A 72089-nucleotide genomic window follows, 5' to 3' on the forward strand; every position below is an offset into this window, starting at 1 on the left:
TTGAAGTCGGACGTTTCCATACACCTTAGCCAAATACATTTAAAATCAGTTTTTCACAATTCCTGACATTTAATACGAGTAGAAATTCCCTACCTTACGTCAGTTAGGATCACCACTTTATTTTAAGAATGGGAAATGTCAGAATAGTAGTAGAGAGAATGATTTATTTCAGCTTTTATTTCTTTCATCACATTCCCAGTGGGTCAGAAGTTTACATACACTCTATTAGTATTTGGTAGCATTGCATTTAAATGGTTTAACTTGGGTCAAACGTTCCGGGTAGCCTTCCACAAGCTTCCCACAATAAGTTGGATGAATGTTGGCCCATTCCTCCTGACAGAGTTGGTGTAACTGAATCAGGTTTTTAGGCCTCCTTGCTCGCACACGCTTTTTCAGTTCTGCCAACATATTTTCTATAGGATTGAGGTCAGGGCTGTGATGGCCACTCCAATACCTTGATTTTGTTGTCCTTAAGCCATTTTGCCACAACTTTGGAAGTATGCTTGGTCCATTTGGAAGATCAATTTGCAACCAAGCTTTAACTTCCTGACTGATGTCTTGATATGTTGCTTCAATATATCCACATCATTTTCCTCCCTCATGATGCCATCCATTTTGTGAAGTGCACCAGTCCCTCCTGCAGCAAAGCATCCCCCACAACATGATGCTGCCACCCCCGTGCGTCACGATTGGGTTGGTGTTCCTCGGCTTGCAAGCCTCCCCCTTTTTCCTCCAACGATGGTCATTATGGCCAAACAGGTTCTATTTTTGTTTCATCAGACCAGAGGACATTTCTCCAAAAAGTATGATCTTTGTCCCCATGTGCAGTTGCAAACCGTAGCCTGTTTTTTTTATGGCGGTTTTGGAGCAATGGCTTCTTCCTTGCTGAGCGGCCTTTCAGGTTATGTTGATATCGGACTCGTTTTACTTTTGTACCTGTTTCCTTCAGCATCTGTATTTTTGAACACTTGTGTTTTGTATTAAACACTTGCCGTACCCAAAAGGACAAACGTTCAGTAAGATAAAGGATTTCCTGTACAAAATTTTCAAATGAAAGTGGCTCATTCTTTCAAAACTCTAAACACAAAGACAAAAACACATGCAAAATGTAAGAAAGACACGAGGCTGCATCCTGCCTCCTATTTTGGTCTGGTCACAGCACCTCATCTACATCACAAGCGATGTTCTTCCTGGCTAAACAGCGGGGAAACAATCTTCTGGAGTGACGGATCCAGCGGGCGAAAGCCCCCACATCAACTTCACCTCATGCGTCCTCCATTGCCTGGAGAAGAGGCAGTGTGTGAGGGGATGGCGGTCATACACCTTCCATCGCCATGCCGGTAAAAAACAATTCAATTGGGTTTAGGAATGGGGGATATGGTGGGAGGTATAGAACAATACATTGTGGGTGGTTGATGACCCAGTTGCGGACCAGAGCAGCCTGTTGGAAACTCACGTTGTCCCAGGTGGTCTGCTCTAGTCCACCCCTTTGCTCGGCTGGAATGAGGATACCATGTAGTGTGTCCAGGATTGTGATGAGAAGGGCGGTGATGTAGGGACCAAGGTTGGCGTGGTGATGGAGGACGCCTTGCTGGCTAACGGCTGCACATGGTGATATTCCCTCCACGCCGTCCAGGGACATTCACAATGGCACGGTGGCCAATAATGTTCTGTCCCCGTCCCCTTCTTTTGGTTAGGTGGACGCCAGACTCATCAATGTAAATATAAACGTGCTGAATTGCAGCCACTTCCAGCTCCAAGACTCTCTGAAACAGACCATATGTGACAGACCTAGAGCAGTCAATATGGTGAGGCACAATACACTGGATTACAGTACTGTAATGTGTATATACAGTGCTGATATGATAATAAATTCACAGTAGAGTACTGACTTGCACATATTCATGGCGCTGTTCTTTAACCCTCTCTGAGTTTTGCCGAAAAACACGGTCCAATGTAGACAAGCCCACCGAGTGAATGTTATTGAACATGGTGTTGTCTGCCATTATGTGGTTCTGGATTTCTCCTAGTCTAATGGTATTGTTTGCCACCACCATGTTCACAATAGCCGGTCTCCTGTTCTGGTGTGAACAGCCGGTGTCTTCCACCATGGCCTGGCCATCTCTCAGTTCTGCAGAAGATCCACAAATATGATATGATTGGTTACAATAAGATAAAATAATCTATTTTCTATCAATATGAAATGATATTCCTGTAACATTGGCCAACAATCACCGAGTAACATAGGCCTACTGATATGTCGGACTGCAGTATTCTACAATATACACACAGTGGCAAGAAAAAGTATGTGAACCCTTTGGAATTACCTGGATTTCTGCATAAATTGGTCATCAAATTTGATCTGATCGTCATCTAAGTCACAACAATAGACAAACATAGTGTACTTAAACTAATAACACACAAATTATTGTATTTCTGTTGTCTATATTGAATAAATAATTTCAATGTTCACAGTGTAAGTTGGAAGAAGTATGTGAACCCCGAGGCTAATGACTTCTCCAAAAGATCATTGGAGTCAGGAGTCAGCTAACCCTCAATGAGACGAGATTGGAGATGTTGGTTAGAGCTGTGGTTAGAGCTCTGCCCTATAAAAAAACTCACAAAATTTGAGTTTGCTATTCACAAGAAGCATTGCCTGATGTGAACCATGCCTCGAACAAAAGAGATCTCAGAAGACCTAAGATTAAGAATTGTTGACTTGCATAAAGCTGGAAAGGGTTACACAAGTATCTCTAAAAGCCTTAATGTTCATCAGTCCGCGGTAAGACAAATTGTCTATAAATGGAGAAAGTTCAGCACTGTTGCTACTCTCCCTAGGAGTGGCTGTCCTGCAAAGATGACTGCAAGACCCCAGCACAGAATGCTCAATGAGGTTAAGTAGAATCCTAGAGTGTCAGTTAAAGACTCTGAAACATGCTAACATCTCTGTTGACGGGTCTACTATACGTACAACTCTAAACAAGAATGGTGTTCATGGGAGGACACCACGGAAAAAGCCACTGCTGTCCAAAATAAACATTGCTGCACGTCTGAAGTCTGCGAAAGTGCACCTGGATGTTCCACAGTGCTACTGGCAAAATATCCTGTGGACAGATGAAACTACAGTTGAGTTGTTTGGAAGGAAAACACAACACCATGTGTGGGGGAAAAAAGGCACAGCACACCAACATCAGGCAATCTGTCTGCCAATTGAAGATTAATAGAAGTTGGGTAATGCAACAGGACAACGACCCAAAACACAGAAGTTAATCAACAACATAATGGCTTCAACAGAAGAAAATACACCTTCTGGAGTGACCCAGTCAGAGTCCTGACCTCAACCCGATTGAGATGCTGTGGCATGACCTCAAGAGAGCAGTTCACACCAGACATCCTAATAATATTGCTGAACCGAAACAGTTTTGTGAAGAGGAATGTTTCGAAATTCCTCCTGACCGTTGTGCAGGTCTGATCCACAATTACAGAAAACATTTGGTTTGCTGCCAAAGGAGGGTCAACCAGTTATTAAATCCAATGGTTCACAAACTTTTCCCACCCTGCACTGTGAATGTTTACATGGCGTGGTTCAATAAAGACATGAAAATATATAATTGTTTGTGTGTTATTAGTTTAGGCAGACTGTTTGTCTATTGTGACCTCGATGAAGATCAGATCAAATTTGATGAACAATTTATGCAGAATTCCAGGTATTTCCAAAGGGTTCACATCCCTTTTCTTGCCGCTGTACATAAAGAACAGAAGTGTAGATGGTAGGTAACTACCGGTTGTCATTTCTGAATGGATGATAGATGCAACCGTGTAGCAGCTCGGGTTGGGCTGAACTCTCTGCCCAGCCTCCCTCATACTCAATCCATGGTTGAGCACATGGTCAACCAATGTGGCCCTGATCTCATCTGAGATAAGTGGGTGTTGCCAATTGGTGTATAGAGCTTGGCTGTAATTATGTTTGTTTCCATGAGTTTACAGTAACATATTGTATCGATTACTGTAATTCTACTTTTCTTTGTGGGTTTTTTATGTTGTAAAAAGCTGCAATGGCAAAACAATAAGGTGCATATATTTTTTTCTGAAGCCTTTCCATTTTTGCGTTCATTAAAATGCGAGTAGATGTACGCCACTGGAACCATCTTTCACAGAAGCCTGTATGAGAACATCAAAAAGGTACACAGAGTACTAAAGACAGCAGTGTTTTGTATAAAGTACATCAGTGTGTTGTTGCCGCTTAGAGTCATTCAAATGGTGCATGTGCGTATCATTTTGTTGCAAAAATGCCATTTAGAAAAAGGATTGTTAGGTTTTGATTGCAGAGTTTCGTTCTGACATAGAAGTGAGATGTTCATCTCCAAGGGTTGTGTCTTATTTGGCTTGTGTGTAGAGTTGACACAATGAGTCAAATTCCGCAGTGTGTGAGCAATCGCAACAAAAAAAAACTGTAAGGTATCTTTGCTTTTACTCAAGTATGACAATTGGGTACTTTTACTACCAGTGTATATGTTAGTTTTTTAGGACTTATATGGCTTCCATATTACTAGCTACAGTGCAGCAGCATCTAAATGGGAGGAAAAAGAAAACAATGGATGTACAGCAATGTGAGAGCCTGGTGGTGTACAGAGAGGATGTGAGCGTCTGTTACGGCTCTCGTCGGAATGAGTGGACCAAAGCACAGCGTGGAAAGTGTTCATGATTTTATTGATCAAAGAAACACGCGAACAAAGTAACAAAACTAAAGCAAACAGTTCTGTCAGGTAACAGATACTAAACAGAAAATAACTACCCACAAAACACATGTGGGCAAAAGGCTGCCTAAGTATGATTCCCAAACAGAGACAATGATAGGGAACCACACTCGGCCCAAAACAAAGAAACAGATAACATAGAATGCCCACCCCAAATCACATCCTGACCTAACCAAATAGGGAAATAAAATGGCTCTCTAAGGTCAGGGCGTGACAGTACCCCCCCCCCCCCACCCAAAGGTGCGGACTCCCGGCCGCAATCCTGAACCTATAGGGGAGGGTCCGGGTGGGCATCTACCCTCGGTAGCAGCTCCGGTTTGGGACGTAGCCCCCCGCTCCCTCTGCTGATCCCTCAGATTCTGTGGAACCGGACCGTGAATCATCGCCGGAGGCTCTGAACTGGGAACCATCGCCGGAGGCCCCGGACTGCGGATCGTCGCCGGAGGGCCCGGACTGGAGACCGTCGCCGGAGGCTCCGGACTGCGGATCGTCGCCGGAGGGCCCGGCAGACACACTGGAGGGAGGCCTGGTCCGTGGAGCAGGCACAGGACTCACCGGGCTGGAGAGACACACTGGAGGCCTGGTCCGTGGAGCAGGCACAGGACTCACCGGGCTGGAGCGACACACTGGAGGTCTGGTTCGTGGAGCAGGCACAACCCGTCCTGGCTGGATACCCACTTCAATCCAGCAAGTGCGGGGCACCAGCACAGGACGCACTGGGCTGTGAAAGCACACTGGAGGTCTGGAGCTTAGAGCTAGCACAACCCCTCCTGGCTGAATCACCACTTTAGCCTGGCACGTTCGAGGCGCAGACACAGGATGCACTGGAGACACCTTGCGCAGAGCCGGCGCAGGATATCCTGGTCCGAGGAGGCGCATTGGAGACCAGGAGCGCTGAGCCGGCACCACCCTTCCTGACTGGATACCCCTCTTTACGCAGCAGGTACGGAGAGTATATACTGCACGCACCGGGCTGAGACTGTGCACTAAAGGCACGGTGCAGAAAACATGGCACTGGAACCGTGACCAACTCCGCTCTCCAACCCGTGTGCCCCCCTCCCAGCCTCTCGTGCTCTCGCCTTTGCCGTAACTCCTGATCTCTCCGCTCCTCTCCATCAGCCTCCGCCTGTTTCCATGCCAGGCTTTTGTCGCCTGCCATGATCTCCTCCCATGTCCACGATGTCCTAAACTCCCTTCTCTCCCGTGCCCAGGATCCCTTCTCCTCCTGGCCACGCTGCTTGGTCCTTTTGTGGTGGGTAGTTCTGTTACGGCTCCTGTCGGAATGAGTGGGCCAAAGCGCAGCGTGGAAAGTGTTCATGATTTTATTGATCAAAGAAACTCGAGCAAAGTAACAAAACGAAAGCGAACAGTTCTGTCACAGATACTAAACAGAAAATAACTACCCACAAAACACAGCTGGGGAAAAGGCTGCCTAAGTATGATTCCCAATCAGAGACAACGATAGACAGCTGCCTCCGATTGGGAACCACACTCGGCCAAAAACAAAGAAACGGATAACATGGAATGCCCACCCCAAATCACACCCTGACCTAACCAAATAGGGCAATTGAATACCTATGTAATGTTACTTTACCTTGACTGAATTTTTTTTTAAATAAGTATTATTTTCCCAACCATGATGAGTGAGTAGGTAGAGCAGAATAATTGTTTTGAGGTGTGAAAATAAGTGTAGTAAGAAGTGATGATCATCTCACTATCGGCGCTCCCAACACACCTCATGGCAGACAACCCTTCAATCCCGCTGGTATGTAACTCGAGACATTCTGTCTGCCTTAAAGTGGGATCAGGAGTGTTGATAGTGTGAAAAATGTATTTACAGTATTGTCTTTCTCTGCCAAACCCCACACACAAAACTGAGGCCAAACTGGAAAAAAAGAGATCCTTTTATTTTATTTCATTTCTTGCTGCTGTTTCGCATGTAAGGTACAGTGTCTTATTCCATTGCTCACTTATTTAAATAATGACATGGGAGAGAAATCTCTTTTTCTTAGGATACAGAAAGATTGTTGTATTTTATTAGCAGGGGTGAGTTGGGGGGTGGGGTTTACAAGGACAGAGGGAAGTCGCACGGTGCTCACCAACAGACGGATAAACAGGGACGGACAGACGAGCAGTTCCCAGACCTACTCCTAACATTAAAAAACACACCGTAGTGTTACGAACAATTGTTTAGAAAACAACAACAACATTGGCAGAAAAACAGGAGGAGAAGGGAGGGGAACAGGAGGAGGAGAGGGAGGAGAGAGGGGAACAGGAGGAGGAGAGAGGGGAACAGGAGGAGGAGGGAGGGGAACACGAGCAGGAAGGAGGGGGATTTTATTTCTTTACCCCTGTAGAGGCCGTGGGAGATTACTCCACATTTACTGGTGTCAGCGGTGGGATCTTTCTGTTATACCCATTGGGCCAGGGAGTGGTGGGAGTGGCTTGAGGGGCATGTTAAGTAGAAGATTGGTGGAGGGAGGGAGCGTGTCAAGAGGATGGCGGGGTGGAACAGGTGACAACGACGCCACACCGCTCGCCGGGGGAATCTAGATGCAGCTGCCATTTTGTTGTCGATAGAGGAGAGCGATACCGGTATTTTGTACATGACAGTGTATTAGAACATTTAGAAACAGTGTCATAACAGTGTAGTAAACATTCGAAGAGTATTGGCAGTGTTGACTATGCTGTAGTCTTTTGGCAGAAAAAAAAGGCAGAGACGAAGAGGGGTGCAGGGATCTGGCGGGATCGTCCTGTTCCTCTCCTTCTCGGTGGTTGGTCCTCTTGTCCTCAAGGCGATGTTGGATGAAAATACGGGATGAAGAATGGATGAGTTTTCAGATGCGGTTTCTTGTATGGTTTGTATGTGATTAGAGGGACGGGTGGCGGTAGGGAGGAGGAAAAAGAGGGGGAGGTAAAGGGGTGAGAAGTAAAGAATGGTTTGATAATTTAATAGTATGTCTCCTTTTCCACCCAGCCTAAAGAGAAAGGAAGGAGAAAATGAAGGGAATAGAGAGAAAGAGAGAGACAAATTATTAACAAAACAGCAAACATTTGTATCAGAGGTAGTGGTGGAAAAAGTATCCAATTTTCATACTTGAATAAAAGTAAATATACCATAATAGAAAATGACTAAAAGTGAAAGTCTCTCAAAATACTACCCTAAAAGTTTTTGGTTTTAAATCTACATAAGTACCAAAAGTAAATATAATTGCTAAAATATACATAAGTACCAAAAGTAAATATAATTGCTAAAATATACTTAAGTATCAAAAGTGAAGTATAAAAGGGTTAATCATTTAAAATTCCTTATATTAAGCAAATCTGACAGCAGCATTTTCTTGTGATGTACAACAGTACCCACAATGCTCTGTGAAAGATACCCAGTTCTATCATAGTAAATGTTATTATGGGTACTGTAGTACGGCATACACAAGTCTATAGTGAGTACAGTAAGTGTGTTTGTGAGAGACTCGTACCTCCGGGGTTTCGGCGCAGGATGAGTTTTCGGATCTCATCGTAAACAAAGATGAGGACACTGTACGGGAACGCACAAAACCACCAGCTGGGCCTGAGACAGAGAAAGAGAGAAAAAGACCGATGGAGAGAAAAAGGAAGAAAACGCCAGAGGGCCATTCAGTTGAGTGAATAGCTCTCCTTAAAAGAGGAAATCATTTCCCCATAGAATGGATAGAAATAGTCTCCAGTCCACACAGTGGTCCTTTACTGTCAAGTAATTGTCATATAAACGTCCCTCAGTAGAGGGTGCTGTTGCTCTGTGTGAATGAGAACAGAGGCTGGGGTACTCACTTGAGGGGGTACATCCTGAGAGCCACGTCCATGCCTGGGGTGTAGGACAGGAAAGCAGCCAGAGCTGTCTCCTCAAACAGCCCAAAGATCAGAATCTTATTCCTGTAAAAAAAAAATCAAATAATGAATCTCAACATTTATCCTAGCTATGAGAGAGACATGAAGTAGAGGGGCTTCCATAACCTTACAAAATCTGAATAGAGACAAGAAGAGGTCTGCTTTTGAATCATGCCAAACGTCTGTGTCATTAGAGGACAGGTGCAAAGGTAAAGGGTTCTGACCTCATGCCCTGCTGGAAGACAGAGTTGCGCCTGGTCTTGCAGATGATGACATCAGCCCACTGCACCACCACAATACTGACGAAGAAGGCTGTGTGACAGGTGTACTCCACTATCTTCCTCTGTTCATAGGTCTGGCGTGCGAGGGAGAGGAAATCACAAGGAGGGAGGGTTAAAGAGCGAACTAAGCGGAGTAGAGTTAACTAAGTGGAACGTTGTGGTGATGACTAAGTGGAAAGCTGTGATGACTAAGCGGAAAGCTGTGGTGACTAAGCGGAAAGCTGTGATGACTAAGCGGAAAGCTGTGGTGACGACTCAGAGAGCAATTCATTTAATGAGACTAATGAGGACTGGATGAAAGAAAATAAGATGACAAAGGGGTAAAAAAAAGGTAAGAGTGAGTAAAGACGAGAGAAAGAAAGAAAAAGAGTTTAAAAAATATATATTTAAAACAACAACAACAAAAAAGAGAGAAAGGAGGGTCGCGTACCCATTGCTGTCCGTAGCTGTCCTCTAGGTCGTTGTTGGAGCGGTCGTCCCAGTTTAGCCTGATGCCCACCAATAAAGAGGGAAGGAAACCATTCTCTGCCAGGATCACAAAGTAGGAGAAGAACCCTCCCAGAGCCTGGATCATCCCTACAGAGGCAGAGAGAGGAAGATGTCTTCACTTTATTTACCCCGCCTATAGAACTAGAATTAGAATTAGGCCGGGAGTCAATCCACCGCAGACTAACGACCGGAACACAGGGATAGACTTTTAAAAACCCACCAATCTGTCCGTAGGCGATACTGATCAGCCTCTCGTTCACCAGTTTGTCCCTGGCTGGGTTCCTGGGCTGTCTCTTCATAATGTCACTCTCTGCTGCCTCGTAGGCCAGGGAGATCGCTGGCACCTGTAGGCATACAGTAGGGTTAGGAGAAGACGGTGGATGTCAAGACACATTACAATAGACTGACTCTCTTTGTGGTGCAAAGGACAACAGACCAAAGCACACACTTGGATGAGACAACTGACCTCAAATTACGTACATACCCCAACCAGAAGCCATGGATTACAGGCAAAATTCGCACTGAGCTAAAGGGTAGAGCTGCCGCTTTCAAGGAGCAGGACTTGAACCCGGAAATCCCGCTATGCCCTCAGACGAACCATCAAACAGGCAAAGCGGCAATACAGGACGAACATCGAATCGTACTACACCGGCTCCAACGCACGTCGGATGTGGCAGGGCTCGCAAACTATTACAGATCACAAAGGGAAGCACAGCCAAGAGCTGCCCAGTGACACGAGACTACCAGACGACCTAAATAACCGCAAGGCACAACAGAGGGTAGTGCGTACGGCCCAGTACATCACCGGGGCCAAGCTTCCTGCCATCCAGAACCTCTGTACCAGGCAGTGTCAAAGGAAGGACCCTAAAAATTGTCAAAGACTCCAGCCACCCCAGTCATAGTCTGTCCTCTCTGCTACCGAATGGCAAGCGGTACTGGAGCACCAAGTCTAGGTCCAAGAGGCTTCTAAACAGCTTTTACCCCACAGCCATAAGACTCCTCCTGAACATCTCATCAAATGGCTACCCAGACTATTTGCATTGCCCCCCCCCTCTCTGCTACGCTGCTGCTACTCTCTACTTCATGTTACTATCTATGCATAGTCACTTTAATAATACTACATATTACCTGAATTACCTGGACACCGGTATCTCCACACATTGACTCTGTACTGGTACCCCCTGTATATAACCTCCACATTGACTCTGTACTGGTACCCCCTGTATATAACCTCCACATTGACTCTGTACCGGTACCCCCTGTATATAGCCTCCACATTGACTCTGTACTGGTACCTCCTGTATATAACCTCCACATTGACTCTGTACTGGTACCTCCTGTATATAACCTCCACATTGACTCTGTACTGGTACCTCCTGTATATAACCTCCACATTGACTCTGTACTGGTACCTCCTGTATATAACCTCCACATTGACTCTGTACTGGTACCCCCTGTATATAACCTCCACATTGACTCTGTACTGGTACCTCCTGTATATAACCTCCACATTGACTCTGTACTGGTACCTCCTGTATATAACCTCCACATTGACTCTGTACTGGTACCTCCTGTATATAACCTCCACTCTGTACTGGTACCTCCTGTATATAACCTCCACATTGACTCTGTACTGGTACCTCCTGTATATAACCTCCACATTGACTCTGTACTGGTACCTCCTGTATATAACCTCCACATTGACTCTGTACTGGTACCTCCTGTATAAAGCCTCGCTATTGTTGTTTACCGCTGCTATTTAATTCATTATTTGTTATTCTGATCTCTTACTTTTTGGGGGGTACTTTCTTAAAACTGCATTGTTGGTAAGTAAGCATTTCACTACTACACCTGTTGTATTCGGGGGCATGTGACGAATGCAACTTGATTTGATTTGAAATGGTATAATTTGAACAAACTACAATTTGCCTGTGTGTGTGTATGTATGTGCCATGCGTGTGTGTGTGTGTGTGTGTGTGTGTGTGTGTGTGTGTGTGTGTGTGTGTGTGTGTGTGTGTGTGTGTGTGTGTGTGTGTGTGTGTGTGTGTGTGTGTGTGTGTGTGTGTGTGTGTGTGTGTGTGTGTGTGTGTGTGTGTGTGTGTGTGTGTGTGTGTGTGTGTGTGACCATGTCGGTTCCCAGGTCGATGCAGAGGATGGTGATGGTCCCTAGAGGCAGTGGGATGTTGACCAGGATGAAGAAGAGGAAGGGGGTGATCTCAGGGATGTTACTGGTCAGGGTGTAGGCAATGGACTTCTTCAGGTTGTCAAAGATCAGACGTCCTGGAGGGTCACAAGAGAAAAAGCTTACCTGTCATTCACACCACCCCCTTTCTCTCCTTCAGTTTCATCCTGCATACAGATTTAGGATTTTAAATTGAGCCAGTTTGCTACAGCAGGAAAATAATCCAGCAGCAACAGGAAATGTGAATTATTGTGTAGATTATAATTAATGGGCATTTTTGTAGGGGTTGGTACATTTCTCGTACTGGAAAAATCAAGTCTGACATTTCAACGTGGAAATTACAAACTTCAGAAGCCTTAAAAAAAATCTAAAATAAATGTCAATTTTTCATTTCTTGCGCTGCAGATAAGTTCTCCTGCAACAGTGTGATCAAATTAAGATCCTGCATCTGTATACCTCTTTCCCTCCTACCTTTCTCCTCCCTGCTTCTTTCCCTCGTTTTCCCTCCCTCCTTCCCTTCTTTCCTCACTCCTTCCCTCCCTCCCTCCTTCCCTTCTTTCCTTACTCCTTCCCTTCTTTCCTCACTCATTCCCTTCTTTCCTCACTCCTTCCCTTCTTTCCTTATTCCTTCCCTCCCTCCCTCACTCTGTCCCTCACCCTCTTCCACTCCGGTGACTATGGAGGCAAAGTTGTCGTCCAGCAGGATCATGTCAGCGGCTTGTTTGGACACGTCTGAGCCGGAGATCCCCATGGCGACGCCGATGTCAGCCTTCTTCAGGGCGGGAGAGTCGTTCACACCATCACCAGTCACAGCCACGATGGCACCCTGAAAGACAGGTTCGTGAAAATTGTTAAAAGCCTCCTAGAAAAAGCCTTTAAATTCTATCTACTACTGTATGAGAATCTGTCGTGGAGAATCTGTTTCTTCAGATTTCTACACTTCAAAGTCCTTTCATGTCAAGGAAGCCAGACGTGTCTGGTTGTGTGCATGTGTGTGTATGTGTGTGTGTGTGCATGTGTGCGTGCGCGTATGCGTGCGTGCGTGTGTGTGTGCGTGCGTGCGCCCCTCACCTGTCTCTGGCAGCCCTCCACGATGATGAGTTTCTGCTGGGGGGAGGTCCTGGCGAACACAATCTCAGTGTGGTTCCTCAGGATCTCATCCATCTGGTCCTGAGACAGATCCTTCAGGTCTGTCCCGTGGATCACACACGCCTTGGCATCCCTGGAACGCACACAGGAAGACACTGTGTCCAACAACAACATTGATGAATACGCTGATTCGGTAAGCGAGTTAATTAGAAAGTGGATTGAAGATGTCGTTCCCATAGCAACGATTAAAACATTCCCAAACCAGAAACCGTGGATTGATGGCAGCATTCGGGTGAAACTGAAAGCGCGAACCACTGCTTTTAACCAGGGCAAGGTGACCGGAAACATGGCCGAATACAAACAGTGTAGCTATTCCCTCCGCAAGGCAATCAAACAAGCTAAGCGTCAGTATAGAGACAAAGTAGAGTCGCAATTCAACGGCTCAGTATGCGCAGACCAGCTGGCTGGTGAGTTTACGGACATATTCAATCAATCCTTATCCCAGTCTGCTGTTCCCACATGCTTCAAGAGGGCCACCATTGTTCCTGTTCCCAAGAAAGCTAAGGTAACTGAGCTAAACGACTACCGCCCGTAGCACTCACTTCCGTCATCATGAAGTGCTTTGAGAGACTAGTCAAGGACCATGTCACCTCCACCCTACCTGACACCCTAGACCCACTCCAATTTGCTTACTGCCCAAATAGGTCCACAGACGATGCAATCTCAACCACACTGCACACTGCCCTAACCCATCTGGACAAGAGGAATACCTATGTGAGAATGCTGTTCATCGACTACAGCTCGTCATTTAACACCATAGTACCCTCCAAACTCGTCATCAAGCTCGAAGACCCTGGGTCTCGACCCCGCCCTGTGCAACTGGGTACTGGACTTCCTGACGGACCACCCCCAGGTGGTGAGGGTAGGTAACAATATCTCCACCCCGCTGATCCTCAACACTGGGGCCCCACAAGGGTGCGTTCTGAGCCCTCTCCTGTACTCCCTGTTCACCCACAACTGCGTGGCCATGCACGCCTCCAACTCAATCATTAAGTTTGCGGATGACACTACAGTGGTAGGCTTGATTACCAACAACGACAAGACGGCCTACAGGGAGGAGGTGACGGCCCTCGGAGTGTGGTGTCAGGAAAATAACCTCACACTCAACGTCAACAAAACTAAGGAGATGATTGTGGACTTCAGGAAACAGCAGAGGGAGCACCCCCCTATCCACATCGATGGGACAGTAGTGGAGAGGGTAGTAAGTTTGAAGTTCCTCGGCATACACATCACAGACAAACTGAATTGGTCCACCCACACAGACAGCACCATGAAGAAGGCGCAGCAGTGCCTCTTCAACCTCAGGAGGCTGAAGAAATTTGGCTTGTTACCAAAAGCATTCACAAACTTCTACAGATGCACAATCGAGAGCATCCTGTCGGGCTGTATCACCGCCTGGTACGGCAACTGCTCCCCCCACAACCGTAAGGCTCTCCAGAGGGTAGTGAGGTCTGCACAACACATCACCGGGGGCAAATTACCTGCCCTCTAGGACACCTACACCACCCGATGCCAAAGGAAGGCCATAAAGATCAAAGGACAACAACCAACCGAGCCACTGCCTGTTCACCCCGCTATCATCCAGAAGACGAGGTCAGTACAGGTGCATCAAAGCAGGGACCGAGAGACTGAAAAACAGCTTCTATCTCAAGGCCATCAGACTGTTAAACAGCCACCACTAACATTGAGTGACTGCTGCCAACACACTGACTCAACTCCAGCCACTTTAATAATGGGAATTGATTGAAATTGATGTAAAATATATCACTAGCCACTTCAAACAATGCTACTTAATATAATGTTTACATACCCTACATTACTCATCTCATATGTATATGTATATACTGTACTCTATATCATCTACTGCATCTTCATGTAATACATGTATCACTACCCACTTTAAACTATTCCACTTTGTTTACATACCCTACATTACTCATCTCAAACGTATATACTGTACTCGATGCCATCTACTGCATCTTGCCTATGCCGTTCTGTACCATCACTCATTCATATATCTTTATGTACATATTCTTTATCCCTTTACACTTGTGTGTGTATAAGGTAGTTGTGGAATTGTTAGTTAGATTACTCGTTGGTTATTACTACATTGTCAGAACTAGAAGCACAAGCATTTCGCTACACTCGCATTAACATCTGCTAACCATGTGTATGTGACAAATCAATTTGATTTGATTTGAGTAAGAGTACGGTTGGTATCACTGAGACAGACACACACAGAACTGCAGAAGGTTTGTAGTTCATACGCTTATGCCAGTAATTCGGTGCGACTGGCTGACTATCTGACTGACTGACTGAGTGCTTGGTAAAGTACACCGAGCGTACAAAACATTAGGAACACCTTCTTAATATTGAGTTGCACCCCCTTTTGCCCTCAGAACAGCCTCAATTGATCTGGACAAGGCGTCGAAAGCGTCCCTGTGGCCCATGTTGACTCCAACGTTGTGGGCCATTCTTGATACACACTGGAAAGTGTTGTGTGAAGAACCCAGCAGCGTTGCAGTTCTTGACACAAACCGGAGGGCCTGGCGCCGACTACCGTACCCCGTTAAACAGTCACGGAATTCTTCTGTCTTGACCGTGAACGGCACACATGCACAATCCATGTCTCAAATGTCACAGGGCTTAAAAATCCTTCTTTAACCTGTCCCCTCCCCTTCATCTAGACTGATTGAGGTGGATTTAACAAGTACCTTCAATATGGGAGCACAGCTTTCACCTGGATTCACCTGTTAGTCCATGTCATGGAAAGAGCAGGTGTTCCTAATGTTCTGTCCGCTCACTGTATAAATGTGTGAAATCAAGATAGATAAAGTATGCTCACACACACACACACACACACACACACACACACACACACACACACACACACACACACACACACACACACACACACACACACACACACACACACACACACACACACACACACACACACACACACACACACACACACTTCCAAAAATATATTTTAGGAACTCAAATCGGGATCTCAGCTTACCGTTGAGAGTTAGAAGACACCGATGCAATTCGAACTCTCTCCTTACCTGGGATTGACCTGGCTGACAGGGATATTGAGGCGAGAGGCGATGTCCTCCACGGTCTCGTTGCCCTCGGAGATGATGCCCACGCCCTTGGCGATAGCCTTGGCTGTGATTGGATGATCGCCGGTCACCATGATGACTTTGATGCCAGCGGAGCGACATTTTCCCACGGCGTCGGGCACGGCGGCACGGGGAGGGTCAATCATGGACATGAGGCCCACGAAGCACAGGCTCTCTGTGGTGAAGTTGACGTCGTCACAGTCGAAGGCAAAGCCCTTGGGGTACTGGTCCTCAGGCATTAGCAGGTGGCAGAAGCCTGGGGAGGGACAGTATTAGAATTGGTATTATTGTCAGTATTCGTGTATGCATTCTGAAAGGCCTCTTTAGGCTCCCATTTCTTACCCTCTTCCCTCTTCTCATCCCTCCCACCCCCTCTCTTACCCAAGTACTCTCCCCCCTAGACCTCCCGGCTCCGTGCAAGCGCCCTGGGACTTCCTACACCTCTCTCTCCCACACTCTTGTTGACCCAGGACTCCCTGCCTCATCCCTTCTCTGTGCTCTCTCCCTACTGTCTCACCGAGTACTCTCTCCCCCAGTCCTCCCAGCTCCATGTAGGCGTTCTGGAAGGCCTCCTTCATCTCCTCGTCCATGGGCTGCTCCTTGCCCTGGATCAAGATGGAGGAGCAGCGGTCCAGGATCCTCTCTGGCGCTCCCTTCATCACCAGCAGGTAGCGGTTGTCGTTCTCGTCCTCCGTCTCATGCACAGAGAGCTGGGGGGGAGGGGCAAGGGGTGGAGCACAATCACACACTTGTTGTTCAGCCTCTTATACAAAGTCCTTACACAAACTGTTTATATAAGGATTTTAAAAAACTTGTTTTCCCTGACCCGAGCTTCGACACTAACCCGGACCCAGGTACGACCAGGGTCGGACACACATCTAGACCTAGAGCCGTGTGTATCCAGCCGATTCAGGGTCGCTTTTGCCTTTTATAACACAGCGAATGAGATCACACGGATAGGTGTAACCTGATCCTAGATCAGCACTCCTACTCTGAGACAATTTGATACATGCAGCCCCAGGGATCCAGGGTGCGCACTTGCTCTCCATATTGGTCCCTCACCTGGTACTTGTTGGTGGAGTTGAAGGGGATCTCGGCCACCTTCTTGTTCTTCTCCCTCATCTGCCTGACGCTGCCGCAGGACAGCTCGATACATTTCAGCAGCGCGGACTCGGAGGCGTCGCCCGCCACGTCCCTCTTCAGGATGGGCAGCTGGTCCTGAGCCGCTTTGAACTGCGCCCGGTTACACAGGGCCGCCACGCGCGCCAGCGCCAACCACGTCTCCGAGCTCTTGTCGAAAGAGGCGCCTGGGGAGAAGAGAGGGAGGAAGAGTTGTTAGTGGCAGACACATGGTTGTTGCATTCCTGTGCTCACAGGCAGCCCTGAAGTCTTCATCAAGGCCTGCATGAATACATGTACTACCATCAAAGAAAATGCAAATCCTTTGATACAAGATGTTACAAACAACATCAGGCCAATCTTTGATGGCCTAGTTATTCCCTAACACAGTGGTCTGAACCTTCTGACTCGGGTGCCACATCAGGCCTGAAAACCACATTTTGCTGGTTATCAAAATTGTATCTAATTCCAGCGACTACAAGACTATCTAAATCACCTAAACTGGTGCCACCATATGAATAACTGTGATCACAATAAGATGTATTGACTTTGATGTTATATAGTAAAGAACATAAACACAGAGTTCAGGGAACTTCAACCCATCTCTCCTACCAGACTGGTCCTCAGTGGTGTCGGCCTCGTGGATCTGGTTGTCGAACCACATGTGGGCCACGGTCATCCTGTTCTGGGTCAGGGTGCCAGTCTTATCAGAGCAGATGGTGGAGGTGGAGCCCAGGGTCTCCACAGCCTCAAGGTTCTTCACCAGGCAGTTCTTACGAGCCATACGCTTAGCGGTCAGGGTCAGACACACCTGAGAGAGAGAAGAAGAAGAAGAAGAGAGACAGAGAAAAGAGAGAGACAGAGAAATGAGAGAGACAAGAGAGAGACAAGAGAGAGACAAGAGAGTGACAAGAGAGAGACAAGAGAGAGACAGAGAAAGGAGAGAGAAAAGAGAGAGAAAAGAGAGAGAGAAATGAGAGAGAAATGAGAGAGAAAAGAGAGAGACAGAGAAAGGAGAGAAAAGAGAGAGACAGAGAAAGGAGAGAGAAAAGAGAAAGAGAAAAGAGAGAGACAAGAGAGAGAGAGAAATGAGAGAGAAATGAGAGAGAAAAGAGAGAGAGAAAGGAGAGAGAAAAGAGAGAAAAGAGAGAAAAGGGAGAGAAAAGAGATAGAGAAAGGAGAGAGAAAGGAGAGAGAAAAGAGAGACAGAGAAAGGAGAGAGAAAAGAGAGAGACAGAGAAAGCAACAGAGATTGCGAAAAGAAGACAGGGTTGGAAGAAAGTAACAAATAGAGAATGGGAGAACATGAGAGAAAAGATTAGTACCGAATCATGAAAGTGAAAACATGGGATGCACAACTCCAGGTGCAGACGCCCTAGACCCTCAAACCAATCAACAACTTACTTGCATCTGCAGAGAAGAAACCCATGACCAACCAATACAAGATAACTACACACCTGGAGTTGTACAAACCCCCGTCATTCCACACCCCCCCCCCGCTCCCCATTACAGTAAAATGCACTAGAGCCAAACAAACACTACAGTATATTTCACAGCCCAGAAGGGAAATGCAGAAGGATAGAAAGAAAGAGAAGGAAAGTCAAGCACAGAGTAAAAAGCAGTGAAAGGCAGGCGCAGAGTGTTTCATGCGACTTTCAATATGGCAAAACGTATCATGGGCCATACAGGCTACTAGCCAAGCAGCGAGAGTGGCAACAGCCCAGCATTTACATGAACATGAGCCTAGCATTCATCAGTCTCTCTTAACAGTTGTCATAGAAGACAACTGACCGGGGGGAGTCACTGACACTGAATGACGCAGGTGTAGAGAGAGCCTGAAAAAGAGACACAGACACAAAGAGGGAAGAAGAGAGAAGAAGAGAGAGAGATACAGGTACACAGAAATCAATGGGCTGTGGAGAGAGAAGAGAGGAGAGGAGAGAAGAGAGAGAGAGAGGAGGGAGAGAGAGAGAGAGAAAGAGAGAGAGAGAGAGAGAGAGAGAGAGAGAGAGAGAGAGAGAGAGAGAGAGAGAGAGAGAGAGAGAGAGAGAAGAGAGAAAAGAGAGAGAAGAGAGAGAGAGAAGAGAGGAGAGAGAAGAGAGAGGAGAGAGAGAAGAGAGAGAGAGATACACCACCACAACCATCAAAGAAGACACAAGTGCCTCTATTATTACAGACAGACGGATAACCACGCAGCGATACTGGAACACATGGAAATATTAGCGCAGAGATATAACACACAGAGTAAGAGACAGACAGACACAGAGGTACAGCACAAGACACCGACACAGAGGAAAAAGAAGAACACAGACAAACACACAATCCACTCTTCACTACCCCCCCAACTTCCCCTCACAACCCCGTCCACCACACCACACCACACTAAAATCACCAAAATATCCCCTCACAGTGACAGTAGCCAGCAGGCCCTCGGGCACGTTGGCCACGATGATGCCGATGAGGAAGATGACGGCCTCCAGCCAGGTGTAGCCCAGGCAGACGGCCAGGATGAAGAAGGTGATGCCCAGGAACACGGCCACGCCTGTGATCAGGTGGATGAAGTGCTCGATCTCCTTGGCGATGGGGGTCTTGCCCGACTCCAGGCCGGAGGTGAGGGTGGCAATACGGCCCATGACGGTACGGTCGCCGGTGCACACCACGATGCCACGCGCCGTGCCTGGTGACGGTGGGGAGAAGAGACGGACGTTAGATGACTTTACTTGCATGTTATATTGGTGTATTGTCAAAGATTTGGAATACCACTTGTGGTGCCATGTGTAAAATGATGAGTTACCCCCATACAGCGAAAAGCACTTTGAGGAAAAACTCAAAGTGCAAATCAAATGTTTTTAATAATCATTTTTTTGTATCACTCCCTTATAGTAAATGTTCCGAAAGTAATCATTCAAAAAATTATAATACTGAAGTGTTCTTTACTGAAATGCCACGGAAGTACGCCACCAATGCAGGTGCCATACACTGTTCTGACCACATGGGGGCGGCATATACCATTCTATGAAGTAAATCCTAGTTCTTTAGTATATTTGGGGCCTACAGGTAACCAGTGCCTGGCCTTAGCTTCATCAGACAACTAAGGCCTAGAGTCAATCAGATCAGCGTTAACCAACAATTGCATTCCATATCAGCGTTTTTTTTTTGTTTAGGTAATGTTGGAGGTGTAACTGCGTTGGAGCTGTCAAATCGGTGAGCAGCTGCTCTCGCGGTCATTGTCACGAAGCCACAGCCATCCCACTCGCTTTTAGAAGTTTCCAAAGAGAAAGTGTAGGATCTATAAAAAATAATGACACTCAAATTGAGAAAAATCAGTCAACAAAACAAAGAAGTATTTATACGAGCCGAAACGAGGTGTGGATTATGTTGCAACATGGCCGCGTGGGATGTTTCACTAATGCATCCAACGGGCAATGTCCGTGGCAGGTATTAACACACAGGCCGATCGTGGATTCGACCGCTCCAACGCAGTTACGCCTTAAAACAAAAACAAATATATGCTACGCAGTTGTCGCTTACCGCAGGTCAAAGCTGAACTGGCTGAATCTTCGCCATTCCTCCTCTCTATTGACACTTCCATTAGACCACTGAGCCATAAGTGGACGCTAAGCTAATATTGACACCAGATGGAGTGTTCTCAAAGAGGAAGCGCTGTGGGCAGATGGGAAGGGAAAAGGGGGCAGCCGGGGAATTCAAAGAAGAAGGGAGGAAGGGAGAGGTGAAAGAAAGAAGGAGAGCGAGACAGAGTGTGCGTGGGTGCTGGGTTGGGTGCTTGTTAAAATGGTGGGTGCCTTGTTGCCATGGCAGCCAGCATTTTCCACCTTAAAAGCCGCTCAGAGGTGGATAAAGAGAAGAAGAAAGAGAAAACAGGAAGAAAACACAGCAATGGAAAGACGACATGTAGAGTGAAAGGGGCAATGGTGGTTAAGACGACAACAATGATGATGATGATGATGATGATGGCGATGAGAAGAAGGAAATGGGCCAAGAGAAAGAGGGGGATGGGGACGATGCAGTTGCCAAGGCGACCGTACCTTCAACACAGTTGGTGGAGAAGAAAGCGACATTGCGGGTCTCCAGGGGGTTGTCATGGGTACAGTCGGGTGACCTGCTCTGGGGTTCTGATTCACCAGTCAGGGAGGAGTTATCCACCTATAGGAGAAGGACAAAATCCAGGGAACTTGATTACAATTTTAAAAAGCTTGTATGTAAAATGTGTAGTGTGTGTGTGTGTGGTAGTGTGTGTTTGTGTGGTAGTGGGTGTGTGTATCCGTTTGTATTACTATCATACAGAAAATCCTCAAAAGTCCCCACAAGGATAGTAAAACAAGGAACATTCTCCAAAGGTTATTTTAAGCTTAGGGGTTAGGTTTACAATTAGAGGTAGGGTTAGAATTAGGGTTAGGTTTACAATTAGGGGTAGGGTTAGAATTACGGTTAGGTTTACAATTAGGGGTAGGGTTAGAATTAGGGTTAGGTTTACAATTAGGGGTAGGGTTAGAATTAGGGTTAGGTTTACAATTAGGGGTAGGGTTAGAATTAGGGTTAGGTTTACAATTAGGGGTAGGGTTAGAATTAGGTTTAGGTTTACAATTAGGGGTAGGGTTAGAATTAGGGTTAGGTTTACAATTAGGGGTAGGGTTAGAATTAGGGTTAGGCTTACAATTAGGGGTAGGGTTAGAATTAGGGTTAGGTTTACAATTATTTATTTATTTATTTCACCTTTATTTAACCAGGTAGGCAAGTTGAGAACAAGTTCTCATTTACAATTGCGACTTGGCCAAGATAAAGCAAAGCAGTTCGACAGATACAACGACACAGAGTTACACATGGAGTAAAACAAACATACAGTCAATAATACAGTATAAACAAGTCTATATACAATGTGAGCAAATCAGGTGAGAAGGGAGGTAAAGGCAAAAAAAGGACATGGTGGCAAAGTAAATACAATATAGCAAGTAAAACACTGGAATGGTAGTTTTGCAATGGAAGAATGTGCAAAGTAGAAATAAAAATAATGGGGTGCAAAGGAGCAAAATAAATAAATTAATTAAATACAGTTGGGAAAGAGGTAGTTGTTTGGGCTAAATTATAGGTGGGCTATGTACAGGTGCAGTAATCTGTAAGATGCTCTGACAGTTGGTGCTTAAAGCTAGTGAGGGAGATAAGTGTTTCCAGTGTCAGAGATTTTTGTAGTTTGTTCCAGTCATTGGCAGCAGAGAACTGGAAGGAGAGGCGGCCAAAGAAAGAATTGGTTTTGGGGGTGACTAGAGAGATATACCTGCTGGAGCGTGTGCTACAGGTGGGAGATGCTATGGTGACCAGCGAGCTGAGATAAGGGGGGACTTTACCTAGCAGGGTCTTGTAGATGACATGGAGCCAGTGGGTTTGGCGACGAGTATGAAGCGAGGGCCAGCCAACGAGAGCGTACAGGTCGCAATGGTGGGTAGTATATGGGGCTTTGGTGACAAAACGGATTGCACTGTGATAGACTGCATCCAATTTGTTGAGTAGGGTATTGGAGGCTATTTTGTAAATGACATCGCCAAAGTCGAGGATTGGTAGGATGGTCAGTTAGGGGTAGGGTTAGAATTAGGGTTAGGTTTACAATTAGGGGTAGGGTTAGAATTAGGGTTAGGTTTACAATTAGGGGTAGGGTTAGAATTAAGGTTAGTTTTACAATTAGGGGTAGGGTTAAAATTAGGGTTAGGTTTACAATTAGGGGTAGGGTTAGAATTAGGGTTAGGTTTACAATTAGGGGTAGGGTTAGAATTAGGGGTAGGTTTTTTAAATAGGATTTTTTTTATGGAAATCAATTTTTTGGTCCCCACAAGGATAGTTAAACATATGCTGTGATAGTGTGTGTGTGTCTGTGTGTGTGTCTGTGTGTGTGTGTGTCTGTGTGTGTGTGTGTCTGTGTGTGTGTGTGTCTGTGTGTGTGTGTGTGTGTGTGTCTGTGTCTGTCTGTGTGTGTCTGTGTGTGTGTGTCTGTGTCTGTGTCTGTGTGTGTGTGTCTGTGTCTGTGTCTGTGTGTGTGTGTGTGTGTGTGTGTGTGTGTGTGTGTGTGTGTGTGTGTGTGTGTGTGTGTGTGTGTGTGTGTGTGTGTGGGTTTACCTTGCAGCCGTGAGCAGAGACGATCCTGAGGTCGGCGGGGATCCTATCTCCTCCCTTCACCTCCACCAGGTCTCCAGCCACCACCTCCTCAGCGTTGATCTGCATCTTCTCGCCCTCGCGGATCACCAGCGCTTGCTGTGGACAGAGGAAACCCCAATGGTGAAGTAGGAACCATAAACCAACCATTAAGTGACTATGCATACAGGTGTAACACTGGGGTAACAGTAAAACCCACTACACGATATCACTGACCATAAACTAACTAGTAATGGTTTTTATGTTATAACTATATAATTGCATAGAGATAGGCAGATAAATAGTAGACTGTAAAGTAACCAACGAACCATTGACTGACTATTGACACTGACCATAGTGGATAGAAAATGTGTACCTATGGACTGTACGTATGGACTACATAGAGACTGAACATTTGAGCCGATGTCTGAGTAGCTATTAACTCACCACTGAATGACTATATGCATCATGTTCACTTACAAAGACTAGAATAGACTAACCACTGGTTACAATGGCCAAGACCATGTCGGCTAAGTGTGTTTTGAGGGGGAACATATGGATAAGGGTCAAAGGTTATTTTGAGTCACTGCCACAACTACCCCACCCATTGTCATCTAGAAAAACAAGTTTGGATTATTAATTTGTAAAACACATATGATTGAGACTAATAGGATTGGAATGAGTATTTACAGACACCGAGTCCTATGGTCAGGGATCATCAACTAGATTCAGGGCCGGGTTTTTCTCTCAAGAGGATGGTCTGGGGGCCGGGAACATGATTATAAATCATTTGTACACTGCAAATTGAACGCAAGGTGCCCAAACAGTTGTTACATTTGACTAAAACATGAATATCTCAAACCTTGCCAACATTTGTATAGGATCACACATATCTCTACACTATGTGTGGGAATACTTTGGAACACATTTCCAGAATTAAAATCACTTGGAGTTGATTTGTTTTACAGTCTTTTATGTTGCGATTTTGTTAAACAAATATATATTTTTGGGGGTCAGAAAACTTGGGGGGGGAAATAAAATCAACTGCTGGCCAAATTCAGCTTGCTGACCGCCAGTTGAGGAACCCTGCTCTAACCGGTTGGGAATGTAGGGAGACAATAGGATAGGGTGGTAAAGGTCTAAGAAGAGGTTTGTTTACCTGGGGCACCATGTTCTTGAAGGACTCCATGATTTTGGAGCTCTTTGCCTCCTGGAAGTAGGAGAAACAGCCGGTGATGATGACGACAGCCGAGAGAACGATACCCAGGTACAACTGGGGAGAGAGAACGCAGCAAACAATGTTAAAAAATTAAAAAACAGTATTGGAACATGTGATACAAACGTTCTTTACAACTATTATGTCCTTCTACTAATGTTTATCAGATAACATTTCCCCAGGACATTTTAAAAGCATTCGTGGGATGTTGTCATGCTAAAGTGATCTGGAAACCAAACTGGGACTCCGTTGGAACGTTGCCTAACGTTGCAGGAACGTTCACCGTTTGCTGGGGTAAAATATAACTTCATTGTTTGATCATGTTAATATGGTGGCGAGCTTTTTAATTCGTTTAGGTTTGGTTGAACTATATGGCTAGATCTAAAATGCCACATGCCATGCAGGGTTGGGGTCAATTCAGAATTGAATTGAGAATGGCTGATCAATTCCAATTCAGTTCTTGAATTTTAATTGAAATAGTACACAGGATGCAGAATAATTTGAATTTGACTTTGAATTAATGGAACATACATACATAGGAAATAAGTCATTGATAAATTAAATGAAATTCGTGGAAATTCAAATGCCTCATTTAGTATTACCCGGGTACAACTGGAGACAGAGAGCAAGGAGAGAGAGAAATATTGTTTAACCATTTATCATTTCAGATGGTGCCTATACTGCACATTCATTTAGGGTTGGTTGAACCATATAGCTGGATCTAAGGAACACATGGGACTCTGACTCATCTCAACACTAGACACTAGACACTTCCTTGTTCACCAAGTCATAGAGTTTCCAAAATATTTTAGTGCCAAGTAAGAATCAGCCACAACCTCCCAAGTTGAATCATAATGCTACGTTTTGGAAACACTACATTAAGCTGAACCCAAAAGGCCATCTATAACCTTGCATTCATTTGTCCCCTGCCAAGTGATAATGGTGGCCCTATTGTGGGGGGGGGGGTCTGTCACTCACATTGTCTCCTGCGGGCTCGTCCTCGGTGGCGGCCTGGATGGCGTAGGCCAGGAAACAGAGGATGGCGCCGGTCCACAGCAGAATGGAGAAGCCACCGAACAGCTGGCGACAGAACTTGACCCACTCGGGGGTGGTGGGGGGAGGCGTGAGGGCGTTGGGACCATCTCGAGCCAGGTACTCAGCGGCCTTGGCATTGGTCAGACCCTGAAGAGGGGGTGAGAGAGGAGGGAAAGGGATTGGCTGATATTTTTGTGCGACAACTGATATTACCATTAATGTTCTAACATGTTTCGTTTTTAAAAGCCCCAACACAGGTTTTGGGAAAAGTCTTGAGGTGATGAACTTACCTGGACTATGTCGGTAGAGTACTTCTGGCATACCTCCTCGATGGACATCTTGTGTTCCGTCTAAAATACAAAAGTTGAAAACATTGAATAAATCTCTAGTTTTAACTACATTCTTGCAAATACATGCAAATACATTCCAGCAAATACATGCTGGAAACAGGTTGGGGCGAGGAGAGGGACGGAAGCTATACTGTTACAACACATAACAGAGTAAATCTTCTTCAAACAGGATTAGTTTATATTGGAAGTGCCTCTCGCCAGAGACTACTATTCGTACCAACAACAAAAAACAATTTCCTTTGCTTGACACCCATGAGATGAATTTACTGCCAACAATAAAATAGATTTTCAGGAATACAGGCTGTCAAAATCCATTGTCCAAACATCTGAGAAGTCATTTATTAACAACTTTGTCGCTGTCCCAAACAGAATACATAAAGACTGCCCACTGGGAACACACTGGGTGAATCAACGTAGTTTCCACGTCATTTCAATGAAATGACGTTGAACCAACGAGGAATAGACGTTGAATTGACGTCTGTGCCCAGTGGATGCTCTTTAGGATACTGTTTCTCAAACTGTTATTATACCAGTGTCCGGCAAGCTATGGTCCTTTCTCCTTCGGCTAAAACTAGCACCCTAGATGAATCTAAATAGGGTTCAGCAAGCCATCTGAGGGACCAGTTAGCAACATCCCAGGTACCAGTGCCGGTCGCAGGACACACTGCTCTAGGCCCACGGTGCACTGACAGGAAACAGGAAGTAGGAATGATGCACCACATACCAAGGGAACTTCCTTCTTCAATTCCTCCATGTCCTTGGTCTTCTTGTCTGCCTTGGAGTCTGCCTTCTTGGAGTCCGCCTTCTTGGGGGACTCCTTCTCATCCTTCTCTGTCGTGGTGGCCACACGGTAGCTGTCTGACCGTCCGTACTGCAAGACAAAACAAAGAGAGTCCTCAGAACACAGATCCCTGACTCGTCCATATTTTACATAGAAAAAGGTTGGGCTAATACACGGTGTGGGTCAGCTAATCCCAAAAGCACCATGTTAGGCTGTGAATGCCTCAATGCTGCCATAGTAACTTTGAGTGTGGCAGTGAAGTGGGCTTCCTGGTGCCAGCTGTTATCCTACGTGCACCACAAGCCAAAGGCACAATTACATAGGAATTCATGCACTCAGATAACCCACAATATCACTGTTAGCTACTTGAGTGTAGGCCACAATCAAACAAGCAAACAGAGATTGAAGTGCAAGCCTGCCGTAATTATACGATTGGGCAAAGCTCTCTAAATATTTTCCACTCTAGCTTTGTATATTTCACATGAAAAGGATCAAAGTATAACAGCCAGGAGGATGTGTGTATAACATGGTCCAGAATGGAAGTTTGAGTCTAATCAGGACCAATTGGTTATGGTTTAAAACTCTGCCACTTTACTAGGCGTCTCCTGTAGGTAGTGAAACTGTCCAAATTCCCACCCTTTGAGAGCGTTTCATTTCCCAGTTGAAAATGTTTATGTTTCCCAACATTAAAATGAATTCCTGTCATTGAGACAAGGTATGGGCCAAGGAGTGACCAAGTGTATTCCCGGGAGACACCCATTTCTGGGATTTTCTTGTCAGATCGGTCTTGGTATCTCAACGGTAAAGGCTGCATTCGTGCCAGGTAGACCCCACCCATTGTCTTTCGCCGTAAATCTTTTTTTTGTTTTTTTGTTAACCTGATTGAAGGCGTTTTCTTTTAAATATTGAAGTCTGAAGTGGGAACTTTGTAAATGCGTACAGTGAGCGACATCACTTTGGAACATTGGCGCCATTTTGTCAATGAATCTAACCACCTCGACCCACCTGCCCCTGCTGCTTCGTTTCCCTTAAGACTGCCTCAAGCTCCCTATTTAACAGTAAGCGATGAGTTAATGATTTCCTACCTCATGAAAAGGCCCCCAAACATGCTTTCTTCCTCTACCATTCCCTCCCTCAATTACTCCCTCCACACCCACCCTCTATTTTACTGTGTCTTTCTCTCCTTTCATCTCTCTCGCTCTCTCCCAAACTCTCTTCACATCCCTTCCTCTTTCTCTCCTCCGTGGACAATGCGAGCCTTGTGAGAGTACAGTGCCACAGTGGCAGCAGTGAGCGGGACCTCACATGGTCATTTCTATGGAAAGCGCATGACAGTGGCCCTGTGGCTCCAGGGGGCCATGGTGATCAGGGAGACTACGGACCACAGCAAGTCCTGAGAACGTCCTGAGAGGAGATTTGGTCAATGATAGACCTACTAAACTATGTGCCTTATATGTGCGTGTATGTGTTTACATGCCTCTTGTACACTACTTGACCAAAAGTTGTTGTTATGGATGGGTTTTAAAATGTCACAGTGTACAATGACACCCAAGACAGATAGAACATTGAACAATACCATACACTCTTCAAAGAAACACACATACATTATGTCTTTGTACAGTGTATTTGGAAAGTATTCAGATCCCTTGACTTTTCCCACATTTTGTTACATTACAGCCTTATTCTAAAATTGATTCAATTGTTTTTTCCCCTCATCGATCTACACACAATACCCCAGACTGACAAAGCAAAATGAGTTGTTTTTTAAAAATGTTTGCAAATGTATTAAATATTTTTTAAATGGTGGGCCTCCCGAGTCGAACAGATTTCTAAGGCACTGCATCGCAGTGCTAGAGGCGTCACTACAGACCCGGGTTCGATCCCAGGCTGTATCACAATTGGCCCAGCATTGTCCGGGTTAGGGTTGACTCATCTCACTCTAGCGACTCCTTGTGGCGGGCCGGGCGCCTAGCAGGCTGACCTCGGTCGTCAGTTGAACGGTGTTTCCTCCGACACATCGGTGCAACTGGCTTCCAGGTTAAGCGGGTGGGTGTTATAGGAAGCGCGGTTTGGCGGGTCATGTTTTCGGAGGACGCATGACTCGACCTTCACCCCCCGAGCCGGTTGGGAAGTTGGACCACATCATGGCTTTCCAAATGCACTATATGGTCCTAATACATACAAGTGGCAATGTATCGTCTCAACTTTAGGGTCTCTATTCAGTAAGACAGTAAAACACACTATGAGCGGGGCTTTGGGTTTCGTCCCTGATACATTCACATTGTATCCATCTTGTGCAGTCCACAAGGTAATCACGTTTCATGGCTGAATTACAGTCTGCATCGCTTGATCAAAGACTAGACATTGCCACTCAGGGGAGAGATTCAAAAGCTTGCAGATATGTATATACAGTGCCTTGCGAAAGTATTCGGCCCCCTTGAACTTTGCGACCATTTGCCACATTTCAGGCTTCAAACATAAAGATATAAAACTGTATATTTTTGTGAAGAATCAACAACAAGTGGGACACAATCATGAAGTGGAACGACATTTATTGGATATTTCAAACTTTTTTAACAAATCAAAAACTGAAAAATTGGGCGTGCAAAATTATTCAGCCCCCTTAAGTTAATACTTTGTAGCGCCACCTTTTGCTGCGATTACAGCTGTAAGTCGCTTGGGGTATGTCTCTATCGGTTTTGCACATCGAGAGACTGAATTTTTTTCCCATTCCTCCTTGCAAAACAGCTCGAGCTCAGTGAGGTTGGATGGAGAGCATTTGTGAACAGCAGTTTTCAGTTCTTTCCACAGATTCTCGATTGGATTCAGGTCTGGACTTTGACTTGGCCATTCTAACACCTGGATATGTTTATTTTCGAACCATTCCATTGTAGATTTTGCTTTATGTTTTGGATCATTGTCTTGTTGAAAGACAAATCTCCGTCCCAGTCTCAGGTCTTTTGCAGACTTCATCAGGTTTTCTTCCAGAATGGTCCTGTATTTGGCTCCATCCATCTTCCCATCAATTTTAACCATCTTCCCTGTCCCTGCTGAAGAAAAGCAGGCCCAAACCATGATGCTGCCACCACCATGTTTGACAGTGGGGATGGTGTTTTCAGGGTGATGAGCTGTGTTGCTTTTACGCCAAACAGAACGTTTTGCATTGTTGCCAAAAAGTTCAATTTTGGTTTCATCTGACCAGAGCACCTTCTTCCACGTGTGGTGCGTCTCCCAGGTGGCTTGTGGCAAACTTTAAACGACACTTTTTATGGATATCTTTAAGAAATGGCTTTCTTCTTGCCACTCTTCCATAAAGGCCAGATTTGTGCAATATACGACTGATTGTTGTCCTATGTACAGAGTCTCCCACCTCAGCTGTAGATCTCTGCAGTTCATCCAGTGATCATGGGCCTCTTGGCTGCATCTCTGATCAGTCTTCTCCTTGTATGAGCTGAAAGTTTAGAGGGACGGCCAGGTCTTGGTAGATTTGCAGTGGTCTGATACTCCTTCCATTTCAATATTATCACTTGCACAGTGCTCCTTGGGATATTTAAAGCTTGGGAAATCTTTTTTTATCCAAATCCGGCTTTAAACTTCTTCACAACAGTATCTCGGACCTGCCTGGTGTGTTCCTTGTTCTTCATGATGCTCTCTGCGCTTTTAACGGACCTCTGAGACTATCACAGTGCAGGTGCATTTATACGGAGACTTGATTACATACAGGTGGATTGTATTTATCATCATTAGTCATTTAGGTCAACATTGGATCATTCAGAGATCCTCACTGAACTCCTGGAGAGAGTTTGCTGCACTGAAAGTAAAGTGGCTGAATAATTTTGCACGCCCAATTTTTCCGTTTTTGATTTGTTAAAAATGTTTGAAATATCCAATAAATGTCGTTCCACTTCATGATTGTGTCCCACTTGTTGTTGATTCTTCACAAAAAAATACAGTTTTATATCTTTATGTTTGAAGCCTGAAATGTGGCAAAAGGTCGCAAAGTTCAAGGGGGCCGAATACTTTCGCAAGGCACTGTATAACCTGTCCTATGAGACAACTCCAAATGATTGTATCAGAGCTAAATCCCGCAGCTTGACATTTTACAAGATATGCATCACAGGAGCCTTTGGTGGTTCATCTTCCTACTACATCTGCTTCTGTTTCCCAGAATCTAACACACACAAACCAGGAAGTACCCCAGGAGTCCTCCACAGTAGAGCCAAAATGTCATCCACTAAACCCCTCAGTTGCCTAGCCTACCACTGACTGACTATGCTGATAATCCACTTAAATCCCGTTGCTCTCAAATGAGTTTTGAAAAGGCAGAGGGGAGGGGGTGAGAAGGGACATTTGGGAGGTCCTAATAAATACATTTGGGAGGGGTCTTATCTGTAGGTTTAATCCAGACTTTTGTCTGCTATGGCAACGGTTTGTGTTTGTTTTCTATTTTGGTAAACTAGCATAGTAAACTAGCATAGTAAACTAGCATAGGCCTCTCCCACTTAAAAAGATGAGAGAGGCCTGTAAATTTTCATCATAGGTACATTTAAACTACGACAGACAAAATGAGAAAAAACATCCAGAAAATCACATTGTAGGGTTTTTAATTAATTTATTTGCAAATTATGGTGGAAAATAAGTAAAGGTACACACACACACACACACACACACACACACACACACACACACACACACACACACACACACACACACACACACACACACACACACACACACACACACACACACACACACACACAGCTGTTGGAAACCAGACATGCAGGAAAATAGAGGTCCCATCAACGCAGATGAGATGTCAGGACTGCATTATTCAACGGCCCATAATCACCCTCTTCACTGGCACTGGTGACTCATACATACAAGGAGTCGCCCCCCCCCCCGTCACCAACGCCTTGACACAACGCTGCATTTGAAAGCAACTTTGTTTTATTTTTTTGGGGGGGGGGTGTATGGTTGTGTATTGGTCATGAGGATAAGATACTCGCAGCAATGTTAGAATTTTAGACATGGTCTAAATCTTCATCAAAACCATGCCTCAATCCGAAAAACATCTCAGAATCTAACTGTAGAATGACTTACAATTCTGTATTGAGATTCTTGGGCGGTTACACAGAAAGTGTTACTTTGATGTCCATAAAACGTAAATGTTGGACTCTAGTACATGCTAACGTTTAACCAACATAGATTCACCTGATGCATAATGGTTGTACAACTGAAACTGATTTATTGGATTGACAATTGGGGCAAGGGTGTTGCTCAACCAATCACAACAGAGGAGGGGCGGGGAGGAGAATGCAAATGAGAGCTATATCATGGGCACACTACGACACTTGCTGTACTCATCAAAGTGGAGACCATGTGGCTTATCGGCTGTCCTCAGGTTATTCAGATTCCAGACTAGTTCAATAAATCAGACATTGATAGAGAGGAGACAAACCAATACAGGTCCTATAACTTAGCAGATGCTGTCAAGAAACGTTACACATTACATACAGCGCATTCAGAAAGTATTCAGACCCCTTGACTTTTTCCACATTTTGTTACCTTACAGCCTTATTCTAAAATGGATTAAATAAATACATTTTCACATCAATCTACACACAATACATGATGACATTTGCAAATGTATCAATTTTAAAAACAGAAATACAGTTATTTACATAACTATTCAAACCCTTTGCCATGAGACTCGAACGTGAGCTCAGGAACATCCTGTTTCCATTCATCATTGGAGTCCACCTCTGGTAAATACAATTGATTGGACATGATTTGGAAATCCACACGCCTGTCTATATAAGGTCCCACAGTTGACAGTCCATGTCAGAGCAAAAACCAAGCAATGAGGTTGAAGGAATTGTCCATAGAGCTCAGAGACAGGATTATGTGGATGCACAGATCTGGGGAAGGGTGCGAAAACATTTCTGCAGGATTGAAGGTCCCCAAGAACACAGAGGCCTCCATTATTCTTAAATGGAAGAAGTTTGGAACCACCAAGACTCTTCCTAAAAGCTGGCCGCCTTGCCAAACTGAGCAATCAGGGTAGAAGGGCCTTGGTCAGGGACGTGACCAAGAACCAGATGGTCACTCTGAAAGAGCTCCAGAGTTCCTCTGTGGAGATGGGAGAACCTTCCAGAAGGATAACCATCTCTGCAGCACTCCACCAATCAGACCTTATGGCAGTGGCCAGACGAAAGCCACTCCTCAGTAAAATGCACATAACAGCCCGCTTGGAGTTTGCCAAAAGGCACCTAAAGGACTCTCAGACCAAGAGAACCTAGATTCTCTGGTGTGATGAAACCAAGATTGAACTTATTGGCCTTAAATGCCCAGCGTTATATCTGGAGGAAACCTGGCACCATCCCTACGGTGAAGCAATGTGGTGGCAGCATCATGCTGTGGGGATGTTTTTCAGTTTCAGGGACTGGAAGACCAGTCAGGATCGAGGGAAAGATGAACGGAGCAAAGTACAGAGAGATTCTTGATGAAAACCTGTTCCAGAGCACGCAGGGCCTCAGACTGGGGCGGAGGTTCACCTTCCATCAGGACATCGACCCTAAGCACACAGTCAAGACAACGCAGGAGTGGCTTCGGGACAAGTCTCTGAATGTCCTTGAGTGGCTTGAGTGACCTGAAAATAGCTGTGCAAAGACACTCCCCTTCGAACCTGTCAGAGCTTGAGAGGATCTGCAGAGAAGAATGGGAGAAACTCCCCAAAGACAGGTGTGCCAAGCTTGTCGCGTCATACCCAAGAAGACCCGAGGCTGTAATCGCTGCCAAAGGTGCTTCAACAAAGTACTGAATAAAGAGTCTGAATACTTATGAACATGAGATATGAGTTTGAATTTTTTAAATCAATTTGAAAAACAAATCTTAAAAACAGTTTTTGCTTTGTTATTATGGGGTATTGTGTGTAGATTGATGAGGGAAAAAAGTGATTTAATCTATTTTAGAATAAGGCTGTAACGTAAGAAAATTTGGTAGAGTCAAGGGGTCTGAATACTTTCTGAATGCTCTGTATAGGGCAGGCTATATGCAGTAGTCACGGCAGATTAATAATAATAAATAATAATATATGCCATTTAGCAGACGCTTTTATCCAAAGCGACTTACAGTCATGTGTGCATACATTCTACGTATGGCAGGCTATATGCAGTAGTCACGGCAGATTACTGTATACATATAGCAGAACTGCCCCCCTCAATGTACATCTTCTGTCTCACACATACATGCAGTACACACACACACACACACACACACACACACACACACACACACACACACACACACACACACACACACACACACACACACACACACACACACACACACACACACACACACACACACACACACACACACACACACACACACACTTAAACACATTCCATCATCCACAGCAGTCTCCCAATGAAGCCCTGGGATTGGTTATTCATCCACAGCCAACACCAAGGACATTAATGGAAGTCATGGAGGAAATAAAACAGAAGACATAATCTAGCCGTCACTCTTCTTCTCAGCCATCAATCATAACAATGGCTGACCAAGCTCTTGAGTTGGGAAAATCTTGTGCAATACACCGACGCATGTCTTGTATTCAAGATCCTTAATGGCCTGGCTCCCCTTCCACTCAATATTTTTGTTAAACAGAAAACCCAGACATATGGCAGCAGATCCACAAGGTCTGCCATGAGAGGTGACTGTATAGTTCCCCTAAGGAAAAGCACCTTTAGTAAATCTGCATTCTCTGTGAGAGCTTCCCATGTCTGGAATACACTGCCATCAGACACACATAACTGCACCACATATCACACTTTCACAAAATGCTTGAAGACCTGGCTAAAGGTCAATCAGATTTGTGAACATGGTCCCTAGCTGTGTGTTGCCGCTTTCCATGTTGTCTGTTGTCTGTAGCTTGTGAGGTGTGGAAACACTTTGTTGCTTTTATGAATTTTGTTTTGCTGCTTTTTGTTCTATGTTGCTCTGTCTGTATGCTATGTCTTGCTTGTCCTATGTTGCTCTGTCTGTATGCTATGTCTTGCTTGTCATATGTTGCTATGTCTTGCTTGTTCTATGATGCTATTGTCTATATTGTAATTGTTTTTAATAACCTGCCCAGGGACTGCGGTTGAAAATTAGCCGGCTGGCTAAAACCGGCACTTTTACTGAAACGTTGATTAATGTGCACTGTCCCTGTAAAAATAAAATAAACTAAACTAAACTAAACTAGCACTGCAATATTCCATACATTTTCCATGACACCCAAAAGTACTCGTTACATTTTGAACGCTTGGCAGGACACGAAAATGGTCCAATTTCATACAGCTATCAAAAGAACATCCCTGGTCATTCTGGCAGACTCACTAAACACACATGCTTCATTTGTAAATGATGAGGGTTGGGGTGTGCCCCTGGCTATACATACATAAAAAATGGTACTGTCTGGTTTGCTTAGTATAAAGAATTTTAAATGCTGGTCACGGCTGATGGTTTCGCCTGTTTTCGTGCTTGTCTCCACCCCCTCCAGGTGTCGCCCATTTTCCCCTATGTATTTATACCTGTGTTCTCTGTTTGTCTGTTGCCAGTTCATTTTGTTTCGTCAAGTCTACTAGCGTTTTTCCATCTGTTCCTGTCTCTTGATTGTCCGTTTTTCCCTGTTTTTCCCTTTTCTGCCCGCCCTGATCTTGCCGTCCTGTACCTTTACCCCACTACTCAGGAGTATCGATCCCTGCCTGCCTTGACCTGTCGTTTGCCTGCCCCTGTTGCTGTAATAAACATTGTTACTTCACAGTCTGCATTCGGGTCTTACCTGAAACATGATAATGCTTTTTACATTTACTTTTGATACTTAAGTATATTTTAGCAATTACATTTCATTTTGGTACTTAAGTATATTTAAAACCAAATACTTTCGGACTTTTACTCAAGTAGTATTTTCCTGGGTTACTTTAACTCAAGTCATTTTATTTTAAGGAATCTTTACTTTGACACAAGTATGACAATTGGATACTTTCCCCACCACTGCTCACCACAGAGACTTCCCTGCTATCTTTCCTCCCTCCCACATTCTCCATCTCCGTCAGTACCCTCCCTCATTCTATGGGGTATCGTCTCAAATCAGTGTCTCCGGCAGGAACCACTCCACCACAAGGCCTAATTCAATGGTTGACCTACTCCCATATTTTGTCCCTGGGCAGCCTCAATTGATTGATTTGGATGGCCTTGGTGTCTTGTCAACTATAACAATTTATAAACCTGACCACCCCGTTTTTATCCCCCCATGGCGGTATGTCAACGAATCCTAGCCTTAGTCCGCTCGCTCTGGCCAGACTCCCTGTTTGAAGTGTGAAAATTATAGAGTTGTACGTGGTCCCCCTCTCCGGGCTATCCGACGGGAATTACGACCATGACAGCGTGACACCATTTCAGGTAGACTGATGATAGCCTTAATACTCGTCCCGTGAGATAAACTATAGCCCCAAATTAGGTCCAACTAAAGGAGTAAGGGCCTGTGTATTTCATTGGCCAGTGCTATTCAGGATCCTTTGGATATGCCTAGCGTAAACCCTAACCCTAACTTTAACCCTTACCCTAACCATAATCTTAACCCTAACCTTAACCATTTCAAATGTCAATGGGGTAGGGACATCCAAAGGATCCTGGATAGCATGGAAAATATTTCATCACAAACCATGAAATCATTGGTTTAAGGCAGGATATACCACGATGGATTGGAACATTTTGTATTTTTGCCATGACTTATCAATAGGATTTTGGCAGTCTGTGTCAGATAAAAATGAAATGAGCAGTGGCGACCCGTCATTGGGGCAGGGAATTTTTGGGGGCTTGCCTGTATTTCATGTTATTTTGACATGAATACATATCACATATTTGTTTGCAAATAATGTTTAAAAAATAATATATATATATATATCATTGAGTTAATAAAGCCGCATACAAACATGGTTTATTTGATGTTTTCTTGAGTAAGGCAGCTCCAAAATGCAGGTGTTTCAGCCTAGCTCAGTGCTACCATGCTCCTAGCGTGGTGGTGGGGCAAGGCAGCAGAAAATACGGAGCGTGGAGCCGTGATTGCCTCAGTGTTCTGTCACTCAAGGGGACACTACATCACCGCCAAGTCTAAGGGTAGAGCTCGAAAATTCAAGCCCCTTGGGTGCTGCCATAGAGTTACATTAGAAATGCCCATCCAAGAAGGCTCAATTTCATTGACCACAGATTAAATGATGTCAAATCACATTATATCTACAGAAGCTTTGGACTGGCATCATACTTTCAAAATCTTCGCTAGCAGTCATCATCATGAATCAAGTCGACAATTTACTGGCAAATGCTTTTTAATCCTCGTCATATGAAGAGAAATAAGGAATCATCGGCCATTGGACATAAACATCACAGTTGCAAATTGAAACTTCAACAATGAGTGATTTAGAAAGAATCAGTGGAGTGAATATGTGGTCCCAAGTCTAAGATTTAAGGGTCTCTTTTCCTAGTTATAAATTAGAAACATCAACATTGGCCATGCTGTAAATGAAGCATGATTTATGCCGGGCTCAAAACCCCTGTTAACTTGGAACAGTAAAATATGACTTTAGTGAGTTCAAAACAACTGGGAACTCTGGAAAAACAAGCTACGACTGGGAAAATACGTTTTGAACTTTCATCCGACTCGGCCCTCTTTCTAGAGCTATTACCTGAAAATCACTGACGTCATCATGATTCAACTTTTTTTTGTCTTCCCCTTATGACATAGCGTGTACATCTCAATTGTCAGTAGAAACCACATTTGTTTAAGCAAGTCAGCCATATCAGTTATGGATTTTTAAAAGGCAGTAAATGAGGCTGAATGAACTGTTTCGTTGCCATACAAGGCTCCGCTGATAGCCAGGTGTAGCTGTGGTATAGTGCAATTAATGTATTGTTTAGTGTTGTGTTGTGTTGTGTTGTGGCTTTGCTGGCATGCATCCCACATCATTTTGTTTTGCCCCACCAAGATTTATATGCCAAAATCGCTACTGGAAATGTGCAAGGTTTTCTGTTAGAATCATGCACTGGCATGTTTGATTATTAGGCTACGACAACCTCCCTAACCCACATCGAAATGGGGAATTGGGCATCCATTTTGACGCAGCTGTCTGCGCGGATTGGTACCCCAACCGAACCTCTCCACTAATTCCCTTTCGGTATATCCATAAGCAACGACTAGAACAGCTTCCGTGACTTAAAATATTACTCTGTAGGATGGATATAAAACAAGTGGTCGACAATTCAAATATTATCTATCGGCATTTAGTATCCCACACCCACCCTCTGAATATGTCCCCGTCGCCTCTCCATCAATTCCAAATTACAATCACGGAGGCCATCAGTGTGCAATAAAAGCAAGGGGTCAAAACGTGAAAAAACGATGACAACCAGACTCATAATGTAATGCAATTAGACCTATTTAGATTTAATGTGACGTCGAGGATTGATAAAGTTGTCCGCCATCCTTACTGCATCACCATAGTCTTTCTTCGGTAGCCTAGCCTAAATATTGTCATTCTTATTGGCAAGATCTATATGTGCCATTCCAATTCAATGGAATATAGTATCCAAATAGTGAATGGCCCCAACAAAAAAAACATCCGGCTAATTTGGGTTTAGAGAACAGCTTGTTTTCAATTTGGCACGAGGTCCATCCATCGATAGCCTACAGATGTTTAGCGTTATTAAAGTCCATTTTGGAGCAGGAATGAAACAACAGATTCCCCTCTCCCGGTAACTCCATTATGAAGCACCGACTGGCGTCTGGAGAGGAGAAGAGTGGAAGTGTGTCGCGGATCGGTTCGGGTGCAATTCGGAAAACAGGGCAGATAGCAGATAACAAAGTCAGTAATGTTGCTATTTAACACAGACGTGGCAAGAAAATATAATGTAACGAAAGAATAGACAGTAATTAAAGGTATTGGGACTGTAATTCGTGCAATTAATTGCATTGAATCAACATAGACATAAATAGCTACACAGCACACGTTTTAACAGTCATGCATGTAAAGTCACACCAATTTGCCATTGGTATCACAAGCCATCGAAATACTATAGTGGACTATGCCATTCTAATATGATATTTATTATCATTAACGCGCGTTACACATTTCCCATAGGTTACAGCTACCCATTCATAAACTCATTGTTACGCACACAAATTAGAATGGAAATAGCTCTTACCCCCATCTCCTCTCAGTCAGTCGGGTATCCTCAGCAGATGAAACTGTTTTAGGCTGGTTTCAAAGCAGAATAGCTGATAGTAGGCTGTAGTATGAAAACAGAAGAGGAAACTGTAACTCGACAAATTTGAGGAACAAACGCTCTTCTTCCTGACACAATTTGCCTTTGCTCTAATAATAAATGATCAGATCCCATTTAAAAGAGGAACGGCATAGGAATACGTGAGAAGGCAAGGTTTCATTGAATACCTATGCCAAGTTGTATCCCCCCCCACACACACACACACACACACACACACACACACACACACACACACACACACACACACACACACACACACACACACACACACACACACACACACACACACACACACACACACACACACACACACACACACACACACACAAAAACTAAAACGAATTAAAGGGGCCGTTTTATGTGTAACAAGCATCCTAGCAATAAGCGTTGCTCTGTATGACGTGAAAATGATACCAGGTCAAATTGAAGAGCCGAGCGTCTTGGTTAGCGATGTTCGGATTCTGTCTCCCTCCACTGCTATGCCCAGCTGCCGTCCCTCTCCCTTTCCACACCACTCCGCGTGTGAAAGAAATGCCAGTGGGTGTGTGAGATGCACTGACACTCCCATAGACACGCAAGGCAGGACAGACCTATTGCAAGTGCGCTATGTAATCAGTGGCACTCGCAACTATAATCCAACCACAGACCATTCTGCGCCACAATAGGTCGCATTACAAAAGGACAATTGACAGATCACCAGTTCAATTTTGCGACAGGATGGTCAAACATTTGTCAATAATTGAAGTGAGAGAAGGCTTGACAGATCAACTGTCTAATAACTATGAAAACGTTTATACTTTCATACTTGACAGTTATCCTACCTCACACGTGAAATTCCTATCTCTTGAGAGATGAAGGTCTTCACAACACGTCAATGACGTTATGGAGTCTCTCCTGCAGCTATAAATACAAAGGCTATGCTCAAGAATGTCCTCCCTATTTCGAGAACAAATGAATAGACTGGCACTGTCCCTCCCCAATGGTCAAGCTGTTACTACACTGTAGTGTTCCTCTCAATTACCTCCGTTGAAGCCCCCACTGTCAGCTGTGGTCTCCATGCATCTCTTATCTCTCCACACCGAAGTCAGCTGTGGTTTCTATGCATCTCTTATCTCTCCACACCGAAGTCAGCTGTGGTTTCTATGCCTCTCTTATCTCTCCACACCAAAGTCAGCTGTGGTCTCTATGCCTCTCTTATCTCTCCACACCGAAGTCAGCTGTGGTCTCCATGCATCTCTTATCTCTCCACACCAAAGTCAACTGTGGTCTCCATGCATCTCTTATCTCTCCACACCGAAGTCAGCTGTGGTCTCTATGCCTCTCTTATCTCTCCACACCGAAGTCAGCTGTGGTCTCCATGCATCTCTTATCTCTCCACACCGAAGTCAGCTGTGGTCTCTATGCCTCTCTTATCTCTCCACACCGAAGTCAGCTGTGGTCTCCATGCATCTCTTATCTCTCCACACCAAAGTCAGCTGTGGTCTCCATGCATCTCTTATCTCTCCACACCGAAGTCAGCTGTGGTCTCTATTCTTATCTCTCCACACCGAAGTCAGCTGTGGTCTCCATGCATCTCTTATCTCTCCACACCGAAGTCAGCTGTGGTCTCTATGCCTCTCTTATCTCTCCACACCGAAGTCAGCTGTGGTCTCTATGCCTCTCTTATCTCTCCACACCGAAGTCAGCTGTGGTCTCTATGCCTCTCTTATCTCTCCACACCGAAGTCAGCTGTGGTCTCCATGCATCTCTTATCTCTCCACACCGAAGTCAGCTGTGGTCTCTGTAACTGACAGTTAGACTTACAGGTTATCTCGTTGTCTTTTGTTTGAATTGTTTATGTGTCCGCTGTGCGGGGGAAATGATAATACAAGCGGAACTACGTAGCTAATACTGTTGTAACGGGGATCGTTATTGTAGCAACACACCTTTGGAGGGAAGGCAATCCTGCGCTGCGTTAGCTAAGTTTTCATGTCATCGGGAGTAGTTCATAAAGGTTGAAGAGTATGTTAGGATGAAGTGTGAATTCATGCCAGGAATAATAAGTGTGAAGTTTGATTTCCTCCCTTCTGTAATAAGCAGTCAATGAGGTGTTCCTTTATTCATGTGTTAATCTGAACCTGTTATAACGCCGGTTAAACTGTTATGTATGTAAGCACTTCAGAGTTATACCAAGCTAATAAGTCACTCGTAAGATAAGGTTGTAAGAGTGTGCTTAACTGTATTTTTCATTTACTTTATAGTTCTCACGGAAGGTGATAATTCTGACTAAAACTACAGAATAAAGCCGCCAGTTAAAATCAAGGAACGGTTGTGCTCGTGGTTACTGAAGGGAGCTACAGTGAGAACTCAATGCTCTTCACGAGCAAGAGAGAAATAAGAATCACATCCAGCTGTAAAACGTCTACAAGATTCCCAAATCCTGGTAGACCCTGTCATCTGCCAGATAAGAGTTTTGCACCTACCTGCAAACTAAGAAGAAAATCTCCACATAAGGAAGCATCGTGAGGCAACATAAGGTCAAGACTAACAGGAAAGTCAGACACGCAAGTACAAGTTAAGGTGTTTGAAGGTGGTCCTAGCCTTGTGAACAGCTAATAAGAGACTTTAAGATTACAATTCGTAAGGACTGGAGATAGTTGTCTATTTCATAAATACTCTGGTATTATGCATTTGCTCTTTCTATCTTAATGTATCACTGGTATGTGTGTTACTGAAAAATATTATTTGATACTTATTAAAAATATATATATAGTCACAAACATTAAGGGTCAGCGTACACCTATTAATTATATATTCACATGTAAGTTAATAGTGTAATTGTTTGGTAAGGTGTTTGTTCAAGCCTTTGTTACAAGCATTATACATGTTTATACCACGTACTGAGTTTTAAATTACAGTGAATTAGAGTATAAATTACCTACTCACTTATCCAAACCTTAGCTAGAATTGATTTGACTTGATTTAGAATGTCAGAAAGAGGTAGTTTCACTAAAGGTGATAGAGATGGGGTGGGTCAAGTTGAGCAGCTGCAGCAACACCTCGCAAACTTTGAGCCTTCATCAGAACAAACAGAACAGCAGGAAGATGATGATGATACAGAGGCTGCTAATGAGATAGCACAACAAGAGCCACAAAAAGGTGAGAGGGTCCGTAGGTTAACTGAAAAGGGCAGAGAACTGCGCGACGAAAGGTGAAGACAGCTTGAACATCGTTTCAGGGTCAGCTATGAGAAGTGGAAGGCTCTGGTAAAGGAAGCAAAACTGTCACTGACAGGCTGTAGCTCTGAAGACCTACTAGAAGACCTCTTAAACAAGATTAGCCATACCTCTACAGAGCTAAACCTTGTCTACGTAAATTTGCGTCAAATCGACATTCCCGACAATGATATACGACGCAGAGTTGATACTTGTGAAGCAGTTACAATGTCTATTATCAAGACTGTAAGGTGTCATTTAAAAGGCAGGGAAGAAGGTCAAAGTAACCAGATAGAGTTGCACTGGAAGGACAGCAATTCCTTGTGCATGTCTGAACTCTCACATAAGTCAAGTCTCAACTATCAGCCCTCAAGTGCTTCCTCCCAGTCTCAAAGCAACTCAAAGGTCAACTCCAGACGCTCAAGCGTGTCATCTGTCAAGAGACAAGAGGCTGCGGCGGAAGTTGCTGCTAACCAAGCAGCTTTAGAAGTAATGGTTAAGCAAGAACGCCAACTAGAAGAGCTTCAGCGACTCGAAGATGAAGATAAGAAGAGGACAGCGGAGCAAGAAGCTGAGGCTGTGAAACGCAGCTTAGAAGAAGCTAGGCTGCGAGTCAAGTTAGAGGTAGAAAATGCTGCCAGACGAAGGACACTAGAAGACAAGCGTAGAGAGTTAGAGCGCCTAGAAGTGCTCAAGAAACTAAATGCTGCCAAGGCGCGAATGCAAGTGTATGAGCAAGATGAAAACTCAGAGGACGAGAAGAGAGAACTACTCTCTAACTGCAAATCTGTGAAAGGAGTCACGCACAGAAGTGGCTCATTTCACAGTCTCTCACCACAACATGTTGTGACAAGCACACAGCAAGAAGATGGCACCAAGACCATGTTCAGGTTACTAGCGGAATCAATCAGTGAAAGCCGCCTTCCCATACCAGAACCAGTAACATTCCATGGAGAGCCTCTCTCGTACACTGACTGGAAGGTCTCTTTCCAGACTCTGATAGACAGGAAGAACATACCAACAACTGAGAAGATATATTACTTAAGAAAATATGTCGGTGGGCCTGCCAAGAAAGCCATCGAAAGTTACTTTATGTTAGGAACAGAATCAGCCTACCATGCTGCTTGGACCATTCTTGAAGAAAGGTACGGAAACAAATTCTTCATCGCCAAGTCTTTCAGAGATAAGCTCAATGCATGGCCTACGATAGGATCCAAGGACAGTCTTGAACTTAGAGACCTTGTAGACTTTCTTCGCAGCTGTGAAGCTGCTATGTCTCAGAATAAGGGCCTGGAGGTGCTTAATGACTGTAATGAAAACCAAAAGATCCTCGCTAAACTTCCAGATTGGCTAACTTCAAGATGGAATAGAAAGGTCACAGACATCTTAGAAGAAACTGAGATCTTTCCTAGCTTCAGTCAGTTTGTGAAGTTTCTCACGAGAGAAGCCAAGATTGCTTGCAATCCTGTAACATCCCTTCATGCTTTGAAACCAAGTGAAGATGGGAAACTTAAGACGCCAAGGATTCAAAACCCCGGAGCAAGGGTATTAGCAACTAACTCTGATGAGAAAGATACTGTTACTAGTTGTGTCTTCTGTGAGAAGTCAGGTCACAGTCTCCACAAATGCTGGAAGTTCATGGATAAGCCCGCCGCAGAGCGACAGAAGTTTGTTCAAGAGAATAAATTGTGCTTTGGCTGTTTAAGGCCTGGGCATCGATCGAAAGATTGTGATAACAGGAACACCTGCGACACGTGTCAGAGGAGGCATCCATCCTGCCTGCACGAAGATCGTAGTAAAGAAAGGTTAAGGGATAGGAAGACAGAGACCCCACGAGATAAGGGGACAAGAGCGTCAAGTGAGGCCATATCTAACAGAGTCGTAAGGGACATTAACACTCACACCTCCACAATCATTCCAGTATGGGTGTCAACCACAAGTGAGCCAGATCGTGAAGTTCTTGTGTACGCACTTCTTGACACCCAGAGTGACACCACTTTTATCCTTGAAGAGACAACAAAGGCTCTCAATACAAGGAAGGAGCCAGTCCAACTGAAACTCTCTACAATGGCTTCAAGAAATACCACTGTGCCCTGCCAGAAGCTGTCTGGTTTGCAGGTTAGAGGGTTTTACTTGGAGAAGAAAATCCCTCTGCCAACGACCTACTCGAGAGAGTTTATTCCTGCAAACAGAGATCATATTCCTACTCCAGAGACTGCAAGAGCATGGTCTCATCTTGAACACATTGCAGAGGAGATTGCTCCTCAACAGAGCTGTGATGTCGGTCTCTTAATTGGCTACAACTGCTCCCAGGCTCTCCTTCCAAGAGAAATTGTGTCTGGTAAGGGAAATCAGCCTTTTGCTCAGAGAACAGATCTTGGCTGGAGCATAGTCGGCTATGGAAATCCATGTATCGACTATGGCGACCCTATTGGAGTGAGTCATCGGGTTATCGTTAGACAGGTGATGCCAAGCCTTCAATCTTCTTCCAACCTCACAAATCAAGTACACCATGTTTGTAGAACACATGTAAGAGAGGTAATCACAACACTGGACATTATCAAGACGCTTGAATCTGACTTCAACGAGAGAGCTGCAGAAGAGGACCTCATATCTCAAGAGGATATCCGGTTCCTGAAGAAAATGAAAGAGGGCATGAGACGTAAGGACAATGGACATTATGAGATGCCTCTGCCGTTTAAGGAAGAAAGACCCAATCTGCCGAACAATAAAACATGTGCAGTTCACCGACTCAAGTGCCTGGAAAGGAGGCTAAGGAGAGACAAGCAGTACTATAAGGACTACACAGCATTCATGGAAGAGACTATAGCTTGTGGAGATGCTGAGAAGGTCTCTAAAGAGGAAATTAACAAGCATCCAGCATGGTACATCCCGCACCATGGAGTTTATCACCCACAAAAGCCTGGGAAGATACGAGTCGTCTTTGACTGCTCAGCTAAGTTTCGAGAGACGTCCTTGAATGATCATCTTACCGGTCCAGAGGTGACAAACACATTGCTGGGCGTCCTTTGTCGTTTTCGTAAGGGTCCAGTTGCAATCATGTGTGACGTAGAGTGCATGTTCCACCAGTTTCATGTGAAAGCAGAAGACCAAGATTATCTACGGTTCCTTTGGTGGGAGAACGGAGATCTAGAGTCTCAACCCTCAGCGTATCGTATGATGGTCCACTTGTTCGGCGCAGCTTCATCTCCTGGTTGCGCCAACTATGGTCTCAAACATCTTGCTGCCGAAGGACGAGGAAGCGGCCCAGCTGGGGAAAGAAGCAAGAGAGCTTTGCAGCATCGGCAAACTTCGGTTGCACAAGTTTATCTCTAACAGCAAGGAAGTTATAGCCACAATTCCCAAGGAAGAACGTGCCAAGGGTGCCAAAGACCTGGACATGGCTCTGGGTGAACCACACATGGAGAGAGCGCTTGGTGTACTGTGGTGTGTCGCATCAGACGAGTTCCAGTTTAGAGTAGTTGTCAAGGAACGCCCACTCACAAGAAGAGGAGTGTTGTCTACAGTAGCCTCTGTATATGATCTGCTTGGGTTTGTGGCACCCTTTGTCCTGGTGGGGAAGCAGATCTTGCAGCGGATGTGTCGTGACAAAATCGACTGGGATGACCCCCTTCCAGATGACCTAAGTTCCCAGTGGGAATTCTGGCTCCAAGGTCTACAAAACTTGTCTGAAGTAAGGATCCAACGAAGCTACTTGCCATCAAGTTTCAAGGAGGTGCAGAGTTATGAGCTCCATCACTTCTCCGACGCTAGTACCTCAGGTTATGGAGAGTGCTCATACCTCAGAACAATTAAACCTCCAACACAGACGGAAATGGAGTAAAGACAGAAGAAACGCAAGGATTAATGACATTGTCATTTTGCAAGATGATACTGCACCACGCAACCAGTGGAAATTGGCAAAGGGTACAGAAGTGTACCCGGGACAGGATGGTCGGGTGAGAAGATTCAAGTTACTGATCAGCGACTCAACCCTAGATGAGAGAGGTAAATGCATCACCAAACCCACCTATCTGGAGAGGCCCATCCATAAGACAGTCACCCTCCTGGAAGCCGATCAAGAAACCTGCAGACCCCTTTCACAGAAATCACTGGTGATTGGTGGGAGTGTAACTGACAGTTAGACTTACAGGTTATCTCGTTGTCTTTTGTTTGAATTGTTTATGTGTCCGCTGTGCGGGGGAAATGATAATACAAGCGGAACTACGTAGCTAATACTGTTGTAACGGGGATCGTTATTGTAGCAACACACCTTTGGAGGGAAGGCAATCCTGCGCTGCGTTAGCTAAGTTTTCATGTCATCGGGAGTAGTTCATAAAGGTTGAAGAGTATGTTAGGATGAAGTGTGAATTCATGCCAGGAATAATAAGTGTGAAGTTTGATTTCCTCCCTTCTGTAATAAGCAGTCAATGAGGTGTTCCTTTATTCATGTGTTAATCTGAACCTGTTATAACGCCGGTTAAACTGTTATGTATGTAAGCACTTCAGAGTTATACCAAGCTAATAAGTCACTCGTAAGATAAGGTTGTAAGAGTGTGCTTAACTGTATTTTTCATTTACTTTATAGTTCTCACGGAAGGTGATAATTCTGACTAAAACTACAGAATAAAGCCGCCAGTTAAAATCAAGGAACGGTTGTGCTCGTGGTTACTGAAGGGAGCTACAGTCTCTATGCCTCTCTTATCTCTCCACACCGAAGTCAGCTGTGGTCTCCATGCATCTCTTATCTCTCCACACCGAAGTCAGCTGTGGTCTCTATGCCTCTCCTATCTCTCCCACCAGTCAGCTGTGGTCTCCATGCATCTCTTATCTCTCCACACCAAAGTCATCTGTGGTCTTCATGCATCTCTTATCTCTCCACACCGAAGTCAGCTGTGGTCTCTATGCCTCTCCTATCTCTCCCACCAGTCAGCTGTGGTCTCCATGCATCTCTTATCCCTCCTCACCAAATTCAGCTGTGGTCTTCATGCATCTCTTATCCCTCCTCACCAAAGTCATCTGTGGTCTTCATGCATCTCTTATCCCTCCTCACCAAATTCAGCTGTGGTCTTCATGCATCTCTTATCCCTCCTCACCAAATTCAGCTGTGGTCTTCATGCATCTCTTATCCCTCCTCACCAAAGTCATCTGTGGTCTTCATGCATCTCTTATCCCTCCTCACCAAATTCAGCTGTGGTCTCCATGCATCTCTTATCTCTCCACACCAAAGTTAGCTGTGGTCTCTATGCGTCTCTTATCTCTCTCTCCACACCAAAGTCAGCTGTGGTCTCTATGCTTCTCTCATCTCTCTCATCTCTCCACACCAAAGTCAGCTGTGGTGGCATGCATGTAAATGCAATGAGAACAGTCCAGAGAGAACACACACTCATTAATCTGATACCATTGTAACACACTTGAAAGCGTAAGGCTCTAGCTTTACAAGATTATTTTTGTATCCAACTGGGTGAGTACCTGGAGTGCCTTGCCACTGGAAAGAAAAAAGGAATTTGTGTGTGTGTGTGTGTATCTATCAGTTACACATACATGTCAGTACATACACACAAAAACTAGGTCACATGGGGGAGAGGCATTGTGCCTCATTTGTTTTTTGAAACAAGGTTTGCTGTTCACTTGCGTTATATGAGATGGATGGGCAGTTCCATGCAATCATCGCTCTGTCTAATACTGTACCTTTACTTGAATTTGTTCTGGACTTGGGGACTGTGAAAAGTCCCCTGTTGGCATGTTTGTTGGGGTAAGTGTGTGTCTGCCAGTGCTGTGTGTATGATGACACACAGCAATTTGGAATTTCCAACACATGAATGTTTCTTATTGTTGGGTTCTGAGAATATGAAATATACTTATTCATGTCACTGAGGGAGAGAGGGTAATGTATAACGTTTACATTGTGTCAGGCATCCTATTGAAATATTGAGTGTAGCGAAGCAATCACATGTGGCAGGCATTGATAAGGGGAGAGAGCCATGGATTAGTGATGGGGGGGGGGGGGTTGAGATCAGGTCAGGTCAACAATGAGAGTTTGGCATGCACATTGTTAATATTACCCCTCTAATTACGAGAGCAAAACGTGCCACTTTCTTTGTGGAGTGTGGTGTCAAAAAAAGCAGATCATCTTGTTATCACTGATAGACCTCCCCATTTTTTATTTACAACCATTGAAGCAATATGTTTTGACCATGACAGTTTCCAAACGAACTGGGGCTCTGGAGCTGAGTGGTGATCTGAGAGCAGAGGACCGAGATAGGCATTGGTACAACGCACATCTAGGAGCTTTAGCTCTGCCAAATAAGGGACGCCATTCTTCCTGGGTTCCCCTAACTCTACTCTTTCTCTCTCTGGGCCATTTTGCCACACCACTGAAAGTGGAGGCAGGGCCAGAGATGACTTCGCCAAGCAAATTCTCAGACCGGGTGCGTTCCAGGACAGGCAGCTGTGCGGATCTGGATATCGCCATACAGAGATGTTCATTTTATTTTCCATGTTGTCATGTCTGTCTTTCCCCCTCCCTATTTTGTCCTATAGCAGGAGAGTTCTTCAGAGGGGTTGGCATAGTAGTACAGGGCCAACGACAGGCCCCATACTCTGTTCAGAACCAGGGTTAGATTGTAGTGCCTTTCACCATATTGTTTGCAGTGCCTTCTCTTAGTAGTGCCTTCCCACAGTACTGTGCAGCAGTCTTCATCGACCTTGCCAAGGATTTAGACTCTGTCAATCACCATATTCTTATCGGCAGACTCAGTAGCCTCGTTTTTTTTATGACTGCCTTGCCTGGTTTACCAACTACTTTGCAGACAGAGTTCAGTTTGTCAAATATGAGGGCATGCTGTCCGGTCCTCTGGCAGTCTCTATGGGGGTGCCACAGGGTTCAATTCTCAGGCCGACTCTTTTCTCTGTATATATCAATGATGTTGCTCTTGCTGCGGGCGATTCCCTGATCCACCTCTACGCAGACGACACCATTCTATATACTTCCGGCCCGTCCTTGGACACTGTGCTATCTAACCTCCAAACGAGCTTCAATGCCATACAACACTCCTTCCGTGGCCTCCAACTGCCCTTAAACGCTAGTAAAACCAAATGCATGCTTTTCAACCGTTCGCTGCCTGCACCCGCACGCCCGAGTAGCATCACCACCCTGGATGGTTCCGACCTAGAATATGTGGACATCTTTAAGTACCTAGGTGTCTGGCTAGACTGTAAACTCTCCTTCCAGACTCATATCAAACATCTCCAATCTAAAATAAAATCTAGAATCTGCTTTCTATTCCGCAACAAAGCCTCCTTCACTCACGCCGCCAAACTTACCCTAGTAAAAATGGCTATCCTACCGATCCTCGACTTCGGCGATGTCATCTACAAAATAGCTTCCAATACTCTACTCAGCAAACTGGATGCAGTTTATCACTGTGCCATCCGTTTTGTTACTAAAGCAACTTATACCACCCACCACTGCGACCTGTATGCTCTAGTCGGCTGGCCCTCGCTACATATTCGTCGCCAGACCCACTGGCTCCAGGTCATCTACAAGTCCATGCTAGGTAAAGCTCCGCCTTATCTCAGTTCACTGGTCACGATGGCAACACCCACCCGTAGCATGCGCTTCAGCAGGTGTATCTCACTGATTATCCCTAAAGCCAACACCTCATTTGGCCGCCTTTCGTTCCAGTTCTCTGCTGTCTGTGACTGGAACGAATTGCAAAAATCGCTGAAGTTGGAGACTTTTATCTCCCTCACCAACTTCAAACATCTGCTATCTGAGCAGCTAACCGATCACTGCAGCTGTACATAGTCTATGGGTAAATAGCCCACCCAATTTACCTACCTCATACTCATACTGTTTATATTTCTTTACTTTTCTGCTCTTTTGCACACCAATATCTCTACCTGTACATGACCATCTGATCATTTATCACTCCAGTGTTAATCTGCAAAATTGTAATTATTCGCCTACCTCCTCATTCCTTTTGCACACAATGTATATAGACTCTCTTTTTTTCCTACTGTGTTATTGACTTGTTAATTGTTTACTCCATGTGTAACTCTGTGTTGTCTGTTCACACTGCTTTGCTTTATCTTGGCCAGGTCGCAGTTGCAAATGAGAACTTGCTCTCAACTAGCCTACCTGGTTAAATAAAGGTGAAATCAAACTATATTGTTGCAGTGCCATATCAGAATAATGTGACGTGTCACTTCCGCATGCCCGATACTTACCTGAGTTAGTAAGGGGGAAGGTAACCTACCTGAGGGGAGGCTCTACTGTGTCGACACAGTCTGCTGTGGGGAAACGGGGCCTGATCCATGTTAACGCATGAATTTCAATTAAAATTGACTTTGAGCATACTTACCTGTTCTGGTCTTGTGTGCTGGGGTTGTGTGCTGGGGTTGTGTGCTGGGGTTGTGTGCTGGGGTTCTGTGCTGGGGTTCTGTGCTGGGGTTCTGTGCTGGGGTTCTGTGCTGGGGTTCTGTGCTGGGGTTGTGTGCTGGGGTTGTGTTCTGGTCTTCTGTGCTGGGGTTGTGTTCTGGTCTTCTGTGCTGGGGTTCTGTGCTGGGGTTATGTGCTGGGGTTCTGTGCTGGGGTTCTGTGCTGGGGTTCTGTGCTGGGGTTATGTGCTGGGGTTCTGTGCTGGGGTTCTGTGCTGGGGTTCTGTGCTGGGGTTCTGTGCTGGGGTTCTGTGCTGGGGTTCTGTGCTGGGGTTCTGTGCTGGGGTTATGTGCTGGGGTTCTGTGCTGGGGTTCTGTGCTGGGGTTATGTGCTGGAGAACATTGAATCCTGTGTTGGGTGGAGTTAAAGGGGTTCACACTAAACTGACATAACCATTCAAATAATTGGCACCATCAAATGGTTTTGTGATAGATAGACCATCTGATTCGATGAAAGAGAGTTGAATGTGTGTTTCTGCCCATAATTTTAGTTCAGTCACATAATTTCTTAATTTGCAGTAAATCAGATGTGCAGCCAGACTTACTAGCCACTCCTTTTGCCCCGTCTCTTTCAAACCATACAGTTGTTCAATTCCTCATCAATCCATGGAGCCTTGACAGTTCTAACAGTCAGTTTTTTAACAGGTGCTTGTTTATCAATTGGAAGAAGCAATTTCTTAAATTCCTCAAGTGCCGTGTCTAGATGCTCCTTATTAATCACATCAGACCAACAAATGGTTTTATCATCCACATAAGAGGCCACGGCAAAATATTTTTGCGTGATCTCTTATACACTATTTTAAGCCTAGCATTTGGAACCTTTGCTTTCCTGGATGTAGCCACTGTATTGTGATCACGGCATCTAACGACTACGGATACCACTTTAGAATAAAGTCACACAGTATTAGTAAAAATGTATGAGTAAAAAAGCGATCACATTTTCACCCATCAATCTCTTCTCAATTTAATCTCGTCTTTACTAACATGTCAAATTTGTTTAGATTTAGAATGGCCCATTATCACATGGACAGGAGGGAAAATACATGCCATCTATATGCACTCAAATAGAGATGGAGTCCGTGGGCTTTCCCACTGGTCCGCTCGGCTACTTCAGTTTTACAGCAGAGCATGTGCTCAGAAACAAATACAATAACACTTATTTCACTGCATGCATCAACCACTCTTTGAGGACCATGCTCTCGCTGCCCAACAGGTGATATTCCACTTGAACTCTGTATGTCATGGACTCTCAAACCTTGTTCCTGCAGGTGAAATTTACATTTAAGTCATTTAAATCTGTTTTTGGTAACATGTTTTTCGCAACGAAACGTATTTTCACTAAACTGTTGACAAGCCCACCTGCACGCTCGAGAAAGGAATTAAGGGAGAGAGGAGATGGAAACGCACGGTGGTGAGATATTCTGTGTAGCTGAAGGTAAATGTCACTCAATTAATTATGAAAATGTAAACAATTCCCTATTACCTGGCTATTCAAAATCAAATACAAATTCACTCTACTTTATAACAGAGAGGAAGGTATAGATCAGACTGGGCAGTTATTGGTTTTATGGTGAAAATATAAGAATGATACGTGTGGAGAACTAACATGAACTAATGTCTTATAATGGGCATACACTGTTGGCTAAGCTTTTGGATTGATTTTGATAGGATTTGCTGGTCGTCTGCCAATTCTCAAGATCAGAGTGAAATCCTCAGGCTGTAGGCCTAGAATGAGACGTCTTTCATTGTAACACAGTGTGTGAGGCTCAACGACCTCCGATTAATTGGCCCTGCATTCTCCTGACCCCTCAAAGACACTACAGGAACCACAGAGCAATAACCCATGTAAGTACTGTATTAAAAGATAGCACACACACACACACACACACACACAGCGATGGAGGAGTGCTATAACTGCCATCCTCCACAACACACAAACCCCCTGGTCTCTTTCATTTATTGACATTTCCATGTTTCTAGTAGAAATCGTACTTTTAGCATGTGTGGAATTTCCACGAGGGAAATACCATGCTGGAGTCATATTAGATTGTTCCTCGTCATCTCTCTTCATCTCTTTCTTTGACTTGGCCTATAGTGAAAGTATGAGAGGAGAGACAGAGAGAGAGAGAGAGAGAGAGAGAGAGAGACAGAGACAGAGACAGAGACAGAGACAGAGACAGAGACAGAGACAGAGACAGAGACAGAGACAGAGACAGAGACAGAGACAGAGACAGAGACAGAGACAGAGACAGAGACAGAGACAGAGACAGAGACAGAGAGAGAGAGAGAGAGAGAGAGAGAGAGAGAGAGAGAGAGAGAGAGAGAGAGAGAGAGAGAGAGAGAGAGAGAGAGAGAGAGAGAGACCTGAAACAGGAGAGAGAGAGAGAGAGACCTGAAACAGGAGAGAGAGAGAGAGAGACCTGAAACAGGAGAGAGAGAGAGAGAGACCTGAAACAGGAGAGAGAGAGAGAGAGACCTGAAACAGGAGAGAGAGAGACCTGAAACAGGAGAGAGAGAGACCTGAAACAGGAGAGAGAGAGACCTGAAACAGGAGAGAGAGAGACCTGAAACAGGAGAGAGAGAGAGAGAGAGAGAGAGAGAGAGAGAGAGAGAGAGAGAGAGAGAGAGAGAGAGAGAGAGAGAGAGAGAGAGAGAGAGAGAGAGAGAGAGAGAGAGAGAGAGAGAGAGAGAGAGAGAGAGAGAGAGAGAGAGAGAGAGAGAGAACTTAACCTGGTCGCTGTGGCAACGGCTGTCAGGTAACCTTGCCTCCTAATCAGGCTGCTGACTAAATGAAACGTAATGGGGGAAACTAGACAGTAGAAAGAGAAGGATACGGGGAGGTTCAGAAGAGTTCTGGGAGGGAGGGAGAGAATTAGACAAACAGAGTGAGTGAGCAAAAGAGTGAAAGTGAATTGGTGGAGTAATTATCTCCTATCCTCCGCTGCACTGTTTATTTTAAAGTGTGATCTTTATGGAACAAAGGCAATTAACCCTCCATCCACAAGATGATGTTTTTTAATCAGTCCCCATAGGAAGATTGGGTTATTAATAGAACTCATCTGTTGGAAAACATGCTCAGTCATGATCCCTGTCTACTACAGAATCCCTATCCACATCCTGGTTTCTTTCCTAATCCTAGTCTCAACCACAACCCTAACCCCAAACCTATCTTAATGTCCACATCCTGGTTCAACCTTAACCCTCAGCCCTAACTTCATATCCACATCCTGGTTCAACCCTAATCCTAGTCTCAACCTCAACTCTAACCCCAAACCTATCTTAATGTCCACATCCTGGTTCAACCCTAATCCTAGTCTCAACCTCAACCCTAACCCCAACCCTAGCTTCATATCCACATCAAGGTTCAACCCTAACCTTCAATTTAACATGGTCGCTCTGGCACCGACTGTCAGGTAACCTCGCCTCCTAATCAGAGTGCAGACTAAATTAAAAGAAATTGGTAAAATGAGACAATAGAAAAGAGGGATAAAGGGAGGTAAAGGAAATGTGTGGGGGGGGGGGGGAGAATTAGACAGAATGAATTGGTGGAGTAATTATCTCCTATCCTCCACTGCACAGTTTTTTTTAAAGTGTGATCTTTATGGAACAAAGGCAAGTAATCCTCCATCCACGAGATTATGTTTTCTTATCAGTCACCATAGGAAGATAGGGATATTAATAGAACTCAAACATGCTCAGTCATGATCCCTATCTTAAAGGATCTACATGAAGCTTCATGTCCACATCTTGGTTCAACCCTAATCCTAGTCTCAACAAAACTAATTTAACCCTAGCTTCATGTCCACATCCTGGTTCAACTCTAAATCTAGCCTCAACAACCCTAATTTAACCCTAGCTTCATGTCCACATCCTGGTTCAACTCTAACCCTAGCCTCAACAACCCTAAATTAACCCTAGCTTCATGTCCACATCCTGGTTCAACCCTAACCTAACCTACCCCCAACTTGAGCTTCATGTCCACATCCTGTTTCAACCCTAATCCTGGTCTCAACCACAACCCTAACCTAACCTACCCCCAACCCTAGCTTCATGTCCACATCCTGGTCTCAACCACAACCACAACCCTAACCTAACCTAACCTACCCCCAACCTGAGCTTCATGTCCACATCCTGGTTCAACCCTAATCCTGGTCTCAACCACAACCACAACCCTAACCTAACCTAACCCCAACCTGAGCTCCATGTCCACATCCTGGTTAAATCCTAATCCAAGTCTCAACCAAAACCCTAACCTAACCCTAGTTTCATATCCACATCCTGGTTCAACCCTAACCCTAGACTCAACCAAAACCCTAACCTTGGCTTCATGTCCATATTCTGGTTCAACCCTATCCCTAGACTCAACCACAACACTAACCTAACCCTAGCTTCATGTCCACATCCTGGTTCAACCCTAATCCTGGTCTCAACCACAACCACAAACCTAACCTAACCCCAACCTGAGCTTCATGTCCACATCCTGGTTCAACCCTAATCCTGGTCTCAACCACAACCACAACCCTAACCTAACCTCAACCCTAGCTTCATGTCCACATCCTGGTTCAACCCTAACTTAACCCTAGCCTAATTTCCACATCCTGGTTCAACCTTAACCCTCAGCCCTAGCTTCATATCCACATCCTGGTTCAACCCTAATCCTAGTCTCAACCTCAACCCTAACCCAACCCTAGCTTCATGTCCACATCCTGGTTCAACCCTAATCCTAGTCTCAACCTCAACCCTAACCCAACCCTAGCTTCACATCCAGGTTCAAACCTAATCCTAGTCTCAACCTCAACCCTAACCCTAGCTTCATGTCCACATCCAGGTTCAAACCTAATCCTAGTCTCAACCACAACCCCAACCCTAGCTTCACATCCACATCCAGGTTCAACCCTAATCCTAGTCTCAACCTCAACCCTAACCCAACCCTAGCTTCACATCCACATACAGGTTCAAACCTAATCCTAGTCTCAACCACAACCCTAACCTAACCCCAACCCTAGCTTCACATCCACATCCAGGTTCAACCCTAACCTTGGCTTCATGTCCACAATCTGGTTCAGTCCTAACCCTAGACTCAACCACAACCCTAACCCTAGCTTCATATCCACATCCTGATTCAACCCTAATTTAACCCTAGCCTAATTTCCACATCCTGGTTCAACCTTACCCCTCAGCCCTAGCTTCATATCCACATCCTGGTTCAACCCTAATCTTGGTCTCAACCACAACCCTAACCTAACCCTAGCTTCATGTCCACATCCTGGTTCAACCCTAATCCTAGTCTCAACCATAACCGTAACCTAACCCTAGCTTCACATCCACATCCAGGTTCAACCCTAATCCTAGTCTCAACCACAACCCTAACCTAACCCTAGCTTCATGTCCACATCCTGGTTCAACCCTAATCCTAGTCTCAAACTCAACCCTAACCTAACCCCAACCCTAGCTTCATACCCACATCCAGGTTCAACCCCAACCTTAGCCTCAACCACAACCATAACCCTAGTTTCCTATCCACATTCTAGTTCAACCCTAACCCTCAACAACAACCCTAACTCTAGTTTATTATCAACATCCTGGTTCAACCCGAACCCTAGCTTCATGTCCACAGCCGGGTTCAACAGTAACCCAAGCCTCAACCACAAACCTATAACTCTAACCCTAGTTTCCTATCAACATCACAGTTCAAACCTAACCCTCAACCCTTACCATTCTTATACAGGTTGGTGACAACAATACCATGCACTGTATATATCACAAGAATGTACACTGAACAAGAAACCTTAACCTGGTCGCTATGGCACCGTCTGTCAGGTAACCTCGCCTCCTAATCAGAGTGCTAAATGAAAATAAATTGGTAAAATGAGACAGTAGAAAAAGAGGGATAAAGGGAGGTTCAGGAAAGGTGTGGGAGGGAGAGAATTATTCAGAGTGAGTGAGCAAAAGAGTGATGAATTGGTGGAGTAATTATCTCCTATCCTCCGCTGCACTGTTTTTTTAAAAGTGTGATCTTTATGGAACAAAGGCAATTAATCCTCCATCCACAAGATGATGTTTCCTAATCAGTCCCCATAGGACGATGTTAATAGAATATTAATAGAACTCAAACATGCTCAGTCATGATCCCCATCTTAAAGGATCTACATGAAGCTAAAGTCCACCTTCATGTTCAACCATAATCCAAGTCTCAACAACAACCACAACCTAACCGTAGCTTCATGTCCACCTTCATGTTCAACCATAATCCAAGTCTCAACAACAACCACAACCTAACCCTAGCTTCATGTCCACCTTCATGTTCAACCATAATCCAAGTCTCAACAACAACCACAACCTAACCCTAGCTTCATGTCCACCTTCATGTTCAACCATAATCCAAGTCTCAACAACAACCACAACCACAGCCTAACCCTAGCTTTATGTCCACATCCTGGTTCAACCCTAACCCTAGCCTCAAACACCCTAATTTAACACTAGCTTCATGTCCACATCCTGGTTCAACCCTAACCCTAGCCTCAAACACCCTAATTTAACACTAGCTTCATGTCCACATCCTGGTTCAACCACAACCCTAACCTAACCCTATCCACATCCTGGTTTAACCAGAACACTAGCCTCAAGCCTAACCCAAACCCAGCTTCATGTCCACACTGGTTCAACCCGGATCCAAGTCTCAACCACAACCCTAACCCCAACCTGAGCTTCATGTCCACATCCGGGTTAAATCCTAATCCTAGTCTCGACCAAAACCCTAACCTAACCCTAGCTTCATGTCCACATCCTGGATCAACACTGACCCTAGCTTCAACCACAACCCTAACCTAACCCTAGCTTCATATCCACATCCAGGTTCAACCCTAATCCTAGACTCAACCACAACCCTAACCCTAGCTTCATGTCCACATCCTGGTTCAACCCTAATCCTAGACTCAACCACAACCCTAACTAAACCCGAGCTTCATGTCCACATCCAGGTTCAACCCTAATCCTAGACTCAACCCTAACCCGAACCCAACCCTAGCGTCATGTCCACATCCTGGTTCAACCCTAACCCTAGTTTCATGTCTAAATCCCAGTTCAACCCTAACCCTAGACTCAAACACAACCCTAGTTTCCTATCAACATCCCGGTTCAACCCTAACCCTAACTTAACCCTAGCTTCATGTCCACATCCTGGTTCAACCCTAACCCTAGACTCAACCACAACCCTAACTTCATGTCTACATCCTAGTTCAACCGTAACCCTAGTTTCATGTCTACATCCTAGTTCAATCCTAAACCAAATCCTTACCGTTCATATACAGGATGGTCGACAGCCATACGATGTACTGTATATACCACAAGAATGTACACTGCACAACATGTTTAAGGCAACATGCAATACTTTCTAAGGTTTTACTGAGTTACAGTTCATATTAGGAAATGAGTCAATTAAAATAAAGATATTAGGCCCTAATATATGGATTTCGCATGACTGGGAATAAAGATATGCATCTCTTGGTCACAGATACCTTTAAAAGGAAGGTAGGGACGTGGATCAGAAAACCAGTCAGTATCTGGTGTGATCACCATTTGCATAATGCAGCGTGACACATCTCCTTCGCATAGAGTTGATCAGGCTGCTGATTTTGGCCTGTGGAATGTTGTCCCACTCCTCTTCAATGGCTGTGTGAAGTTACATGCTGTCGTACACGTCAATCCAGAGCATACTCAATGAGTGACATGTCTGGTGATTATGCAGGCCATGGAATTTTCAGCTTCCAGGAATTGTGTACAGATCCTTGCAACATGTGGCCGTGCATTATCATGCTGAAATATGAGGTGATGGCAGCAGATGAATGGCACGACAATGGACCTCAGGATTTTCCCACGGTATCTCTGTCCATTCAAATTGCCATCGATAAAATGCAATTGTGCAGCAAACTCTCTCCAGAAGTTCAGTGAGGATCTCTGAATGATCCAATGTTGACCTAAATGACTAATGATGATAAATACAATCCACCTGTGTGTAATCAAGTCTCTGTATAAATGCACCTGCACTGTGATAGTCTCAGAGGTCCGTTAAAAGCGCAGATAGCATCATGAAGAACAAGGAACACACCAGGCAGGTCCGAGATACTGTTGTGAAGAAGTTTAAAGCCGGATTTGGATACAAAAATATTTCCCAGGCTTTAAACATCCCAAGGAGCACTGTGCAAGCGATAATATTGAAATGGAAGGAGTATCAGACCACTGCAAATCTCTCTCTAAACTTTCAGCTCATACAAGGAGAAGACTGATCAGAGGTGCAAGCCAAGAGGCCCATGATCACTCTGGATGAACTGCAGAGATCTACAGCTGAGGTGGGACACTCTGTCCATAGGACAACAATCAGTCATATATTGCACAAATCTGGCCTTTATGGAAGAGTGGCAAGAAGAAAGCCATTTCTTAAAGATATCCATAAAAAGTGTTGTTTAAAGTTTGCGACAAGCCACCTGGGAGACACACCAAACATGTGGAAGAAGGTGCTCTGGTCAGATGAAACCAAAATTGAACTTTTTGGCAACAATGCAAAACGTTCTGTTTGGCGTAAAAGCAACACAGCTCATCACCCTGAACACACCATCCCCACTGTCAAACATGGTGGTGGCAGCATCATGGTTTGGGCCTGCTTTTCTTCAGCAGGGACAGGGAACATGGTTAAAATTGATGGGAAGATGGATGGAGCCAAATACAGGACCATTCTGGAAGAAAACCTGATGGAGTCTGCAAAAGACCTGAGACTGGGACGGAGATTTGTCTTCCAACAAGACAATGATCCAAAACATAAAGCAAAATCTACAATGGAATGGTTCAAAAATAAACATATCCAGGTGTTAGAATGGCCAAGTCAAAGTCCAGACCTGAATCCAATCGAGAATCTGTGGAAAACTGAAAACTGCTGTTCACAAATGCTCTCCATCCAACCTCACTGAGCTCGAGCTGTTTTGCAAGGAGGAATGGGAAAAAAGTTCAGTCTCTCGATGTGCAAAACTGATAGAGACATACCCCAAGCGACTTACAGCTGTAATCGCAGCAAAAGGTGGCGCTACAAAGTATTAACTTAAGGGGGCTGAATAATTTTGCACGCCCAATGTTTCAGTTTTTGATTTGTTAAAAAAGTTTGAAATATCCAATAAATGTCGTTTCACTTCATGATTGTGTCCCACTTGTTGTTGATTCTTCACAAAAAATACAGTTTTATATCTTTAAGTTTGAAGCCTCAAATGTGGCAAAAGGTCGCAAAGTTCAAGGGGGCCGAATACTTTCGCAAGGCACTGTAGTTATCAAACCAGGCCAAAGGCCCCTCAGAGACACAAATGCTCCTTAGCCGGCCCACAAGAATGGAATGGTCTACCGTATCAAAAGCTTTGGCCAAGTCAATAAAAATAGTAGCACAACATTGCTTAGAATCAAGGGCAATGGTGACATAATGTAGGACATTTAAGGTTGGGGAGACACATCCATAACCTGAGCGGAAACCAGATTGCAAACAAGAAAGAGTTGATTATTGGCAAGTTTTTCCAACACGTTCGATAACCAGGGCAAAACAGAAATAGGCTTATAACAGTTAGGATTAGCGTGATCTCCCCCTTTAAATAAAGGATGCACTGTGGCTGCTTTCCAAGTAATTGAAATCTCACCAGAAAGGAGAGATGTTAAAAAGGTCAGAGAGGCTCTGCGACCATAGGGGCTGCAACCTTAAAGAAGACAGGATCTAAACCATCTGACCCAGATGGTTTTTTTGGGGGGGTCAAGTTTAAGAAGCTCCTTTAGCACCTCAGACTCAGTGACCGCCTGCAGGGAGAAACTTTGTAGAGGGGCAGGGGGAAAAGAGGACGGAGCATCGGGGCTATTCGCATCAGAAGGGGTGGGAGACAAGGAAATGTCAGATGGGCAATGAGGCGTCGCTGAGTCAAATAGGAATCATGACTTAAGTGGTGATTAAAGAGCTCAGTCATGTGCTTCTTGTCAGTAACAACCACATCATCAACATGAAGGGACATGTGCTGCTTGTCAGTAACAACCACATCATCAACATGAAGGGACATGGGCAGCTGTGAGGAGGAGGGTTTATTCTCCAGCTCTTTAGCCGTTTTCCAGAATTTTGGGGGGTTAGACCCACTGAGAGAACTGCTCCTTAAAGTAACTAACTTTAGCCTTCCGGATAGCCTGTGCACTTATTTCTCATTTGCCTGAACAAGAGCCAGTCAGCTTGAGTATGCGTGTGCTGAGCGTTATGCCAAATGGGGGAGTAATTCTGCCAGATCACGGTCAAACCAGGGGCTGAACCTGTTTTTTCTATATGAGGGCGTGTTTGTAAACAATGCCACTGAAAATATAGACAAAGAAGGTCCAAGCATCTTCGACAGAGGGGATCTCTGTCAATTTATAGATGCCAGGTCATGACCGAAGGCTTGCACATTCAAGTTTTTTAGCAAGCGTCTATGACACACCAGGACAGGTCGTTTCACTGAGCAGACATTACGAACACAGGCTGTAAAACAATGATCACTAAGGTCATGACAGAAAACACCAGACTGATACCTATCAGGATTATTTGTGAGGATAACATTGAGGAGAGTAGCCTTTTTTGGGGGGTGTTTAGAGTCATCAAAAAAATAAATAATAATAATAATAATCTTTTTGAGAAAGATTTATGGAGTCCCATTGCTTTAGGACTTGATCAGATGGTTTAAACATGTCCCAGTTTAGGTCACCTAGCAGGACAAATTTAGACTTAGTGTAAGGGGCCAGGAGAAAGCTTAGGGCAGGTAGGGTATAGGCCGGTAATGATGGTGGACGATAACACAGAGCAACAGTCAACAAAGAGCTATTTGAAAGTTGAATGTTTAAAACCAGCAAATCTAATTGTTTGGAGACAGACTTGGTGGAGACAACTGAACACCACCTTTGGAAGACGTCTTTCCGAAAAAGGTTCTAACCAGAAAGGTTAACATCAGTGTTCAAAACACTTCCTTAACCACGTCTCAGTAATGACCAAAACATCTGGATTGGAGCTGTGAACCCACACTTTCAATTGATCAATTTGAGGTAATAAGCTTCTGGTGTTAACATGCAGAAAACCCAAGCTTTTACGAGAGCAAAAATCAGTGAAACAGATATCAGAGCACAAGTCAGAATTAGAGCTAGCAACAGCAGATGGACCAGGGTGTACATGGAGAAAGGAGGCTGTGAATGGAGCGTGAAAGCAACATTAAGGATGACTCTGAGAACAGAGAGCTAGGAAGAAAAATGAAAAGAGGCAACGATGAGAAAGGGGAGGAGTGGACTGAGTGTGAGGAACTGTGACAGAAGGTGATAGGAGTGAGGGAGGAGAAGAGAGTAGCGAGGGACTTGGAAAAAGGGAAATGCATTTATTTTTTGCATTTATTTTTGCAGTCAATGGCAGTAAGTCTGACTGAGGATCAGGTGTGTGCGTTTGGTTTTACTCTACTTGTGGGGATCAGGAGGACATCTCGCCGGTCCCCACAAGGAAAAGGCTATTTTAGGCTTAGGGGTTAGGGTTATAATGAGAGTTAGGGTTGCAATTATGGTTTGGGGTTAAGGTTAGGGTGAGGTTAAAGGTTAAGGGTTAGGATTAAGGGAGATGTCATGCATCCTCTGAATATCATTATTGTTTGTCCACAGAGCATGAAAGAGCCCTAGTAACTTCCTCCAGGGAAGGCAGGGGAGAACACACACACGCTCACACACACTGTGCTGTTGCATAAGCTCCTTGAGATGCGAGGACAAGGGCTCCTTATGGTACTCTTCAGGGTGGCTGATGCGTATGGGAGGATCAGACAGAGGACGAGAGGACGAGGAAGACAGATCGATATCCCCTCCAGACCTGTGCAGTGTGTTTCTCGCAAGATCACTAACAGCGATTGTGTAATTGCTGTGATATCACATTAGACCGACAGTGCGGTAGAATGATGCTAGGTTTTCGAGACAAGTGCCACAGCTTAGCACAGCAACTACTGCTATTATTGCTGAGCACTTGAACACTACCAGCGTCATACTACTACTGTTAGGATCAACACCATTACTACGGCCCACGCTTGGATTGGGTCCTACCTGACAGGTCGCTCCTACCAGGTGGCGTGGCGAGAATCTGTCTCCTCACCACGCGCTCTCACCACTGGTGTCCCCCAGGGCTCTGTTCTAGGCCCTCTCCTATTCTCGCTATACACCAAGTCACTTGGCTCTGTCATAACCTCACATGGTCTCTCCTATCATTGCTATGCAGACGACACACAATTAATCTTCTCCTTTCCCCCTTCTGATGACCAGGTGGCGAATCGCATCTCTGCATGTCTGGCAGACATATCAGTGTGGATGACGGATCACCACCTCAAGCTGAACCTCGGCAAGACGGAGCTGCTCTTCCTCCCGGGGAAGGACTGCCCGTTCCATGATCTCGCCATCACGGTTGACAACTCCATTGTGTCCTCCTCCCAGAGCGCTAAGAACCTTGGCGTGATCCTGGACAACACTCTGTCGTTCTCAACTAACATCAAGACGGTGGCCCGTTCCTGTAGGTTCATGCTCTACAACATCCGCAGAGTACGACCCTGCCTCACACAGGAAGCGGCGCAGGTCCTAATCCAGGCACTTGTCATCTCCCGTCTGGATTACTGCAACTCGCTGTTGGCTGGGCTCCCTGCCTGTGCCATTAAACCCCTACAACTCATCCAGAACGCCGCAGCCCGTCTGGTGTTCAACCTTCCCAAGTTCTCTCACGTCACCCCGCTCCTCCGCTCTCTCCACTGGCTTCCAGTTGAAGCTCGCATCCGCTACAAGACCATGGTGCTTGCCTACGGAGCTGTGAGGGGAACGGCACCTCAGTACCTCCAGGCTCTGATCAGGCCCAACACCCAAACAAGGGCACTGCGTTCATCCACCTCTGGCCTGCTCGCCTCCCTACCACTGAGGAAGTACAGTTCCCGCTCAGCCCAGTCAAAACTGTTCGCTGCTCTGGCCCCCCAATGGTGGAACAAACTCCCTCACGACGCCAGGACAGCGGAGTCAATCACCACCTTCAGGAGACACCTGAAACCCCACCTCTTTAAGGAATACCTAGGATAGGATAAGTAATCCTTCTCACCCCCCCCCCCCCACCCCCTTTAAGATTTAGATGCACTATTGTAAAATGACTGTTCTACTGGACGTCATAAGGTGAATGCACCAATTTGTAAGTCGCTCTGGATAAGAGCGTCTGCTAAATGACTTAAATGTAATGTAAATGTACTACTACTACTACTACTACTACTACTACTACTATTAATATTAATAGTACTACTGCTACAGCTCTCTCTCTCGCTACCCCATCTCTGTTATTGTGCTTAATCTGGCTCCCAGCTGTTTTTCTGTCTCCCACCCCCTCCCCTCCTTTGAACCCCCCCCCTCTCTCTCTTCCTGCTGCTGTCTGCTCAGCACTAATCATTTTACACAGTCATTTTAGGGGTATATGTGGCCATCAGACGTTGACACTATGGCATTTTGAGGAGCACACATTTAGCAGGAATCTTTCTTACGCAAATGACAGAGGATACCCCAAAAACGGATATCATTCATAACCTGGGTTTTTGAGCTCTAGATCAAAATATGACATCATCGACGTTCTATCTCGATGATGTCATCTAATTCAGCCACTAGGGTGCCAGACTTCCGCATTTAACAACACCGCGTTCTTTACCTTGCTTTGTCATAAGATAAGTAGAAACCTGGCACTGGGCTAATATATTAAGCAGTACATGTACTATATATTAAGTATATTATATTGCTTTTAGGGAAAGTGAACGGGGATAGCTAGTCAGTTGCACAACTGAACGCATTCAATTGTGTCTTCCACATTTAACCCAACCCCTGTAGCTGTACTTTGTTTGTAGCTTTGTGTGTGGGGGGAGGGAACGGATAGTGTTTCACTGTGCCTTTAAAGAGGTCACGCAATCCATACTGGAGTGGCCCATTACTACCAATAGGGAGATCTCATACATAATGGATTGAGCTGTCAGCAGTGGTGTCCACAATATGGTGTGATTCCATTCTCTCTTTCTCTTTCTTTCCCCCTCTTTCACCAATAATCTCTCTCTCTCTACTCTCTCCTTCTCCACATCTCTCTCTCTCTCCATCACCCTCCCTAAACTCTCAATCTCTCATTGCTACTCTCTTTCCCCATCACTCTCTACTCTCCTCTCCACCCTCGCTCTTCCACTTTCTTCAGGTTGACTTGCTCTCGCTCGCCCGCCCGCACCAAACCAGCCATCTAGCCATGACACACTGGTTCTGGCGGAGCATGAGAAGTTCTGTGAATCACTTTTGGGGAGAGTTTCTGTATTAGTTCAATAATTCACATGAACGTGTGTGTGTGTGTGTGTGTGTGTGTGTGTGTGTGTGTGTGTGTGTGTGTGTGTGTGTGTGTTCACCACGTAATCCCGCACCCCACACCCGTTGCACGAGCCAATCAGGTCTTTGGGACTGAGTGCAATGCCGGGTTGGCTCCATGCAAGCTGACGGATTGGATCGACTGACTGACTTGACATAAACCTCTTGGCACCGTTGGGTGCATAGGGCATCCACCATGACCCTCAACCTCACTCTTACCTGAGCAAGGGCTTTTTGCCTCTTGCCAGGAGATCCCTACTTTATTCAGTTCTTGAAGAGTGGATCATCTCCAGTTGGTTTTGGCCTTCCCTGCTTTCTTTTTCCATATGGGTTGTAGTCTTATGTTTGACGTGTATGTCCAGTCCATTTCCTTCTCCCGATTACATCGCTGATGGTCTCCTGTTGATGTATTTTTTCTTCTACAGGTTGTGGTTGTATATTTTGTTTGGCGGGGAGTTTGCGGGGAGTTTTCGATAAAGACCCCTTTATTGATAAGGGATTGTGTGGTTTTCCATGTTTTACAGCCATAGAGAAGAACAGATTTTACGTTGGTGTTGCAGATGTGGGTCTTGGTGTTTATGGAGATCTGTGATGAGACCCACATTTGGGGCGGAGCTTCCTGAAGGCATGTCGAGCGTTGATGAGGTGTACTGTAGCTCGACATCCTTGTCACTCCCTCGTCAGTGCTGATGTTGCTTCCAAGATAGAAGAAGTCAGGCATGTTTTCAACAGTTTCCCCCATCTACAATGCATTTGTAAAATATTCAGACCCCTGGACTTTTTCCACATTTTGTTATGTTACATTCTTATACTAAAATGGATTAAATATTTTTTTCCCCTTATCAATCTACATACATATCCCTTAATGACAAAACCAAAACCAGGTTTTTATACATTTTTGCAAATGTATTAAAAATAAAGATCTGAAAAATCTCATTTACATAAGTATTCAGACCATTTACTCAGTACTTTGTTGAAGCACCTTTGGCAGCGATTACAGCCTCGAGTCTTCTTGGGTATGATGCTACAAGCTTGGCACACCTGTATTTGGGGAGTTTCTCCCATTATTCCCTGCAGATCCTCTCAAGCTCTGTCAGGTTAGATGGGGAGCGTTGTTGCACAGCTATTTTCAGGTCTCTCCAGAGATGTTTGATCAGGTTCAAGTCCGGGCCACCCAAGAACATTCAAAGACTTGTCCCGAAGCCACTCCTGCCTTGTCTTGGCTGTGTGCTTAGGGTTGTTGTCCTGTTGGAAGGTGAACCTTCGCCCCAGTCTGAAGTCCTGAGCGCTCTGGAGCAGGTTTTCATCAAGGATCTCTCTGTACTTTGCTCCGTTCATCTTTCCCTTAATCCAGTCCCTACTGCTGAGGAGTGGTTTCGTTCTGGTCACTCTACCATAAAGGCCTGATTTGTGGAGAGCTGTAAAGATGGTTGTCCTTCTGAAAGGTTCTCCCATCTCCACAGAGGAACTCTGGAGCGCTGTCAGAGTGACCATCGGGTTCTTGGTCAACTCCCTGACCAAGGCCCTTCTCCCCTGATTGCTCAGTTTAGCCGGGGGGGCAGCTTTAGGAAGAGTCTTGGAGGTTCCAAACTTCTTCCATTTAAGAATGATGGAGGCCACTGTGTTCTTGCGGACCTACAATGCCGCAGACATTTTTTGGTACCCTTCCCCAGATCTGTGCCTCAACATAATATTGTCTCGTGGTGCTACGGACAATACCTTCGACCTCATGGCTTGGTTTTTGCTCTGACATGGACTGTCAACCTTATATAGACAGGTGTGTGCCTTTCCAAATCATGTCCAATCAATTGTATTTACCACAGGTGGAGTCCAATCAAGTTGTAGAAACATCTCAATGATGATCAATGGGAACAGGAAGCACCTGAGCTCAATTTCAGGTCTCATAGCAAAGGGTCTGACTACTTATGTAAATAAAGCATTTATTTATTTATTTTCATAAATTTGCTTTGTCGTTATGGTATATTGTGTGTAGATTGGTGAGGATATTGTTTTATTTAATCAATTTTAGAATAAGGCTGTAACGTAATAAAATGTGGAAAAAGTCAAGGGGTCTTGACGAGAGGGAGAGAGAGAGGTAGAGAGGTAGAGAGAGAGATAGAGAGAGAAGGAGAGAGAGACGAGGAGAGAGGGAAATGTAGATAGGAAAGGACACATGGGATGCAGCTGGGAAGTTTGATAGGCTATGGTTTCTCCCTGCCTCTCTCAATGTAATTCAAAGGGCTTTACTCTCTCCATTTCCCCTCCTCTCCTACCCGTCTTCTACTCTTTGTAAAGCCTCGTCTGATTCCATGACAGAGTTGCACAATGGCAGTGATAGAGACAGCGGGAGATAGTGGACGGCTCACTGCAAAATAGAGGTGGAGCTATACTGTACTACACTGAAAATTGTATATACGTTTTGAATATCCAGTGTCTTAAAAACCCATACGGGCTGGGTATCTGAAAAATGTAAGACACGGAAATAACAAATAATTCAATAAATCAAATCATGTACTAGAACCTCGATTTAACATCACATTATTAAAACAGAAATGTACAGCTGAAAGTTTTTTTTTTTTTTTAATACCAAGGCACTCTTCAGATTTTTTGCAACACAAAAAAAAAAACCTTGGTATTTTCACACTGTCTCTCCTATTCCATTTTTTTGCGCTCAGGGATGCGTTTCGTGAAGACATACCCATCAGTCAACGTGACGCTCCATTGGAGCGAGCAGCAGCGTGTTGTTGGGCGAAACCTTGAGATGAGCCATGGCTCCCTTAGCTAATGGGGAAGAACACTGTCTGTACTTGGGAAAACAATACCTCTTGTGTAAGGGCCTTGTCTGGTCTGGATGGATGGATGTCTGGTCTGTCCAGTCTGTCTGGTCTGTCCGGTCTGTCAGTCTCCTGTGTGAAGTAGGTCTCCCTACTATGTGGTGTAATTGGTTTATGAGAGACTGTACTGTGTCTACCATATGAGTCTGCTGTCTTTCAGACTTGAGTGTCTTTCTTGAACATCTCTCTCTCTCATTTATGTGCCATCCCTGTAAATGTTTATCCCCCCCCCCCCCCCCAAGTACTTCCACACACAGGGTTTGACTTCCTCTGTTGCGAGTTTGTCATTCCATCTCCATTCCATCTCCATCCATCTCCTCTCCCAATCTCCTGTTTCACTCTCCTCTCCCAATCTCCTGTTTCACTCTCCTCTGCCCCTCTCCTGTTTCACTCTCCTCTGTCCATCTGTGAATGAAACAAACTGAGTGACTCAGAAAACAGGAAAAAAAGTTTAATTTTAGCATCAACACGTAATTCCCTCTCCCTTGCCATCGCTTCTATAAATACACATCTATTTTGTAGGGGATGGGGCGAGGGATGGAGGTTGCCTGGCAACCACATCCTGTCTTGCATGTCACATGAAATGGGTTTACTAGCACTGAATTCAGGAGTAGTAGCACACTGGTGGTATACAAAGCTTGGCATAGTTGCTGGCAGCAGGCATCACATCAGAAACCCACACACATTCAAACACACACACACACAGCTACTAACAAGAGAGTCTCCTCACATCCATTTGCCATGGGGTGACAAAGAGGTGTCTGTCAACGATTGTATGCTTTTACTGTAGGCTAAATGTTAGATACAACTTTACGTGTTGCTTAAGGCTGGAAAATGGAATGAAATGGAAGCAGAGGGAAATAGGGAACTGTGTGTACCAGATGACCTTTCTGCACATCATTCTGGATGAGCAAGGAGCAGCAGATGAGCAAGCAGAGCAATGAGCAACAGAGCTGATATGTAGATGAGAGAGGAAGTGATTGCTTCACTTTGGTGAAGTGATTGCATATAGGTCGCAAGTGGGTTTGTGGGCATGACTTCGGAAAACTATCTAGCGTCTCTCCTCGAACCCCCCCCCCCCCCTCTCCTACTGTGGTATCGTCACCACAGAAGGGGACTTTATTCAATGAAGAGCAGCACTTTAGCAGACAAGTGTCATTCGACATGTTCCAAGCGATGTTGAGGCGAGAAACATTGAATAAGGCTCAGCTCAGTCGGCTAGATGTACCAACGAGGAAGTGAACGATCACGCCTCTGAGCATTCACATTCACGGCTGACGTCAGGCCCACCGTTCCCATTGGAGGAGAGGTAGAGCCACCGAGCATTCCGATTGAGTGTTAGGGGCCAGCCTGTTGCTGGGCTGTTTCCATGGTGATCACTATTTTTCCGCGCCACATCGGGAGCCAGGGAATTGAATGGAAAAGAGGAAATGGTGGGCGAGAGAGGGAGAGACTGACACATGGTTCAATTAAGAAAGAGAGAGAGAATTCTGGGATTGTTGTAGGAAGTTAAGATGGCGGACTCAGATGAGAGACAAGGGGTTTAGCAGATAGTTAGCACTGATCTAGAATCAGTTGTGTTCATTTGCTCATAATTAGTACATCTTGGTCTTTCCACGAAATAAGTGCCTTTTGCGTCCCTTTAATATTTTAAGTAGACATCATGCACCAATATTGTATTTTAAAACCATGTTACAAATGGAGTACCTTTTAAAATAGACTACATGAAGAATTCAATCAATCAGATTTTTTTATATGAATAACGGCATCTTGACATGTCCCACAGTCAACTCGGTGTCACTTCTAGGAAGATTTTAACCCACGAGAACCCAACATTTCTTCAAGTTTCTCCATCACCGAACTCTCGTTTTAATATGGCAAAACTGTCACTTTTTGAATATTTTTTTCCAAAAGAAACATTAAACATCTAATAGTTCTAACATCTACTATTTTGGGCAATTTTCTGGTGTTTTTTTGACCACCTGGGGACATTTCGTTAGTCCCCACAAGGTCAAATGCTACTTCTAGAGGGGTAAGGGTAGAGAAGGGTAGAGAAAGAAAAAGCAGCTGGAGAGTGAAGCCCCTTATTCCAATTGAAAAAGCAATATGAAAATCTCAAGGCAACTGATTTAATGCCAGTAGTTAATCCCGTGAGATGGTGGGCCACTCTCAGCTCTACTCCCCACAGAACACAGTGTACAATACCACAATAATAACACAATGTAGCCATTTGTTTTCCTACAAGAAACCACTATTTGGGGGCTAGTCTAGGATTTTAACCCTGGACCTCTCATAGCTCAGTATGCTGCGAATCACCAGAATGAGTTTGAAATAAAAACTTCTTCATCCCACTCAAAACATGTACACAACCCTATCATAACAGAAATACCTACTAGGTGTACTGATTGTGCTATAGTTAATTGAGTGTGCTGCATTGAGGACCTAGTTGAAAACAGCACATGGCCTTGTCATGTGTATGACCGTCGGGTGTTTCCTTACAGACATTTCCATTAACAGAATGAGGTATGAAAAGCATCATTATCTTACCAGTCAACACCCCGCCTGTTCACATGCACACAACATCATGGTTGATCTCTGCAACCCACTGCTCCCTCTGGTGGCCGGTCTGGGTAAAACGTTTCTCCTCTGATTTGGAATTACTGGATGACGAAGTAATGGCGAAGTAATTATATGTTAGATTCTAACCATTGGGTAGTGTTTGTAAAAATAAATATACATAATTTTAAAAAGTTGGATTCACTAAAGCGATAGTGCAGGAAAAGTACATATGTATATATTTGTTTATTTACCTTGAGAGTTTTGGAGTAGGAAAGACTTCAATCCACACCGATTTAGCCACTGTCACCAATGGCTAATATTTGCATTTCAGACCAAAAACCAATCAATGTATCCAGATTAGCATGTTTTAAATGTCATGCCAAAATATGCTACCAAAAACTTTATTTAGTGTCACAAAGAGGAGCGATTTCACTGAAATGACATGCAAACAGAGAATATCAAATTAATAAAATCTTACCACCATATATCACTTCAACATACCAGACACACATTCATATCAGTCAGTGTTTTAATCCCAAATTACTAAATCAATTAATTATTTGATCTATAGTGTGTGTAGTTTAATGGAAGGTGGATATTGAGGTAATAGGAAGAGCAGGCACAACTATGATCTGAAATAGCTGCAGGCAAAAAGCTATTCGTGGTGATTTTCTTAAACACCCCCACACCCACAAAAAAAGCATGTTATAATCTGCGGTTATAAATCTGGTCTGTGTTGGCAACTCTAGCCATGTTGTCAAACTGTTGATCTACGGATCAGAGAAGGGAATAAGTGTTGTTTGACTCCGAGGCCTACTTACAGATACAGCCACTGGTAGTACTTGGGTGAATATATTTAATCTCCATCACTAAGCACTCTAACCATAATTGAAAGTGCTTTAATATCAGACACTTCCTTCATCTTCAACACAAGGGTTAGTGATGTAGTATTAGCATCATTTTCGTTCCCGTTCCATTTAAAACCGCAATCTGGGATATTTACAGCCATCATCATTAATAATTAAAATTATATATATATATATATATATCTCCATTGATTCCTGTGGAATATCATTTAGAAATGCATCATGAGTTTACCACAACTGTCTTCTATCATGTCCCAAAATGTAAGGTTGTTTTGTTCCATTATAAACAGTGTCTTTGTAAAACTTTGCACAACTTTAAAGTATGTTTACAATTGTCATGTGGATGTCATGGACTGTCAGTCCTTGCAGAAAGAGCCCCGTTTATGAATTTGAGGATTCATTGGAGGGGGGGGGGGTTACATGACCCCAGCCTCATCCCTCATCTGTATACCAAAACAAGTGACGGGCAGTCCGTTTGGCTGGGGGGGGGGGAACAAATCCCAGACTGCACCTTTAACACTCCCTAGTCTGTTTAATATGCGCTTCAACACACATCCGCATGCCTGGCTCTGTAGCTCAAAAAAATGACAACACTTTTCACAAGCAGCACGTCTAGTGGTGCCTAACATTTATTTTTTTGCGGCTAAAATAATACTCCTGGATTTGTCTGTGCTTGAGCCTCCGGAGGATATGTTTACACACAAATCTCAGGCATACTGTAATTTGCCATGTTTTATGTTTTTTGGTTTCGCTAAAGTGTGAAAGTACCTGCCGCTTTGAAATGTCCTCTGGGGCTGAAATGTTGGATGTTGTACTAGCTGAAAATTATCTTAAAACATGTTCTGTGATGTTGACCCCCCCCCCCCAGGAGGCCTATAGACCTATAACACTAATTAAAGACAGAGGTTAACAAATGCATGGTGACAGTTCTAAAGCCAGGCTATATCACTTGGGTGC

At 44.7% G+C, this 72089-nt stretch overlaps 1 protein-coding gene across 3 annotated transcripts; it reads right to left on the reverse strand.

The window, feature by feature from the left end:
- Positions 1–7569: 7569 nt before the first annotated feature.
- On the reverse strand, positions 7570–39373 carry LOC124012027 (sodium/potassium-transporting ATPase subunit alpha-3-like). 3 transcript variants are annotated; one of them, XM_046325373.1, is made up of 22 exons: positions 39234–39373; positions 38739–38822; positions 26436–26582; positions 25652–25711; positions 25305–25508; positions 24270–24383; positions 23096–23230; positions 21016–21133; positions 19378–19646; positions 17582–17780; positions 16913–17157; positions 16368–16560; positions 15794–16106; positions 12648–12798; positions 12234–12402; positions 11520–11674; positions 9615–9738; positions 9336–9481; positions 8849–8979; positions 8568–8669; positions 8237–8328; positions 7570–7735 (listed from the first exon to the last, which is right to left on the reverse strand). In XM_046325373.1, exons 2-22 carry the CDS (start codon positions 38742–38744, stop codon positions 7707–7709), a joined length of 3102 nt encoding a protein of 1033 aa, XP_046181329.1. In that variant the 5' UTR covers positions 38745–38822; positions 39234–39373; the 3' UTR covers positions 7570–7706. The 3 variants fall into 3 exon arrangements, with proteins under 3 accessions (XP_046181329.1, XP_046181330.1, XP_046181331.1); XM_046325374.1 differs by lacking the exon at positions 39234–39373 and having other exon boundaries at positions 38739–38973; XM_046325375.1 differs by lacking the exons at positions 21016–21133; positions 23096–23230; positions 24270–24383; ... (3 more) ...; positions 38739–38822; positions 39234–39373 and adding an exon at positions 20501–20663.
- Between the last annotated feature and the right edge of the window lie 32716 nt (positions 39374–72089).

Source organism: Oncorhynchus gorbuscha, linkage group LG24 (assembly GCF_021184085.1).
Source record: "Oncorhynchus gorbuscha isolate QuinsamMale2020 ecotype Even-year linkage group LG24, OgorEven_v1.0, whole genome shotgun sequence".
Taxonomy (NCBI): Eukaryota; Metazoa; Chordata; class Actinopteri; order Salmoniformes; family Salmonidae; genus Oncorhynchus; species Oncorhynchus gorbuscha.

Excerpts from the sequence above, each read along its gene's own strand:
- LOC124012027 (XM_046325373.1), bottom strand. Across the intron at positions 12,799-15,793 it reads GTCAGCCAGGTCAATCCCAG|GGATGCCAAGGCGTGTGTGA; the intron begins GTAAGGAGAGAG and ends TGTGCGTTCCAG. Across the intron at positions 7,736-8,236 it reads CCTGCGCCGAAACCCCGGAG|GCTGGGTGGAAAAGGAGACA; the intron begins GTACGAGTCTCT and ends CTTTCTCTTTAG.